The sequence below is a fragment of the Aquarana catesbeiana genome, linkage group LG04 (assembly GCF_042186555.1).
Source record: "Aquarana catesbeiana isolate 2022-GZ linkage group LG04, ASM4218655v1, whole genome shotgun sequence".
NCBI lineage: Eukaryota > Metazoa > Chordata > Amphibia > Anura > Ranidae > Aquarana > Aquarana catesbeiana.
The window spans coordinates 94215349-94287437 of record NC_133327.1 but is presented as its reverse complement, the minus strand read 5'-3'; the positions used below and the strand labels follow the sequence as shown (position 1 = coordinate 94287437).

The 72089-nt window shown below is 44.5% G+C and overlaps 1 protein-coding gene across 2 annotated transcripts; it reads right to left on the bottom strand.

Annotated features, from left to right (window-relative positions):
- Window positions 1–36621: 36621 nt before the first annotated feature.
- On the bottom strand, window positions 36622–62398 carry LOC141141397 (ornithine decarboxylase 1-like). 2 transcript variants are annotated; one of them, XM_073629052.1, is made up of 10 exons: window positions 62246–62398; window positions 51296–51430; window positions 51028–51201; window positions 50759–50931; window positions 49655–49789; window positions 48574–48739; window positions 45816–45978; window positions 45599–45711; window positions 38317–38531; window positions 36622–38230 (listed from the first exon to the last, which is right to left on the bottom strand). In XM_073629052.1, the coding sequence occupies exons 2-10, from the start codon at window positions 51386–51388 to the stop codon at window positions 38107–38109; spliced, it is 1356 nt and encodes a 451-aa protein (XP_073485153.1). In that variant the 5' UTR covers window positions 51389–51430; window positions 62246–62398; the 3' UTR covers window positions 36622–38106. The 2 variants fall into 2 exon arrangements, with proteins under 2 accessions (XP_073485153.1, XP_073485154.1); XM_073629053.1 differs by lacking the exon at window positions 62246–62398 and adding an exon at window positions 60960–61002.
- Window positions 62399–72089: the final 9691 nt, after the last annotated feature.

Below are 72089 nucleotides of genomic sequence, written 5' to 3'. Positions count from 1 at the left end.
ATAAACATGGAAAGCAGATTAGACACAAACATTCTTGGCCAACATCCAGATAACATTTATTAAGGGGAATTTTACAACACCAAAGTATAAGGTACACCTATCATATTCCCCCTCCCACCCCCTCTCATGGGCCATTTCTAACATTATAGGGGGGGGGGATCTTGGACAGGTAACCCTCTTCACTTCATTGAGAGATGAATGCCTAAATACAGGGTATTACTTGGAACAGCCCCTCCTTTGTTACACTATTGGCAGCCCACTGGACAGGTAAGAAGTGTCAGAATACAAAGATATAAATACACACTGTACACATTTGAGCACATTTGGACATTCTGCTATTACCTATCAAGATAATAATAGGATACAAAAAGTTTAAACAGTACCATTTGAAAGTATACAGGCAGGCCCTTGCACTACATGCTTTGGGGAATTCATCCATACATCTGACCACAAAAGAGATAGGTATAGTGTGTGTGGGTTTGGCAAAGTCAGCAGATAGATGATTGAGGATAGATAGAGAATTGGTATCAGCTGACTTAGCAGTTGGGGGGAGGGAGGGTTAATAAAAATTATTTGGGGACACCACAAAAAAAGCCTCTGGCACTCTGCCTGAATTTAAAGCACAAATCACATTTATAAACATTTTAGGGGTTGTTTGGGGTAAAGCACAACTATGGAGCTGATAAAATACATTGTTAAGTGACTACATGAGGTGAATATCGGGCCAGATGAGCATGCTGGGGAGGTAAGTGAAGGCAAATATGTATGAAGGAATAAAAAAATAATGACATAAAAATCCAGCATGCATGAGGACAAAGGGGACATTCACAGCATATTACAATCATGGTAATTAGGGAATGAGGAAAGAAATACAATATATTAGCAAACATTCAATACAATAAAATGTGATATTAAAGGATAAAAATCTTACCTTCATATACTCCTTCTGTAGGACCTGTATGATGGCAGAACAGGTCTCCAGGATAATGATTCCCAGAGCCTGGGGGGAGATGCCTGTCGAGAACTTCAAGTCCTGCAGGCTTCTCCCCGTCGCCAAGTCCCGCAGGGTAGCGACGAGCCTCTGCTCCGGAGTGATGGCTTGCCTCATGCAGGTATCCTACCTGCTGATATAGGGGGTCAGCAAAGCCAACAAACGGTGAAATACGGGGTCCATCATCCTGAGAAGGTTCCTGAAATCATCAGGATTATTCTCACGGATCTCACGGAGCAAAGGCATATGACAGAACTGGTCACGCTGAAGCAACCAATTCTTGGTCCATGAACTCCTCCCCACCCTGTTCATGGACTGGACTTTTGTCAAGGTCAGGACCCCAACACCAAGCCCCCACACAGCACGAACTCTATGAGGAGTACATATACGCAACATGGCTAGAAAACGGTCGGCTGCTCAGAACAAAGTAACAGAACGCACTAAAGAACAGCAAGGCCTGTGAAGAGCGACCTGAAAAACAGTAACGAACGAACAAGAACACAATGACAAAGTCACGCGGACCTTGCTTGCATGCACTGAAGAGCAGATACAAACCCACAAGCACAAACTGAACCGCAGAAAACTATCTGAAAACCACGAGTCTGAAAAAGCGCAAATTGTCTCTCACCAAACTTTTACTAACACGAGATTAGCAAAAGGAGCCCAAAGGGTGCCGCGCTTGGTTCTGAACTGGCCTTTTCTAGTCTCGTCGGACGTGGTTGACGTCACCGCGTTGTTGGCGATCGGAAATTCCGACAACTTTGTGCGAACGTGTGTACGCAAAACAAGTTTGAGCCAACATCCGTCGGAAAAAATCCTAGGATTTTGTTGTCGGAATGTCGATCAATGTCCGACCGTGTGTACGGGGCATAACATTTGAGATTTAGACGCAATCATCAAACAGCCTTAGTGGGGTGTGCAGGGTTAGGCATTATGCAAAACCCACATGTATTTGTAACCCAATATACACTTTTTTTTTCTTAATTAGTCTCAGTAAACAGACAACAGCACACATATACTGTCAGTACATAGTGAGTGGCTCCTCCACATCATATGACCACCAAACATATTAACAATAATACACAGCACATTTTAATAATCAAGCAAATATATCAAAAGACACTTCACTTCAGTAAATGGACAACAGCACACATATACTGTCAGTACTTGGTGACTGCCTCCTCCACATCATATGACCAACAAACAAATTAGCAATTTTAACCACTTACCGACCAGCCGCCGTCATTATACTGTGGCATGTTCGCACGTTCCTGCGAACTGTCGTAGCTGTACATTGGCCCTTTCAGCAGGGGTAGCAGGCGCGTGTGCCCGCTTCACTGTGGGGTGCCGATGCGAGTGGCTGGCGGTCGCGAAGACCGCCGGCCACGAGCGATCACGCGCACGAGAGCCAGGACAGGGACGTGTGTGTGTGTAAACACACAAATCCCTGTTCTGTGAGGAGAGGAGAGACAGATTGTGTGTTCCTACTAGCTAGGACCAACGATCTGTCATCTCCTCTAGTCAGTCCCATCCCCCTACAGTTAGAACACACACAAGGGCACACAGTTAACCCCTTGATCACCCCCTAGTGTTAACCCCTTCCCTGCCAGTGACATTTACACAGTAATCAGTGCATTTTTATAGCACTGATTGCTGTATACTTGTCAACGGTCCCAAAAATGTGTCAAAAGTGTCCGATCTATCCGCCATAATGTCGCAGTCACCGCCATTACTAGTAAAAAAAATAATAATAATAAAAATGCCATAAATCTTTCCCCTATTTCCCTAGGTCATCGATTTTAATAATCGTATAAAGAAAATATTGGAAAAGTAGATAAGGATACGCAAAAGAAAAAGAAAACAAAGTTTCATACAGATCTAGGAGATTTTCGATCTAACTTTGTATATTCCTGGCAGCAGGTGACGACACTAAAAATCAACGTAATTAATATAGAGAGTGATCAACCTGCTATAACCCCGGGGAGATCACAACAGCCCACCTCTTATGTATCACAAGTCTATGACCAGGGGAATGGTAATCGGGGGCCTGATGGGCTATTATACCCCTAATAGAAGAGGTAGAAGCCAGGGAAGGGGGATGAGAGGGATAGGTGGACAAATAAACAACTACCACCACTCATTGTATGATAACCCTTACCAAGTCTCAGTACATAATAGATATGGGCCACTGTGGGAATATGAACATAGAAATAGACTCTCATCACCGCTGCCTTTTTTAGGGAGAGGAAAATGTTGGCAGAGAAGGGGTCGAGGGTATACACCCCGCAGAGGAAGACCTCCTGTACACCCCCAACTGATACCTTTCCGCAGGGAACCACAGAGGAAAAATCAGCCATATTGGGAGAGGGACAAGATCCAGCAACCAGGCCCAAAAAGAGAAGAGCCAGGGATGCAGGGACAGATGAAGGGCCAAAAAAAAGGAGGGAGAACGAATAGGAGGAATTTACAATTTAAGAAACATATCATTACCACATAAAGAAATGAATATCCCACATCTTGGTCTAAAATGTGGTCTTAAAAGACCAATCAATAAATTTCATGTATACATAGATGTGCATAAGTATATGAGGAAGCCTAACATGAAGAAATATTTTCTAAATAAAAATTCTAATCCTGTGAGTAGTAACGGGAACTCCTCTGTAGCAGTAGACAGTGGATTACGGAACAAATCATTGTTTATCCACCTAATACAGCCAATCAGCATTTAGAGGTATTTAAAGGGCTGGTCCTGCGTGACTTGGATCAGTTAGCCCCCAAAAAGAATGTAAATTAGGGGTGAGCCGAACACCCCCCCCGGTTCGGTTCGCACCAGAACCTGCGAACGGACCGAAAGTTCGCCCGAACTTTAGAACCCCGTTAAAGTCTATGGGGCTCAAACGTTCAAAATCAAAAGTGCTAATTTTAAAGGCTAATATGCAAGTTATTGTCCTAAAAAGGGTTTGGGGACCCGGGTCCTGCCCCAGGGGACATGTATCAATGCAAAAAATCTTTTAAAAAAACGTCCGTTTTTTTCGGGAGCAGTGATTTTAATGATGCTTAAAGTGAAAAAAAAAGTGAAATATTCCTTTAAATATCGTACCTTGGGGGTGTCTATAGTATGCCTGTAAAGTGGCGCGTGTTTCCCGTGCTTAGAACAGTCACTGCACAAAATGACATTTTTAAAGGAATAAAAGTCATGTAAAACTGCTTGCGGCTTTAATGTAATGTCGGGTACCGGCAATATGGATGAAAATCAGTGAGACAAACGGCATGGGTACCTCCCCCCCCCAAGTCCATTACCAGGCCCTTTGGGTCTTGTATGGATATTAAGGGGAAACCCCGCACCCAAATAAAAAAAAGGAAAGGCGTGGGGCCCCCAGGCCCTATATACTCTGAACAGCAGTATACAGGCGGTGCAAACAAGACAGGGACTGTAGGTTTGTTGTTAAGTAGAATCTGTTTGTAATTTTGAACTGGTACATTTTTAAAGTGTAGCTCCAGCCAAAAAAACTGTTTTTAAGCTTTTTGGAAAACATAGGGAAGGCTTTTGAGGAGTCACACTCGCATCGGCTGATCGCTTCCCTTCATGCCTAATATTTGTTAGGTTATGTGAGTGTATCGCTTTGGCTACTTTTTCCCCTGAGTTTCTTTTAATCATTGCGCAATGATACTTTTGTTTTATTTACATGAATCATCTGTATACTGAGAGCTGAAAAAAGTGAAACAAAGCGCAAGTCAAAAATTTACTTTTAGCCTGGGAAAAAGAAGCTTTATATGCAATGGTGAAAGCAAGCTGAAAATCAGGTTGGAAAAACTACACAAATTAACCCCTATTGTTCAAATGCATATGATAAATGGACTTGCGGGTGAATATTGTTTCTGTTAGAGGAATTGTGTATCTTATTTGCCTTTTTTCAGTCAGTCTTTTTCAATCACATTATTATTTTTTTCCATTTTTTATTATGCACTTCCTTTCAAGATGTTAGCTCATGAATGCTGGCAACAGCACGTATTCATATATTATAATATTTGTTATTTATTTTTTTATTTTTGTGGCTTATCACAATTTTGATGTTTTGGATGTTATTCAGAGAATTTTAAATGTATCTAAGTGAGTTGTGCACTGATTGATAGTTTAAATTAGAGCGCATCAATAATCTTACATTATTTCACATTAAGGTGTCTGAACACTCATGATTGATCGCAGCTTAATTTTTACATTTTTAAATTTTTCTATCACTATTCCTCATTTATTTCATTTCAGCGCTTGAGTTATTCACAGTACACATATAGGAAAGGGTTATCACCCCTGTAACATTTGTTTTGCTGTCTGTGCTCCTCTTCAGAAGATTTCACCTCACTTTCTGTCCCAATGACAAATGTTTTTTGAAAAGTTGGGAGTTTTAGTGAAACAAGGATTGTTGATAAAGCATCAGTGGAAAGGAGACACGTTTTTCCCATATTAACTCTTACAGGAGAGAATTTCCCTTCCTAGGGGTAGATTTCATCTCACTTCCTGTTGTCTCCTTTCGCTTTCAAGTAGGAGTCGTTTGTAAGTTGGATGTTTGAAAGTAGGGGCCTGCCCTATATACTCTGCAGAAATTTGGGCCTTAGATGCCTTAGATGTTGGTGTTGCCACAACACTGTAAGCCCTCACAGTTACTCTTGGTGGGCGCAGGAACTGGCCCTGCTGTGAAATATTAGATCAAGAATTGTAATTACATGTCCTTGTTGAACAGGGGCAGAAAAATTGGGCCTTAGGCACTGGTGCCACAACACTGCAACCCCTCACAGATACTCTAGTTGGAGCACAGGAATGAGCCCTGCTGCAAAGTATTGCATCAAAAAATTGGGCCTTAGGCACTGGTGCTGGTGCCACAACACTGCAACCCCTCACAGATACTCTAGTTAAGAGCAGCAAGGAACCCTCCTGCAAAACATTGCATCAAAAATTGTAATTACATGCCCCTGTTAAACAGGGGCTGAAAAATTGGACCTTAGGCGCTGGTGCTGGTGCCACAACACTGCAACCCCTCACAGAAACTCTAGTTGAGCGCAGCAACGAACCCTCCTACAAAATATTGCATCAAAAATTGTAATTACACGCCCCTGTTAAACAGGGGCTGAAAAATTGAGCCTTAGCCACTGGTGGCAGCGCCCAGAACCAAAAATTTTCTTAAAAGCTATCAGCATGATCATTGAGGAGGAAAAGGATAGTCACTCAGCACAACAGGATAGTCACTCAGCATCAGCATAGGCAGTCTTGAAAGGATCTGACATTTAAAAAAAAAATTTTCGGTTACATCAGCATCAGGTGCATGCTGGTGGTGATCCAAGACTGATTCATTTTTATGAAGGTCAGTCGATCGACCGAGTCGGTGGACAGGCGCACCCTGTGATCGGTTATAAAGCCTCCAGCAGCACTGAATGTGTGTTCTGAAAGAACGCTGGATGCAGGACAGGCCAGTAGCTCAATTGCATAATGTGCAAGCTCTGGCTATTGATCCTTCCTCAAGACCCAGTAACCCAGAGGATTTTCGGTGGGAAAGGTGTCCAAGTCAAATCTTGTCCCTAGGTATTCCTGCACCATGTAAAACAGACGCTGGCGATGGTTGCTGGAACCGATCATACCTAGGGGCTGTGGACTAAAAAATTGTCTGAACGTAACGGTCAGACGGCCACCATCTCCACCCCTCCTTCTTTGACTGACCGAAGCCTCAGCAACACTTTGTCCAGGAACAGGAGTTTGTAACCTCCCAGTCTCTAGGAACGCGTTGCACAGACCTTTCTGCAAGGCCTCCAAAAGATGTTTCGTCCTCTGCTCCCTCTGCGACGGCAAGATAAGGTCTGCAACCTTACCCTTGTAACGTGGATCAAGGAGGGTTGCCAGCCAGTAATGATCCCTCTCATTGATACCACGAATACAAAGATCCTTCCGCAGGCTTTGCAGGATCAGGGAGGCCATGCAGCATAGGTTTGCTGAGGCATTCGGTCCGGAGTCCTCTGGGTCACTAAGGACGACATGATCCGCAGCCAGATCCTCCCAGCCACGTACAAGTCCATGGGTTTCTTGGGACTGTAAATGATCCCTTGAAGACTGCTGCTGATGCTGAGTGCCAGGCTCCACCTCCATGCTGACACAATCCTCCTTCTCCTCCTCTTCCTGTGTGATCGGCGGGCACGCAGGAACACTGTCCGGATAAAGGGGGCCTTGAGACCTAAGTAATTCCTCCTCTTCCTGCCTTTGTTCTGCCTCAAGTGCCCTGTCCATTATTCCACGCAGCGTGTGCTCCAACAGGTGGACAAGAGGGACAATGTCACTGATGCATGCACTGTCACTGCTCACCTTCCTTGTGGCCTCCTCAAATGGTGACAGGACAGTGCATGCATCCCTGATCATGGCCCACTGGTGTGGGGAAAAAACCCAAGCTCCCCTGACCCTGTCCTGGTGCCATAGTCACACAGGTACTCATTGATGGCCCTCTGCTGCGTGTGCAGCGGCTGCAGCATGGCCAACGTTGAGTTCCACCTGGTGGGCATGTCACAGATTAGGCGGTTCTTGGGCAGGTTAAATTCCTTTTAGAGGTCAGCCAGCCGAGCACTGGCATTATATGACCGGCAGAAATGCACACAGACTTTCCTGGCATGCTTCAGGACATCCTGTAAGCCCGGGTACCTGCCCAAGAACCGCTGCACCACCAAGTTAAGGACGTGAGCCAAACAGGGCACATGGGTCAGTTGTCCCTGTCGGAGGGTGGAGAGGAGGTTGGTGCCATTGTCGCAAAACAACATTCCTGCCTTAAGCTGGCGTGGCGTCAACCACCTCTGAGCCTGCCGCTGCAGAGCTGACAGAATCTCTGCCCCAGTGTGGCTCCTGTCCCCCAAGTACACCAGCTCAAGCACCGCATGTCATCTTTTGGCCTGTGTACTTGCATAGCCCCTTGAACACCTACGGAGCACCACTGATTCCGAAGACAAAGCACAGGAAGAGGCCATGGAGGAAGAAGAAGAGGAGAGGGTGGAGGAGAGAGGTGTGTCAGAATAACCAGTAGTAGCATTTTGGAGGTGTGGTGGCGGAACAGCCTCCAACACTACTGCACCTTGTCCTGCATCCTTCCCAGCTGCCAGCAGAGTCACCCAATGCGCTGTGAAAGATAGGTAACGTCCCTGTCCATGCCTGCTGGACCATGAGTCAGCAGTAATATGCAACTTACCGCTGACCGCCCTGTCCAGCAAGGCCAAGACATTGCCTTCCACATGCCGTTAGAGAGCCGGAATCGCCTTCCGTGAGAAAAAGGGGCGTTTGGGAACTTGCCACTGAGGAACCGCACATTCCACAAACTCACAGAAGGGGGCAGTGTCTACCAACTGAAAAGGCAGCAGTTGAAGTGCTAGCAATTTAGCCAAGCTAGCATTCAACCGCTGGGCATGTGGATGGCTGGAAGCGAACTTCTTTCGGTGGTGCAGCAGCTGGGGCAAGGAAATTTGCCTGGTACAATCTGACGCCGGTGTACTGATAGTAGATTGCCCGCAAGTACTTGGCTGTGACACACCTAATTCTACACCTTCATTCCTCTCAGTGCAAGTCTCAGAGAGGACTGAAGGTATAGTGGGGTTGGAGATCCCAGCTGATGAGGAGCATGGAGAGGTCCTCTTTGTTCTTTGGTGTGGGTCTTTTAGGTACGCTTGCCACGAACTGCATGGCAGGTCGACATATGTCTGGTCAAGCATGTGGTGCCCAAGCGGGTGATGTTTTGGCCACGCAAGATACGCTTGAGACATATGTTGCAAATAGCAATGGTGTGATCTGATGCACTTGTCTCAAAAAAGGCCCATACCAAAGAACTTTTGGAATAACGTGCAGAGACAGCAGCGCCCTGCACATGCGGAGCTCTGCGGTGTGATGCAGTTGGTGTGCTGCCCTTAAGCTGGCCCCTGGAGGGCATCCTGCCTCATTGGTGATGTGCCTCCTCCTCCTCTCTCCTATCAGGCACCCATGTGGAGTCAGTGACCTCATCATCCCCTTCCTCCTCATCACTGGAGCAAACCTGGCAGTATGCTGCAGCTTGGGGAACATGACTGCCAGATTGCTGTCCTTCTTGGGCACCCTGTCTCTCTGGGCTCACGTTACTGCCTTCCTCTAGCTGGGTACCATCATCGGAGCCTTCAAAATGCTGGACATCCTCCTGGAGCATGTACCCAACACTGTGGTCAAACAGTTCGGGTAGCTTCAGGTGCACACTGTGCAGGGTACACAGTACACTAACTGTAAATACCTAAAGCTGCCTGCCTGTGGTATTAATAGGATCAGAAGAAGAACACCAGCACTTGTCTTCAGGTAGCTATAGGTGCACACTGTGCAGTGAACACAGTACACTAACTGTAAATACTGTAAAAACACCTGCCTGCCTGTCAGTATATTAGGAAGAGAATAACAGGACTGGATCTAGCTAAACTGAATACAGTGTGTGTGTATATATATATATATATATATATATATATATATATATATATATATATATATATATATATATGCAGTGGGGACGAAAAGTATTGAGACTCCCTTAAATTTTTCACTCTTTGTATATTGCAGCCATTTGCTAAAATAATTTAAGTTAATTTTTTCCTCATTAATGTACACACAGCACCCCATATTGACAGAAAAACACAGAATTGTTGACATTTTTGCAGATTTGTTAAAAAAGAAAAACTGAAATATCACATGGTCCTAAGTATTCAGACCCTTTGCTCAGTATTAAGTATAAGCACCCCTTTGATCTAATAAAGCCATGAGTCTTTTTGGGAAAGATGCAACAAGTTTTTCACACCTGGATTTGGGGATCCTCTGCCATTCCTCCTCTCTAGATTCTCTCCAGTTCTGTCAGGTTGGATGGTAAACATTGGTGGACAGCCATTTTTAAGTCTCTCTAGAGATGCTCAATTGCATTTAAGTCAGGGCTCTGGCTGGGCCATTCAAGAACAGTCACGGAGTTGTTGTGAAGCCACTCCTTCGTTATTTTAGCTGTGTGCTTATGGTCATTGTCTTGTTGGAAGGTAAACCTTCGGCCCAGTCTGAGGTCCTGAGCACTCTGGAGAAGGTTTTCATCCAGGATATCCCTGTACTTGGCCGCATTCATCTTTCCCGCAACTGCAACCAGTCGTCCTGTCCCTGCAGCTGAAAAACACCCCCACAGCATGATGCTGCCACCACCATGCTTCACTGTTGGGACTGTATTGGACAGGTGATGAGCAGTGCCTGGTTTTCTCCACACATAATGCTTAGAATTAAGGCCAAAAAGTTCTATCTTGGTCTCATCAGACCAGAAAATCTTATTTCTCACCATCTTGGAGTCCTTCAGGTGCTTTTTGGTAAACTCACTGCGGGCTTTCATGTGTCTTGATATAACCAAATCAGATAAGTTAAATATTAGACCCAAATTTGAGATAGGCTTCAAAGTTCATATAAAAGTACATAATAAACAAAGGTAAAAAAGTCCTATCCAAAATCGATCATAAATAGTGGATAAAGTGGGAAGCGTAGATAGGTGGAAATACAAATAAATCAATATGTCCTTCACCGCACCACTGTGGTATTGATAAGAATGCACGCTTACCAAATGGCAAGCTTAAAGAAGCTTGCGACCTTAACCCGGTCGGGGCCTTTCAGGGTGGAACCATCAAAGGAAAAGCACACCACCTTCGCTTGGATTAAGCACGCTGTTCACCAATTATCACTGTATTGTGGAGATGTGACCCCTGGCTAGGGATAAACCTCAGAAGGATTAGGATTTCCTCTGAACATGTAGTGTAAGTTTAGCTGGCTCCATGCATTCCGTCCTCATGGAAAAGATGAAAGAGTTGTAATAGGAAGTGGGCTAGTCCACTTCCTATTACAACTCTTTCATCTTTTCCATGAGGACGGAATGCATGGAGCCAGCTAAACTTACACTACATGTTCAGAGGAAATCCTAATCCTTCTGAGGTTTATCCCTAGCCAGGGGTCACATCTCCACAATACAGTGATAATTGGTGAACAGCGTGCTTAATCCAAGCGAAGGTGGTGTGCTTTTCCTTTGATGGTTCCACCCTGAAAGGCCCCGACCGGGTTAAGGTCGCAAGCTTCTTTAAGCTTGCCGTTTGGTAAGCGTGCATTCTTATCAATACCACAGTGGTGCGGTGAAGGACATATTGATTTATTTGTATTTCCACCTATCTACGCTTCCCACTTTATCCACTATTTATGATCGATTTTGGATAGGACTTTTTTACCTTTGTTTATTATGTACTTTTATATGAACTTTGAAGCCTATCTCAAATTTGGGTCTAATATTTAACTTATCTGATTTGGTTATATCATATACACCTTTTTTTTTTGTCACAGCGCTGCTCTTTTTGTATTTATTATGTAATGTGTGTATCCCACTTTCAGCGGCTGCTCTTGTGTTTGGCTTTGATCAGTGAATTGTCACTTTTTGTTTTTTCAATTTTGTTTCTCTCAGTATGTTTTTTACGCACTAGTTTCCGTTTACAGCGCGGTGATTTGTCTTTTCTTATTTCATGTGTCTTGCACTGAGGAGAGGCTTCCGTCGGGCCACTCTGCCATATAGCCCTGACTGGTGGAGGGCTGCAGTGATGGTTGGTTGACTTTCTACAACTTTCTCCCATCTCCCTACTGCATCTCTAGAAATCAGCCACAGTGATCTTTGGGTTCTTCTTTACCTCTCTCACCAAGGCTCTTCTCCCCCGATAGCTCAGTTTGTCTGGATGGCCAGCTCTAGGAAGGGTTCTGGTCATCCCAAATGTCTTCCATTTAAGGATTATGGAGGCCACTGTGCTCTTAGGAACCTTAAGTGCAGCAGAATTTTTTTTGTAACCTTGGCCAGATCTGTGCCTTGCCACAATTATGTCTCTGAGCTCTTAAGGCATTTCCTTTGACCTCGTGATTCTCATTTGCTCTGACATGGACTGTGAGCTGTAAGGTCTTATATAGACAGGTGTGTGGCTTTCCTAATCAGGTCCAATCAGTATAATCAAACAAAGTTGGACTCAAATGAAGGTGTAGAACCATCTCAAGGATGATCAGAAGAAATGGACAGCACCTGAGTTAAATATATGAGTGTCACAGCAAAGGGTCTGAATACTTAGGACCATGTGATATTTCAGTTTTTCTTTTTTAATAAATCTGCAAAAATGTCAACAATTCTGTGTTTTTCTGTCAGTATGGGGTGCTGTGTGTACATTAATGAGGAAAAAAAATGAAGTTAAATGATTTTAGGAAATGGCTGCAATATAACAAAGAGTGAGAAATTTAAGGGGGTCCAAATACTTTCCGTCCCCACTGTATATATATATATATATATATATATATATATATATATATATATATATATATATATACACACACACACACACAACACCTGGGATGCATATATATATACACAATACACTGTGAGTGCAGCTAATTGACTCGCCTGCCTACTCTATCTAACTTAAATCAAATGACACTGTCTCTCTCTCTGTCTATCTCTCTCCGCCACCACAACACACTACACAAGGCCGCCACGCAGGCGGCCTTATATAGTGTGGGGCGTGTACTAAACCCCCTGAGCCATAATTGGCCAAAGCCACCCTGGCTTTGGCCAATTACGGCTCTCTGTACAGACAGTGCTGTGATTGGCCAAGCATGCGGGCCAATCATCAGCGACCAATGCACTGTGATTCCGCAGTGAATTATGGGCCTTGACGCGCCACTCGAATTTGGTGCGAACAGCCCATAACGTTCGCAATTCGACGAACGGTCAAACAGGCGATGTTCGAGTCGAACATGGGTTCGACTCGAACACGAAGCTCATCCCTAATGTAAATCCTTGTCATATACAGGAAGGTATTGAAATACTAGAGAAGAGAAAATATGTAATAATAAGGCCTGCAGATAAAGGAGAGGGAGTTGTGATTTTATCCAAGGATTTTATCCACAACCAACTGACATAAATGTTATTGGATGAGGAAACATACAAAAAATTGGATAGAGACCCCATTTTACAATATGGAGAGGAATTAAAGATGTTGATAAAGACAGGTTCAAACAAGAGTCTTGTCTAATAAAGAGAGAAAATATTTGGTACCAAGTAGCAGCCATATCCCTACAATATACACAGTTCCAAAAATATACAAGGATGCCCAATGCCCTCCTGCGAGACCAGCAGTCAACGGCATAGGATGGAAAAATACCTGGATCAATTTCTCCAAAAAAGCATTGTCCTAGCTAAGGCTTACCTTAAGGATATGAAAAATCTCTTAAAACTTTTACAGGAAGTGGATCTAATGGGAAAAGATGAGATTTGGCGACAGCAGATGTGTTGTCTCTTTACACAGTGATACAGCATGATGATGCTCTATTGGCCCTTAATTGGGCCTTGTGTCAAAGAGACAACATCCCACATAATCATAAAGTGTTTTTACGTAAGGCCTTAGATTTTTGTTTAGCCCACAACTATTTTTGGTGTGACGATAATTTTTTCTCCCAGAAGAAGGGAGTAGCTATGGGCGCAAAATTTGCGCCCAGCATTGCGAACCTCTTCACGGGAGAATGGGAGGACAAATCTATATTTTCTGTAAGAAGAGAGCAATTTGATTTTTTATAGAAGGTATATCGATGACCTCTTTTTCATTTGGGCAGGATCAATAATATCCCTTCAACGGCTTATAGAGGAATTAAACACTAATGGAAATATCATCAGACTAATGAGCCAATACAGTAAAGATGAGATAATTTTTTTGTATGTTAATGTGTACAGGCGAGAGGATAAATTAGAAACAAAAGTGTACATCAAGCCCACCGACTGTAACAGTTACCTTCCAGTTCAGAGTGGACATCACCCCCTGTGGCTTAGGAATATGCCTAAGGGACAAATTATGAGGGTAAAAAAAAAACTGTTCCACTGTTACTGATTATATTTCCCAGGCTCAAATTGTGAAGAGTACATTTGTAGATAAGGGGTACAATGCACGATATCTGGATAATATAGTAGAGGAGGTATTAACGCTGCCCAGAGAGAGGGAGCTCCACTCGGGGACACTACTAGTCAGGAGTGGGGCTTTATTACAGGGTTCCACTCACAATACAAGGAAGTGGAGTCAATATTTGCTGCCCATTGGCACAATAAGGTGCTTAACCAGTTGACGACCGCCTCATGCAGATATACGTCTGCAGAATGGCACGGGCAGGCAAAATCACGTACCTGGTACGTGATTGCCTTCCCGCGGGCAGGGGGTCTGATCGGACCCCCCGGTGCCTGAGGCGGTTGCCTTTGGTCTGGCAGCGATCAGAGATGAGGGGGAGGCCATCTGATCATGGCCACCCCCCTCGCGATCGCTCCCAGCCAATGAGGATCTTCCCCTGCCTCTGTGTAGTACACAGAGGCAGAGGATGTGATGTCATCTCTCCTCGGCTCGGCAGTTTCCGTTCCGGCGCCAAGGAGAGAAGACATCTGAGTGAGTGCACAAACACACACACACACACAGTAGAACATGCCAGGCACACTTTACACCCCCGATCGCCCCCTTTAGGTCTAGGGTACCCCCCTAACCCCCCCTAATAAAGTTTTAACCCCTTGATCACCCCCCGTCACCAGTGTCGCTAAGCGATAATTTTTCTGATCGCTGTATTAGTGTCACTGGTGACACTAGTTAGGGAAGTAAATATTTAGGTTCACCGTCAGCGTTTTATAGCGACAGGGACCCCCATATACTACCTAATAAATGTTTTAACCCCTTGATTGCCCCCTAGTTAACCCTTTCGCCACTGATCACCGTATAACCGTTACAGTTGATGCTGGTTAGTTTGTTTATTTTTTATAGTGTCAGGGCACCCGCCGTTTATTACCGAATAAAGATTTAGCCCCCTGATCGCCCACCGGTGATATGCGTCGCCCCAGGCAGCGTCAAATTAGCGCCAGTACCGCTAACACCCACGCACGCAGCATACGCCTCCCTTAGTGGTATAGTATCTGAACGGATCAATATCTGATTCGATCAGATCTATACTAGCGTCCCCAGCAGTTTAGGGTTCCCAAAAACGCAGTGTTAGTGGGATCAGCCCAGATACCTGCTAGCACCTGCGTGTTTCCCCTCCGCCCGGCCCAGCCCACCCAAGTGCAGTATCGATCGATCACTGACACTTACAAAACACTAAACGCACAACTGCAACGTTCGCAGAGACAGGCCTGATCCCTGCGATCGCTAACAGTTTTTTTGGTAGCGTTTTGGTGAACTGGCAAGCATCAGCAGCCTAGTACACCCCGGTCGTAGTCAAACCAGCACTGCAGTAATACTTGGTGACGTGGCGAGTCCTATAAGTGGTAGTGTCCCGCTGCCACCAAAAAGACAAACACAGGCCCGTCGTGCCCATAATGCCCTTCCTGCTGCATTCACCAATCCTAATTGGGAACCCACCGCTTCTGCAGCACCCGTACTTCCCCCATTCACATCCCCAACCAAATGCAGTCGGCTGCATGAGAGGCATTTTCTTTATGTCCTCCCGAGTACCTCTACCCAACGAACCCCCCCAAAAAAGATGTTGTGTCTGCAGCAAGCGCGGATATAGGCGTGACACCCGCTATTATTGTCCCTCCTGTCCTGACAATCCTGGTCTTTGCATTGGTGAATGTTTTGAACGCTACCATACACTAGTTGAGTATTAGCGTAGGGTACAGCATTGCACAGACTAGGCACACTTTCACAGGGTCTCCCAAGATGCCATCGCATTTTGAGAGACCCGAACCTGGAACCGGTTACAGTTATAAAAGTTACAGTTACAAAAAAAGTGAAAAAAAAAAAAAAAACACAAACAAAAATATAAAATAAAAAAAAAATAGTTGTCGTTTTATTGTTCTCTCTCTCTCTATTCTCTCTATTCTCCTGCTCTTTTTTACTGTATTCTATTCTGCAATGTTTTATTGTTATTATGTTTTTATCATGTTTGCTTTTCAGGTATGCAATTTTTTATACTTTACCGTTTACTGTGCTTTATTGTTAACCATTTTTTTGTCTTCAGGTACGCCATTCACGACTTTGAGTGGTTATACCAGAATGATGCCTGCAGGTTTAGCCGCTAGGATTGCTAGGATCATTCTTTTCAGCCAGCGGTCGGCTTTCATGTAAAAGCAATCCTAGCGGCTAATTAGCCTCTAGACTGCTTTTACAAGCAGTGGGAGGGAATGCCCCCCCCCCCCCACCGTCTTCCGTGTTTTTCTCTGGCTCTCCTGTCTCAACAGGGAACCTGAGAATGCAGCCGGTGATTCAGCCAGCTGACCATAGAGCTGATCAGAGACCAGAGTGGCTCCAAATATCTCTATGGCCTAAGAAACCGGAAGCTAGGAGCATTTTATGACTTAGATTTCGCCGGATGTAAACAGCGCCATTGGGAAATTGGGGAAGCATTTTATCACACCGATCTTGGTGTGGTCAGATGCTTTGAGGGCAGAGGAGAAATCTAGGGTCTAATAGACCCCAATTTTTTCAAAAAAGAGTACCTGTCACTACCTATTGCTATCATACGGGATATTTACATTCCCTAAGATAACAATAAAAATTATTAAAAAAAAAAAAAAAATGAAAGGAACAGTTTAAAAATAAGATAAAAAAGCAAAAAAATAATAAAGAAAAAAAAGCACCCCTGTCCCCCCTGCTCTCGCGCTAAGGGAACGCAAGCATCGGTCTGGAGTCAAATGTAAACAGCAATTGCACCATGCATGTGAGGTATCAATGCGAAGGTCAGACTGAGGGCAGTAATTTTAGCAGTAGACCTCCTCTGTAAATCTAAAGTGGTAACCTGTAAAGGCTTTTAAAGGCTTTTAAAAATGTATTAATTTTGTTGCCACTGCACGTTTGTGCGCAATTTTAAAGCATGTCATGTTTGGTATCCAAGTATTCAGCCTAAGATCATCTTTTTTATTTCATCAAACATTTGGGCAATATAGTGTGTTTTAGTGCATTAAAATTTAAAAAAGTGTGCTTTTTCCCCAAAAAATGCGTTTGAAAAATCGCTGCGCAAATACTGTGTGAAAAAAAAAAAAATGAAACACCCACAATTTTAATCTGTAGGGCATTTGCTTTAAAAAATATATAATGTTTGGGGGTTCAAAGTAATTTTCTTGCAAAAAAAAATAATTTTTTCATGTAATCAAAAAGTGTCAGAAAGGGCTTTGTCTTCAAGTGGTTAGAAGAGTGGGTGATGTGTGACATAAGCTTCTAAATGTTGTGCATAAAATGCCAGGACAGTTCAAAACCCCCCCAAATGACCCCATTTTGGAAAGTAGACACCCCAAGCTATTTGCTGAGAGGCATGTCAAGTCCATGGAATATTTTATATTGTGACAAGTTGCGGGAAAGAGACAAATTTTTTTTTTTTTTTGTACAAAGTTGTCACTAAATGATATATTGCTCAAACATGCCATGGGAATATGTGAAATTACACCCCAAAATACATTCTGTTGCTTCTCCTGAGTACGGGGATACCACATGTGTGGGACTTTTTGGGAGCCTAGCCACGCACAGGACCCCGAAAACCAAGCACCGCCTTCAGGCTTTCTAAGGGCGTAAATTTTTGATTTCACTCTTCACTGCCTATCACAGTTTCGGAGGCCATGGAATGCCCAGGTGGCAAAAACCCCCCATTTTGGAAAGCAGACACCCCAAGCTATTTGCTGAGAGGTATAGTGAGTATTTTGCAGACCTCACTTTTTGTCACAAAGTTTTGAAAATTGAAAAAAGAAAAAAAAAATTTTTCTTGTCTTTCTTCATTTTCAAAAACAAATGAGAGCTGCGAAATACTCACCATGCCTCTCAGTAAACAGCTTGGGGTGTCTACTTTCCAAAATGGGGTCATTTGGGGGGGGTTTATGCCATCTGGGCATTTTATGGCCTTCAAAACTGTGATAGGTAGTGAGGAGTAAAATCAAAAATTTACGCCCTTAGAAATCCTGAAGGCAGTGATTGGTTTTTGGGGCCCCGTACGCGGCTAGGCTCCCAAAAAGTCCCACACATGTGGTATCCCCATACTCAGGAGAAGCAGCTAAATGTATTTTGGGGTGCAATTCCACATATGCCCATGGCCTGTGTGAGCAATATATCATTTAGTGACAACTTTTTGTAATTTTTTTTTTTTTTGTCATTATTCAATCACTTGGGAAAAAAAAATGAATATTCAATGGGCTCAACATGCCTCTCAGCAATTTCCTTGGGGTGTCTACTTTCCAAAATGGGGTCATTTGTGGGAGTTTTGTACTGCCCTGCCATTTTAGCACCTCAAGAAACGACATAGGCAGTCATAAATTAAAGGCTGTGTAAATTCCAGAAAATGTACCCTAGTTTGTAGGCGCTATAACTTTTGTGCAAACCAATAAATATACACTTATTGACATTTTTTTTACCAAAGACATGTGTCCGAATACATTTTGGCCTAAATGTATGAATAAAATTGAGTTTATTGGATTTTTTTTAGAACAAAAAGTAGAAAATATCATTTTTTTTCAAAATTTTCAGTCTTTTTCCGTGTATAGCGCAAAAAATAAAAACGGCAGAGGTGATCAAATACCATCAAAAGAAAGCTCTATTTGTGGGAAGAAAAGGACGCAAATTTCGTTTGGGTACAGCATTGCATGACCGCGCAATTAGCAGTTAAAGCGAGGCAGTGCCAAATTGGAAAAAGTCCTCTGGTCCTTAAGCAGCATAATGGTCCGGTCCTTAAGTGGTTAAACCAGTGCTCCCGCCCAATCCCAAATTAATTTATAGGAAGGCACCCAATTTTGGAGATAAAGTGGTGAAAAAGTACTAGACCCACCACTCTAGGACTACCTTCCTTTTGGGATAGGGATGGGTTCTTTGCATGCAGGAAGTGCAGGGCATGCAGAGAAGTAACCAGACTGATGAAGTGCTTGGGAATTTTCACATCTACCTCAAATAATAAAGAATTCTCTATTAGGGAATTCATTACATGTAATACCACACATGTGGTGCATGTTCTGGAAGGCCCTTGTGGGCTCATGTATTTAGGCTGCACAAAGATGTTTAAAAATTAGGACAGCAGAACATATCCAGAATATCAAAATAGGGTTTAAAGACCACAATGTGTCTCTACATTTCAAAATATTCCATAACCAGGATCCATCAGGTCTAAAATTTTGGGGTGTGGATCATTTAAAACCGGCATGGAGAGGTTCAAATATTGTTAGAGAATTGTCAAAACGTGAGACTCAATGGATATTCCTTATCGATACACTTGCACCAAAAGGGTTAAATGTAGATTTAGACATCAACTGTTTTATTAGCAATTATTGAATTTATATATTTTCATAAATTTTTACTTAATGTAATGGATTAAAAAAGAGACCATAACCAATCAATATAATATTAATCTGAGGTATATTCTGACAGACATATATATATGCACACTTATTTTAGGATCAACTATCTAAGATTTTATAAATTATATTGACTTTACTTATTTATTTTTATTTACTGATATTAGCCACTTAAGAATTACAATATGCAATGGTTTGCGATATTTAAGCCAGTATTTTAATAGTATGGGGACACATATGATTTTAATAACAATCATGTTTAATGTTATATGATTAAGATGCTTACTGTATTTATTGGCGTATAACACTCACAGTTTCACCATTAAAATCGGGTGCAAATAGCGTGTGCGTGTTATACGCCAATACTTTAATTTTAGCTGCCTCGGAGGGGACAGGGAGGGGGGGCAGGACGAGCGCCGTCAGATTACATACAGTGAGAATCTCCTGTTTACTTGGCGGCATCTGTAATAAGAAGTCCCGTCTCCTGGGCCGCCTTTGGACCAATGTTCTGTCTATCATAGGAGATTCTCACTCTATGTAATCTGACGGCGCTCGTCCTGTCCCCCTTCCTGTCCCCTCTGGGCTGCAGATGGGCATCGATCAAGCTGCACTAATGGCAATGGTGAGGCTGCTGCATTGATGGCAATGGTGAGGCTGCATTGATGTGGACTGATGAGGCTGCATTGATGGCAATGGTGAGGTTGCAGATGGGCACTGACCCTTATTTTGCTTCAAAGTTCCTTATTTAAAATTTAAGTTTTTTTCCTGAAACTTCCCTCTTAAAATGAATGTGCGTGTTATACGCCTGTGCGTGTTATATGCCGATAAATACGGTAATTTATTAACACAATGTATAATTGAGATAATGTTATGTCTGGTGTGTAATGATTCAGCTGAAGGGGCGACGTTGCACCCGGACTTGTTCTCTATATTGAGTAGTGTGTGGGTAGATGATCCGATCGCTTGGCCTCAATAGTTTGTCTCTATGTGCTGATATACCGCTTGTGTGCACCTATGAGTTGAAGCGTGTGGCACATGAGGGATAAACAGGCTGGGGAACGGACCATAAAAAGCCTGGATTGCACACCGTGAGATCACGTCCTCAGCTGGAGTCGATATGACGAAATGCATCAGCTCTTGACCTCCACGGTGACCAGAACTGATGTTTGCCTTTTACAGTCAGCTGGAGACTGTCAGGAAGAATACAGCGTGGTGGTGCAATCCACACTGATGCTCTTCTGTGCGGCGAACTGGTGACTATGCTTTTTAACTTACATGCTTCATTGATTTTAACAGCTTGTACGTATTCTGTATAAGGGACGGGTTTGAGTTACAATAAATGTGTGAAACAGGATTACATTATGTTGGAATCTTTTGTTTTTCCATGATTGTATTTGACTGGAGCGTTTCACACTTTCTAACCAGGCCTGCAATGCTGATGACTTTCCTTTAAAGTGACACAAGAATTAACTTTAAGGCTTGAGATATACTGAGCTCTGGTGAGTATAACCCCTTAGGGGAGTGTGCCTCACATGGTGAAGATCCGGGTGTTTGGTGCACGCTTTGACAACTATTAGGATCACCTGCTATCTTCAGAGCTGAACTCATTATACGTCATCTCATCATGTCTTATGTTTAGAGACTAACACAAGCGCTGTTATAACATGGGACTGACACAGTGATTTAACTGAACTTTCTTATGTTATTGTATTGTCCTTCGTTTTTTGTTGAGCCGCCGGTCATGCTGCAAACCTTTTCCTCTGTTCCTATCCTGGGGAATAAGGCCATTTATCCTAAAATCCCTCATCCCAGAAAAACCAAGGTCCATATACAAAAGAGCAAAGGAAAAAAACCCTATGGTGAACTTTAACCGCTTTCCGACCAGCCGCCAGTTCTTAATAGCTAGGAACCCACGATCTGTCACCCCCTCTAGTCAGTCCCCTCCCCCTACAGTTAGAAGACACAGTCAGGGAACACAGTTAACCCCTTGATCGCCCCCTAGTGTTAACCCCTTCCCTGCCAGCGACATTTATACAGTAATCAGTGCGTTTTTATTTTCACATATATGGAGTCCTCTTGCACCCAACGCGTTTGAAAACTGCAATCTTATACTATCAGACATTGATTGTTTTTCAACTATGTTATAGATATATTTTCCTCTTCACACACCCCTGAAGGAGAAAACTACTCCGAAACGCGTTCGGTGCAAGAGGACTCCATATATGTTTTGCCAGAATATGGTGACAATGTTATGAACTGTTTATGCATTCTACATTTTAGCCACTATGTTTAAGTATGAATAAATAATTTTTTGTACTATAACACTCTTAATATTTTTCAGTCTTAAAATCTTGTGTGCCTTTAAAGTCCACCATAGGGTTTTTTCCTTTTCTTTTGATACTAGATGCGGCACCATAATGGCATAGTATTACCATTCTATTCTCCTTTTCATATACAAAAGAGCCACCAATTTAAGGGACCGATTGGTTAAAAACGTAGTGGAACCCCCCTATTAATAATACCATCACTATATTCGATGGAAAAGGTTTTTATGCCTGTGGCAGATGCTATTGTTGTAAGGCAGCTATGAGTAATATCAAAAAACGTGATAAATTCGCCAATAGTCAAAATGGGAAACAATATACACTTAAGGACTTTATATCGTGCAACACAGAGGGTGTAGTGTACGCTTTAGAATGCCCAAGTGGTATGATTTATGTAGGGAGAACCAAGAGGGCCATGCATATAAGAATAAAGGAACATATATACCAAATAACTAAAGGAAAAAAGGAACATTATCTGTATCAACATTTTAGAACACAACATAATAGAAAAGCATCAGGGATGAAGTTTTGGGGATTTGAAAAATACAAAAGACATTGGAGGGGCAGCCATTTTATTAAGACCCTCAGTCAAAGGGAATCTTGGTGGGTATATGAACTGTTTATTGGCCAATTTGTAAATTAACCACTTCCCGACCGCCGCGCGACTATGTACGTCCTAAGTTTGAACGGGGATATCGTTGTTATGGCAGCAGCTAGCTGCCATAACCCCAGTATCCCCGTTTTCGTGCGGCGGCTGGCTTTCAGATAAAAGTGGTCCCTGCGGCGGATTCCTTGCGAGATCATTTTTATCGGTGGCGGGAGAGGGCCCCCCCCCTCCCGCCGCGATTCGGTGCCCTCCGCCGCTTACCGGAGCCGTCGGTAGCGGCAGAGGCGATCGCGTCCTCTGCCGTGGTGTGTATAGAGACGAGTGAGGCCAAGATGGCGCTCACTCGTCTCCATGACACTGCTGGGCGGAAGCGACGTCAAAACGTCACTTCCGTCCACGCCTCTTAAAGGCATATTTTTTCAAATGTCATTTTTCTAAATGACTTTTTTTTTTTTTTTTTTATTGCATTTTAGTGTAAATGAGATCTGAGGTCTTTTTGACCCCAGATCTCATATTTAAGAGGTCCTGCCATGCTTTTTTCTATTACAAGGGATGTTTACATTCCTTGTAATAGAAATAAAAGTGACACCATTTTTTTTTTTTTTTTAAAGTGTAAAAATAAACAAAATATTGTAAAATAAATAATAAAAATAAAAAAAAATTTTAAAACCCCCCTGTCCCGACGAGCTCGCGCGCAGAAGCGAACACATACGCGAGTAGCGCCCGCATATGAAAACGGTGGTCAAACCACACATGTGAGGTATTGCCGCGACCGGTAGAGCGAGAGCAATAATTCTAGCCCTAGACCTCCTCTGTAGTGCAAAATATGCAACCTGTAGAATTTTTTAAACGTCGCCTATGGAGATTTTTGAGGGTAAAAGTTTGACGCCATTCCACGAGCGGGCGCAATTTTCAAGCATGACATGCTGGGTATCAATTTACTCGGCGTAACATTATATTTCACAATATAAAAAAAAATTGGGATAACTTTACTGTTGTTTTATTTTTTTATTCAAAAAAGTGAATTTTTTCCAAAAAAAGTGCGCTTATAAGACCGCTGCGCAAATACGGTGCAAAAAAAAGTATTGCAATGTCCGCCATTGTATTCTCTAGGGTGTTAGAAGAAAAACCATATATAATGTTTGGGGGTTCTAAGTAATTTTCTAGCAGAATAACCTGTTTTAAACATGTAAACACCTAAAATCCAAAACGAGGCTGGTCTTAAAGTGGTTAAAAAAAAAAGCCTTAATGTCACGGAGGCCTCGCGCAGAAGCTAGCAGGGACTGCAACCCGGAAGTGCTGCGGCGTCCTGGAACGCAGAAGCGTTCCAGACGCCATGAGAGGCTTATATGAAGCTTACAGGGAAAGGTGTAGGGAGACAAGGCAGATAACAAAAACGGCTGCCATGGAGAATAAAAACAAGAAGAGCAGACCTTGCCAGCCAAGTCACTTGCCAGACGTCCATCTCGGGCATACAGAGGCAACCTCCCATCCACCATTGGGGTATCTGGTGCCTAAACAGCCACTTGCCCGCACATGGCTAGGGGCCCTGAACCTGCACTGTATAGATGGTATGCCGGATTCCGGAGTCATCCTGACTGGATGCCAAGCAGGAACAAAACGTAATGTAGGTCCATGAGGAGGACAAAAAAAGAACGCAGTCCCTAGCGGTGAGTTCAAATTTATAGGTATGGGGTCCTATAGCATTGGAGAGGAGGCAGGATTAACCCACACCTAAACTGCTATGCAGTCTGTCAGGAAAGAATACCATTTGCAAGCTTTATATAACATAGGTTTGTGTGCTAATGAGGCAATTCAAAACATATGCACAATCCATAAAACACACAAAATGCAAGTTCACCCAATGATGAGACATTACTTCAAAGTTGGTACACCTGTTAAGGATGTCCTTAAATTACTAACCCAAAAAACACTCTGAGCATGCCCAGAACAACCCAAATGAAGTTCATGCACACACACACACCAAAAAAAACAAAGTCAAGCAGGATGCCGAAAAACAATACAAGTGCAGCTAGCACAAAATAAGCCACCCCCTGTCAAAAATTAAGCACATCATCCAGCGTGCTACAAAATTACAGATGGGACAAACACCCTCCGGTGTCCCAGGCCTAAGAGGGCCTGGGACACGGGGTAGTATATCAGAGTTGTACATTTTGCTAACGGATCAGGGCTCTAAACTCCCCTATCAATTAGCTTGGGAGGCAGACCTGGGGGAGACTATCGACGAGGACATTTGGTCCAAGTGGTCGACCATGGTGCACAAGGGAATTTCTCTGGTGGAGGCGAATTACAAAGTATTGTCACGATGGTGCCTCGTTCTGACGCGGATAACTAAAATCTACCCAGATGCATCGCCTCTCTGTTTCAAGGGGTGTGGTCAGGAGGGCACAATGCTCCACATCTGGTGGACATGCCCAAAAGTCAAGATTTTGGATAAGAATATTTAACTTGGTTTATTCGGTGACTGGAGTGAATATACCTAAAAATGTTGAGACCGCCTTATTTTCTGATCTTCCGAGTGAACTGTCCAGACCTCAGGTCCCTCATCTTTTTTATCTTTTTGGCAGCTAAGATCACCATAGAAAGAGCATGGAAAAACCCTCTGATGAATTTAGCATTAGTAAAAAATTACATTTCCTGGAGCATGAGAAATGAAAAATTAACTAGTATTCTTCGTGACCAACAAAGTTGGTTTGAAAGGGTTTGGAACCCTTGGATTAGATATCTCCTGTCACCGTAAGGGGCCAGTAGTCTGGAATATGGAGATAGATAGCTCGCACACCTCCTTTTTTTCTGACTTCTCTCCCCTCCTTTTTTTTCTTCCTTTTCTTCCTCTCTCTTCTTTCATTCCTTCATACAAACTCTTACTGTGCCCTTTTTTTGGTTCCCACATGTTTGATAGTGGGCTCTGAAGTACAATTAAGCTCAGCTTATACTTGATAACTAAGTTTTCTACTATGACTTTAAGCTGGAAAATCTAGTTCTACAGGGAATTTCTCTGTTCTGTCTTCTTTTTTGCAAGGCTTTTCGGAATCATGCCAGAAATGCCTTGACTTGTTATATACCACCCTAAATGAAAAAAGATTGTCCCCCTCCAAAATACCAACAAACCCCTAGCCAAACACACAGCAAGCCAGCCCATGAAAGGGGGGGGGTGGATGCTTGGGGGCAGGAGGGGCTCAGGCACCCCAAAGGTCAACCACCTTATTCCGATATTCAGGGGGACAAGGGCCTCTTCCACACAACCCTAGGCTGTGGCTGTGGGGGGGCTGCAGACAGGGGGATTTGTGAAATGTGGAAAGCCCCTTTAAGCTAGTGGGTACAAGGTGCTTTATGGTTAGTATTGGGCTGAGCCCAACATGCCCGAAAGCCAGACAGCTATGTTGAGTGCATGTGGCCTTATGTGGTTCAGGAGAGGGTTGGGCGCTCGCTCTTCTTGTCCCTTTCCTAGCTGGCCCTGTTGCATGCTCTGGAAAAGGATGTGGTTTGGATTGGTGAAGGCTGCCCACGGCCTTTTGAGATTGGAGTGGAGTTCCCCTTTAAAAGCAACAGCTAGCCAAAACAAATCATATGGATTAGAGAGGGGCGAGACAAAAGCATTGGAGAATGTAGGGGAGTGTGGAGTTCCCCCTTTAACCACTTGCTGACTGCCGCGGGCCGATTTAAGTTGGCAGAATGGCACGGGCAGGCAAAATGGTGTACTTGTACGTCCCTTTGAATTTTCCACCTAGCAGGCATGCACCCGCCGCGGGAGCAAACCCTATATTCGCCGGTGGCCCGCTATTGCGGTGAGGAGATGCCTATGTAAACATGGCATTTCACTGTTCTGCCTAGCAACATGACAGGGATCTACTGCTCCCTGTCAACAGTGATCTCTGTCTTGTTGTAGTGAGCCCATCCCCCCTACAGTTAGAACACATCCAGGGAACACACTTAACCCCTTGATCACCCCCTAGTGTTTAACCCCTTCCCTGCCAGTGTCATTTATACAGTAATCAATGGCTATCTGAAGCTCTGATCGCTGTATAAATGTCAATGGTCCCAAAATAGTGTCAAAAGTGTCTGATCTGTCCGCCATAATGTCGCAGTCCCGATTAAAAATCGCAGATCGCCATCATTACTAGTAAAACAAAAATAAATTCCATAAATCTATCCTTTATTTTGTAGACTCTATAACTTTTGTGCAAACCAATCAATATACACTTATTGCATTTTTTTTTTTTAACCAAAAATATGTACAAGAATACATATCGGCCTAAACTATAGAAGAAATTTGTTTTTTTATATATTTTTGGGGGATATTTATTATAGCAAAAAGTAAAAAAAAATGCTTTTTCTTTCCAAAATTGTCGCTTTTTTTGTTTATAGCGCAAAAAATAAAAACCGCAGAGGTGATCAAATACCACCAAAAGAAAGCTCTACTTGTGGGGAAAAAAAAAGACGTCAATTTTGTTTGGGTACAACGTCGGACGACCGCGCAATTGTCAGCTAGAGTGATGCAGAGCCGAATTGCAAAAAAATGCTCTGATCAGGAAGGGGGTAAATCCTTCCCGGTTCTGAAGTGGTTAAAAGCAACAGCTAGCCAAAGGAAATCATATGGATTAGAAGGGGAAGCTCATACCCTTTTTGGCCCTAAAAAAGGAGCTACAGGAGCAGGGTTTTTTTTTTACATAATTTGAACAAATGTACGTCACATGTTGGCGGCATAACATGCTCATATGACCTGGGTGCAAATCTCAAAAAAAAAAAAAAAAAAGATAAAGGTGAACCTGCTTAAAAAAAAAAAAATGTCCGAGTTACGCATTTCTATTAAGATTAAGAGGTGCGTCTTTACTATGCATGCAACTGCATGTACATTGCCTAACATTTCGAAGATTTCTGGAGCTCAATGTAAAATATTGTCGATGTTTTTCAGGGCCCCGTTTGGTTTTCGGGGCCCCGTACGCGGCTAGGCTCCTAAAAAGTCCCACACATGTGGTATCCCCATACTCAGGAGAAGCAGCTAAATGTATTTTGGGGTGCAATTCCACATATGCCCATGGCCTGAGTGAGCAATATATCATTTAGTGACAACTTTGTGCAAAAAAAAAAAATTGTCACTTTCCCGCAACTTGTGTCAAAATATAAAATATTCCATGGACTCAACATGCCTCAAAGCTAATAGCTTGGGGTGTCTACTTTCCAAAATGGGGTCATTTGGGGGGGTTTTATGCCATCTGGGCATTTTATGGCCTTCAAAACTGTGATAGGTAGTGAGGAGTAAAATCAAAAATTTACGCCCTTAGAAATCCTGAAGGCAGTGATTGGTTTTTGGGGCCCCGTACGCGGCTAGGCTCCCAAAAAGTCCCACACATGTGGTATCCCCATACTCAGGAGAAGCAGCTAAATGTATTTTGGGGTGCAATTCCACATATGCCCATGGCCTGTGTGAGCAATATATCATTTAGTGACAACTTTTTGTAATTTTTTTTTTTTTTGTCATTATTCAATCACTTGGGACAAAAAAAATGAATATTCAATGGGCTCAACATGCCTCTCAGCAATTTCCTTGGGGTGTCTACTTTCCAAAATGGGGTCATTTGTGGGAGTTTTGTACTGCCCTGCCATTTTAGCACCTCAAGAAACGACATAGGCAGTCATAAATTAAAGGCTGTGTAAATTCCAGAAAATGTACCCTAGTTTGTAGGCGCTATAACTTTTGTGCAAACCAATAAATATACACTTATTGACATTTTTTTTTACCAAAGACATGTGTCTGAATACATTTTGGCCTAAATGTATGACTAAAATTGAGTTTATTGGATTTTTTTTAGAACAAAAAGTAGAAAATATCATTTTTTTTCAAAATTTTCGGTCTTTTTCCGTGTATAGCGCAAAAAATAAAAACGGCAGAGGTGATCAAATACCATCAAAAGAAAGCTCTATTTGTGGGAAGAAAAGGACGCAAATTTCGTTTGGGTACAGCATTGCATGACCGCGCAATTAGCAGTTAAAGCGAAGCAGTGCCAAATTGGAAAAAGTCCTCTGGTCCTTAAGCAGCATAATGGTCCGGTCCTTAAGTGGTTAAACCAGTGCTCCCGCCCAATCCCAAATTAATTTATAGGAAGGCACCCAATTTTGGAGATAAAGTGGTGAAAAAGTACTAGACCCACCACTCTAGGACTACCTTCCTTTTGGGATAGGGATGGGTTCTTTGCATGCAGGAAGTGCAGGGCATGCAGAGAAGTAACCAGACTGATGAAGTGCTTGGGAATTTTCACATCTACCTCAAATAATAAAAAATTCTCTATTAGGGAATTCATTACATGTAATACCACACATGTGGTGCATGTTCTGGAAGGCCCTTGTGGGCTCATGTATTTAGGCTGCACAAAGATGTTTAAAAATTAGGACAGCAGAACATATCCAGAATATCAAAATAGGGTTTAAAGACCACAATGTGTCTCTACATTTCAAAATATTCCATAACCAGGATCCATCAGGTCTAAAATTTTGGGGTGTGGATCATTTAAAACCGGCATGGAGAGGTTCAAATATTGTTAGAGAATTGTCAAAACGTGAGATTCAATGGATATTCCTTATCGATACACTTGCACCAAAAGGGTTAAATGTAGATTTAGACATCAACTGTTTTATTAGCGATTATTGAATTTATATATTTTCATAAATTTTTACTTAATGTAATGGATTAAAAAAGAGACCATAACCAATCAATATAATATTAATCTGAGGTATATTCTGACAGACATATACATATGCACACTTATTTTAGGATCAACTATCTAAGATTTTATAAATTATATTGACTTTACTTATTTATTTTTATTTACTGATATTAGCCACTTAAGAATTACAATATGCAATGGTTTGCGATATTTAAGCCAGTATTTTAATAGTATGGGGACACATATGATTTTAATAACAATCATGTTTAATGTTATATGATTAAGATGCTTACTGTATTTATTGGCGTATAACACTCACAGTTTCACCATTAAAATCGGGTGCAAATAGCGTGTGCGTGTTATACGCCAATACTTTAATTTTAGCTGCCTCGGAGGGGACAGGGAGGGGGGGCAGGACGAGCGCCGTCAGATTACATACAGTGAGAATCTCCTGTTTACTTGGCGGCATCTGTAACAAGAAGTCCCGTCTCCTGGGCCGCCTTTGGACCAATGTTCTGTCTATCATAGGAGATTCTCACTCTATGTAATCTGACGGCGCTCGTCCTGTCCCCCTTCCTGTCCCCTCTGGGCTGCAGATGGGCATCGATCAAGCTGCACTAATGGCAATGGTGAGGCTGCTGCATTGATGGCAATGGTGAGGCTGCATTGATGTGGACTGATGAGGCTGCATTGATGGCAATGGTGAGGCTGCAGATGGGCACTGACCCTTATTTTGCTTCAAAGTTCCTTATTTAAAATTTAAGTTTTTTTCCTGAAACTTCCCTCTTAAAATGAATGTGCATGTTATACGCCTGTGCGTGTTATATGCCGATAAATACGGTAATTTATTAACACAATGTATAATTGAGATAATGTTATGTCTGGTGTGTAATGATTCAGCTGAAGGGGCGACGTTGCACCCGGACTTGTTCTCTATATTGAGTAGTGTGTGGGTAGATGATCCGATCGCTTGGCCTCAATAGTTTGCCTCTATGTGCTGATATACCGCTTGTGTGCACCTATGAGTTGAAGCGTGTGGCACATGAGGGATAAACAGGCTGGGGAACGGACCATAAAAAGCCTGGATGTCACACCGTGAGATCACGTCCTCAGCTGGAGTCGATATGACGAAATGCATCAGCTCTTGACCTCCACGGTGACCAGAACTGATGTTTGCCTTTTACAGTCAGCTGGAGACTGTCAGGAAGAATACAGCGTGGTGGTGCAATCCACACTGATGCTCTTCTGTGCGGCGAACTGGTGACTATGCTTTTTAACTTACATGCTTCATTGATTTTAACAGCTTGTACGTATTCTGTATAAGGGACGGGTTTGAGTTACAATAAATGTGTGAAACAGGATTACATTATGTTGGAATCTTTTGTTTTTCCATGATTGTATTTGACTGGAGCGTTTCACACTTTCTAACCAGGCCTGCAATGCTGATGACTTTCCTTTAAAGTGACACAAGAATTAACTTTAAGGCTTGAGATATACTGAGCTCTGGTGAGTATAACCCCTTAGGGGAGTGTGCCTCACATGGTGAAGATCCGGGTGTTTGGTGCACGCTTTGACAACTATTAGGATCACCTGCTATCTTCAGAGCTGAACTCATTATACGTAATCTCATCATGTCTTATGTTTAGAGACTAACACAAGCGCTGTTATAACATGGGACTGACACAGTGATTTAACTGAACTTTCTTATGTTATTGTATTGTCCTTCGTTTTTTGTTGAGCCGCCGGTCATGCTGCAAACCTTTTCCTCTGTTCCTATCCTGGGGAATAAGGCCATTTATCCTAAAATCCCTCATCCCAGAAAAACCAAGGTCCATATACAAAAGAGCAAAGGAAAAAAACCCTATGGTGAACTTTAACCGCTTTCCGACCAGCCGCCAGTTCTTAATAGCTAGGAACCCACGATCTGTCACCCCCTCTAGTCAGTCCCCTCCCCCTACAGTTAGAAGACACAGTCAGGGAACACAGTTAACCCCTTGATCGCCCCCTAGTGTTAACCCCTTCCCTGCCAGCGACATTTATACAGTAATCAGTGCGTTTTTATTTTCACATATATGGAGTCCTCTTGCACCCAACGCGTTTGAAAACTGCAATCTTATACTATCAGACATTGATTGTTTTTCAACTATGTTATAGATATATTTTCCTCTTCACACACCCCTGAAGGAGAAAACTGTACTCCGAAACGCGTTCGGTGCAAGAGGACTCCATATATGTTTTGCCAGAATATGGTGACAATGTTATGAACTGTTTATGCATTCTACATTTTAGCCACTATGTTTAAGTATGAATAAATAATTTTTTGTACTATAACACTCTTAATATTTTTCAGTCTTAAAATCTTGTGTGCCTTTAAAGTCCACCATAGGGTTTTTTCCTTTTCTTTTGATACTAGATGCAGCACCATAATGGCATAGTATTACCATTCTATTCTCCTTTTCATATACAAAAGAGCCACCAATTTAAGGGACCGATTGGTTAAAAACGTAGTGGAACCCCCCTATTATTAATACCATCACTATATTCGATGGAAAAGGTTTTTATGCCTGTGGCAGATGCTATTGTTGTAAGGCAGCTATGAGTAATATCAAAAAACGTGATAAATTCGCCAATAGTCAAAATGGGAAACAATATACACTTAAGGACTTTATATCGTGCAACACAGAGGGTGTAGTGTACGCTTTAGAACATTATCTGTATCAACATTTTAGAACACAACATAATAGAAAAGCATCAGGGATGAAGTTTTGGGGATTTGAAAAATACAAAAGACATTGGAGGGGCAGCCATTTTATTAAGACCCTCAGTCAAAGGGAATCTTGGTGGGTATATGAACTGTTTTTTGGCCAATTTGTAAATAAAAAAAAAAAAGCCTTAATGTCACGGAGGCCTCGCGCAGAAGCTAGCAGGGACTGCAACCAGGAAGTGCTGCGGCGTCCTGGAACGCAGAAGCGTTCCAGACGCCATGAGAGGCTTATATGAAGCTTACAGGGGAAGGTGTAGGGAGACAAGGCAGATAACAAAAACGGCTGCCATGGAGAATAAAAACAAGAACAGCAGACCTTGCCAGCCAAGTCACTTGCCAGACGTCCATCTCGGGCATACAGAGGCAACCTCCCATCCACCATTGGGGTATCTGGTGCCTAAACAGCCACTCGCCCGCACATGGCTAGGGGCCCTGAACCTGCACCGTATAGATGGTATGCCGGATTCCGGAGTCATCCTGACTGGATGCCAAGCAGGAACAAAACGTAATGTAGGTCTATGAGGAGGACAAAAAAAGAACGCAGTCCCTAGCGGTGAGTTCAAATTTATAGGTATGGGGTCCTATAGCATTGGAGAGGAGGCAGGATTAACCCACACCTAAACTGCTATGCAGTCTGTCAGGAAAGAATACCATTTGCAAGCTTTATATAACATAGGTTTGTGTGCTAATGAGGCAATTCAAAACATATGCACAATCCATAAAACACACAAAATGCAAGTTCACCCAATGATGAGACATTACTTCAAAGTGGGTACACCTGTTAAGGATGTCCTTAAATTACCAACCCAAAAAACACTCTGAGCATGCCCAGAACAACCCAAATGAAGTTCATGCACACACACACACCAAAAAAAACAAAGTCAAGCAGGATGCCGAAAAACAATACAAGTGCAGCTAGCACAAAATAAGCCACCCCCTGTCAAAAATTAAGCACATCATCCAGCGTGCTACAAAATTACAGATGGGACAAACACCCTCCGGTGCCCCAGGCCTAAGAGGACCTGGGACACGGGGTAGTATTTCAGAGTTGTACATTTTGCTAACGGATCAGGGCTCTAAACTCCCCTATCAATTAGCTTGGGAGGCAGACCTGGGGGAGACTATCGACGAGGACGTTTGGTCCAAGTGGTCGACCATGGTGCACAAGGGAATTTCTCTGGTGGAGGCGAATTACAAAGTATTGTCACGATGGTGCCTCGTTCTGACGCGGATAACTAAAATCTACCCAGATGCATCGCCTCTCTGTTTCAAGGGGTGTGGTCAGGAGGGCACAATGCTCCACATCTGGTGGACATGCCCAAAAGTCAAGATTTTGGATAAGAATATTTAACTGGGTTTATTCGGTGACTGGAGTGAATATACCTAAAAATGTTGAGACCGCCTTATTTTCTGATCTTCCGAGTGAACTGTCCAAACCTCAGGTCCCTCATCTTTTTTATCTTTTTGGCAGCTAAGATCACCATAGCAAGAGCATGGAAAACCCCTCTGATAAATTTAGCATTAGTGAAAAATTACATTTCCTGGAGCATGAGAAATGAAAAATTAACTAGTATTCTTCGTGACCAACAAAGTCGGTATGAAAGGGTTTGGAACCCTTGAATTAGATATCTCCTGTCACCGTAAGGGGCCAGTAGTCTGGAATATGGAGATAGATAGCTCGCACACCTCCTTTTTTTCTGACTTCTCTCCCCCCCTTTTTTCTTCCTTTTCTTCCTCTCTCTTCTTTCATTCCTTCATACAAACTCTTACTTTGTCCTTTTTTGGGTTCCCACATGTTTGATAGTGGGCTCTGAAGTACAATTAAGCTCAGCTTATACTTGATAACTAAGTTTTCTACTATGACTTTAAGCTGGAAAATCTAGTTCTACAGGGAATTTCTCTGTTCTGTCTTCTTTTTTGCAAGGCTTTTCGGAATCATGCCAGAAAAGCCTTGACTTGTTATATACCACCCTAAATGAAAAAAGATTGTCCCCCTCCAAAATACCAACAAACCCCTAGCCAAACACACAGCAAGCCAGCCCATGAAAGGGGGGGGGTGGATGCTTGGGGGCAGGAGGGGCTCAGGCACCCCAAAAGTCAACCACCTTATTCCGATATTCAGGGGGACAAGGGCCTCTTCCACACAACCCTAGGCTGTGGCTGTGGGGGGGCTGCAGACAGGGGGATTTGTGAAATGTGGAAAGCCCCTTTAAGCTAGTGGGTACAAGGTGCTTTATGGTTGGTATTGGGCTGAGCCCAACATGCCCGAAAGCCAGACAGCTATGTTGAGTGCATGTGGCCTTATGTGGTTCAGGAGAGGGTTGGGTGCTCGCTCTTCTTGTCCCTTTCCTAGCTGGCCCTGTTGCATGCTCTGGAAAAGGATGTGGTTTGGATTGGTGAAGGCTGCCCACGGCCTTTTGAGATTGGAGTGGAGTTCCCCTTTAAAAGCAACAGCTAGCCAAAACAAATCATATGGATTAGAGAGGGGCGAGACAAAAGCATTGGAGAATGTAGGGGAGTGTGGAGTTCCCCCTTTAACCACTTGCTGACTGCCGCGGGCCGATTTAAGTTGGCAGAATGGCACGGGCAGGCAAAATGGTGTACTTGTACGTCCCTTTGAATTTTCCACCTAGCAGGCATGCACCCGCCGCGGGAGCCAACCCTATATTCGTCGGTGGCCCGCTATTGCGGTGAGGAGATGCCTATGTAAACATGGCATTTCACTGTTCTGCCTAGCAACATGACAGGGATCTACTGCTCCCTGTCAACAGTGATCTCTGTCTTGTTGTAGTGAGCCCATCCCCCCTACAGTTAGAACACATCCAGGGAACACACCTAACCCCTTGATCACCCCCTAGTGTTTAACCCCTTCCCTGCCAGTGTCATTTATACAGTAATCAATGGCTATCTGAAGCTCTGATCGCTGTATAAATGTCAATGGTCCCAAAATAGTGTCAAAAGTGTCTGATCTGTCCGCCATAATGTCGCAGTCCCGATTAAAAAATCGCAGATCGCCATCATTACTAGTAAAACAAAAATAAATTCCATAAATCTATCCTCTATTTTGTAGACTCTATAACTTTTGTGCAAACCAATCAATATACACTTATTGTGTTTTTTTTTTTAACCAAAAATATGTACAAGAATACATATCGGCCTAAACTATAGAAGAAATTTGTTTTTTTAGATATTTTTGGGGGATATTTATTATAGCAAAAAGTTAAAAAAATGCTTTTTCTTTCCAAAATTGTCGCTTTTTTGTTTATAGCGCAAAAAATAAAAACCGCAGAGGTGATCAAATACCACCAAAAGAAAGCTCTACTTGTGGGGAAAAAAAAAAGACGTCAATTTTGTTTGGGTACAACGTCGGACGACCGCGCAATTGTCAGCTAGAGTGATGCAGAGCCGAATTGCAAAAAAATGCTCTGATCAGGAAGGGGGTAAATCCTTCCTGGGTCTGAAGTGGTTAAAAGCAACAGCTAGCCAAAGGAAATCATATGGATTAGAAGGGGGAGCTCATACCCTTTTTGGCCCTAAAAAATGAGCTACAGGAGCAGGGTTTTTTTTTTACATAATTTGAACAAATGTACGTCACATGTTGGCGGCGTAACATGCTCATATGACCTGGGTGCAAATCTCAAAAAAAAAAAAAAGATAAAGGTGAACCTGCTTAAAAAAAAAAAATGTCCGAGTTACGCATTTCTATTAAGATTAAGAGGTGCGTCTTTACTATGCATGCAACTGCATGTACATTGCCTAACATTTCGAAGATTTCGGGAGCTCAATGTAAAATCTCAAGTGAATGCGTGCAAGAGCTGATTGCGCATGCGCAATGCTTACATGAACTTCACGTACTTCTAAACGTACTTCCAGGCACAGCAGGTTATCTCTGCAAAAGTTACTTTCTCTTCCTATTTTGGGCATGTCTGTTACTTGGGCAGTTGTTACTTAACTTCCTCACATCACCCCATAATATTTGCATCTCCATCTTCTGTCAATATTAAAGTGGTTGAAAACCCATTACAACCACTTTAACCTACAGGTAAGCCTAGATTAAGGCTTACCTGTAGGTGCAAGAAATATCTCCCAAACCTAAATGGTTTAGGAGATATTTGTAGAAATAGCAGAACCAATGTTTACGGCGCATGCGCCGTAGACATTGGTCGCAGGAGCACTGAGTGTGCAGTTTCTAACGGCGATCATGCCGTTAGTGGCGGCACCAAAGCGCTCAAAGCCAGGATGTTTTATGAGCTGGGCTGGCACCTGCATTGAAAGAGAGTGTGCGAGGTATATAGTGGTCAACCGACCTGGAGCTGCGTTGGTCGTTGGTGCTAACTATAACTACTAACATTAAATACACTGGACCGCTCCAGATGACGTCTGAATCACGAAACACGTAGGGCGGTGTTATGAACGTCTTTGCGTCACTTCCGGTCAGGGCCGAGAATAGGATTCTGATGGCATCCATCTGTTTTTTATTTCATGCTTAAAACATTTGTACTAAATGTGAGTATATCTCCTACTTTTTAACAAAATAAATATTTTAAATATAGAATCACACTATGGGCATCCCTTCTCTTCTCTACATGGTGAACGAGTGAAACATCGACAATATAACGCCACTAAAGCAGAGATCAAGGATTTTAAAGATTGCTACTCAGTGGCACATACTGTGACTGCGCAGTACCCCTGGGGGGTGAGGCCATTTGGTGTGTGCATTTGCAATAGGAGCACGGTTAAGAAACGCCAACACCGCTGTCACTTAAATGAGAAGATTTTGAGAAAAATTTTTTTTTTTTTCAGCAAGCACCAGACACTTTTTTGAGCACAAAGTCACTTTGTTTTTTTTTTGCACATGAAGAGATCATAATTGGTTCCTGTTGCCATATTTATTTTATGTTAAGTTATCATCAATTGTTACATAATACTACAGGGCGTCTAACCCTTCTGGGTTAACAGCTTTGTAGGTTATTGGGCATAAGTAGTTGTAAACATCACCCTCTGTGAATGTATCTGCCAGAGGGTACAACACACTAGATAACATTTCTTATTGGTTCATGTATTAAAATCACAGAAACTGCACTAGGACATATTCAAGATACATTTAATTCCAGCACCATATTTGTATAGGGTGTAACACACACCTATGGAAATTATTTGGCAGCAGCTACATTGAATATTACACCCAGTAGAAAGTTTTTTTACTATTCTCTGTGGCCAAACATTATAGCACATATTTATACCCCACACTGGCTGAGGGTACAACACTGGACACTTTGATAATAAGGTCTTAGCAATACACTGCTTTTTTGTTTCCTTACCATTAATTTGTTTGTGCTTTTTTTCTACACCAAAGGTAATTACACAGGTTCAGAGATGTATTGCGCAGAGGGTGTACCACAGTAGTACACTCCTACTATAGGTGCTACATTTCTTACATTTCTTACCTTTTATCACCCTGGTTTAATATAAATTCATTGAGTTAGATAATTTTCACTCTTAAAGGTCTTTTTCTATTTGGTGTTGCACCTTGCTGAGGATGTAACACATTGAAAGCCAGTATACAAACCACAAGGTGTTGCACCTAGTAGAGTGTGTATACACTGAACATCAGCATACAAACCCAGCAAATATTTGTTATTCCTTTCCTTTGAGGTTCTATTTATCTAGTATTGCACTCTGCAGAGGGTGCAACACAAAAGCATTACCTTATGAGGTTTAAAAGCTAAACACCTAAGGCCCCTTTCACACTGAGGCTGTTTGCAGGCGGTATTGCGCTAAAAATACCGCCTGCAAACCGCCCCTAAACAGCCTCTGCTGTTTGTTCAGTGTGAAAGCCCGAGGGCTTTCACACTGAAGCGGTGCGCTGGCAGGACGGTAAAAAAAGTCCTGCCAACCGCTTCTTTGGAGCGGTGAAGGAGCGGTGTATTCACCGCTCCTAAACCGCTCCTGCCCATTGAAATCAATGGGACAGCGCGGCTATAGCCGCGCTGTACCAGCGAATTTAACCCTTTTTCGGCCGCCAGCGGGGGTTAAAACCGCACCGCTAGCGGGCGAATACAGCTGCAAAAACGACGGTAAAACAGCGCTAAAAATAGCGCTGTTTTACCGCCGACACCCCCACCGCCCCAGTGTGAAAGGGGCCTAAGTGTTTTTCTAATTGGAACAACTCCACACCTACACTCTCTTCAAATTAATCCATGTGTACTTCAAGTAATAGTATATCTGTAGTGGCAGCAGATCATTCCAAAGTTTATCTGGCTGTACTTTTCCTTTGCGCGGATTCACCCATAAATCTTTTACACCTGGAGCTGCGTTGGTCGTTTTGTGCTAACTATAACTACTAACATTAAAAACACTGGACAATGAAAACTACATAACACAAGCAATGGAATTCAGCTCAATTCTATTCTTTGTGACACAGGAAACATGGACATCATTCAGCTCCGGCACCTCAGGAACAATACCATGTTCTTGGATAGTATGCATTAATTTCCTATGAGGAAAGAAAAGACGTTTTCAAATTTATACTCCCATACCAGCTTTCCTCGAATAGTCTGTTTAGAGCGTGACTTTTCTTACCAGTGTGCTCTTGACATAACGTAAGAGAGGGTTGGTTGCTGAAATCCATTGAAAGCAGAAGAGCAAACCACGGTGTAGGCACCCATGTTCTTAAACAGTATCCAGTCCCCCTCCTGCAGCTCTGGTAGATCACATTGTTCAATAATACAATCCTGCCCATCACAAGTTGGTCCCCAAATGCTGCTAGAATAGAATTTCTCATCTGATTTGGATTTCTGCAATTAAAAAAAAGGGAGAGGTCTCTGGGTTTATGAAGGAATCTGAATATACAAAAAAGTGAATATTCCAAGGGGAATCACAAGACAGGAGAACTCCCTGGAACATAGACAGCTACTAATGGCTAATGAGGGCAATAAAGGAGAGTGAGCAAAAATCAATACAAAAATGTATTGGAGTATCAAAACTACATAGAATAAAACATTTTGCTTCAACAAGGAAGCTAGATATAACTGGTCCTAATGAACAACCATAGAATAGTATATCAGGTGTAGGGGTACACGTGGCATACCAATGGAATAGATAGACAGACAGTAGACAAACAATAACACACAAAGGACACAAGCGGTGCAGGCGCCTATATTACCACATATGCATAGAAACCCCACAGGCTAACCGCCAATGGGGAGGTAATAATTGAAAATAAAGATAAGTACAAGGGAAACTATGCATGTGTGGCCCCCTTCCTTTTTGAAGCAAAATGTTTTATTCTATGTAGTTTTGATACTTTTGTATTGATTTTTGCTCACTCTCCTTTATTGCCCTCTTAAGCCATTAGTAGCTGTCTATGTTCCATGGAGGCCCCCCTCTCTTTCCCCTTGGAATATTCACTTTTTTATATGCTGTTTTCTGGCTATGGCTAGAGCCTCTAAACTAGAGGAGTGGCAGTGAGTGAGAAACCACCACTACACAAGTGGCATGAGGTATAAGTGTGGTCACCTGTCTGGTGTTTGTGGTTCATATTAAGGGATCCTAGTTGATCCATCTAGACCACCTTCTACCTCTAGCCAACTGATCCTTTTGTTATCAACTGGCTTGGTCTATGCTTTTGTGTATATATAGACTGGTAGCGTTCTAGCACCTCACATGATGGCTTTCACATTGGGAGAGGACATTCGAATGGGATGCATCCCAGTCCCAGAATAGGGATGAGGAGATCAGGGATGGATTTAGAGAACATAAGAAATTACTGATTAATCATCTTAACAGGAAGTGGGACGTCTCCTTTTTGAAAACTTACATCCAACATAAAATAGTCCCTCTCGGTTTATGCGACAGAACTATACCAGCTGAACACCTCCATAACGACAGGTCTCTTCCAAAATGGAAGGAACTGTGTGTTAATCATGGTATTGCTATCATGGCTTTGATAGTTGAGGAGGAAAAGATTCAGCTGGCAGAACTTAAGAATATGATACGCCCAAAAAGGGAGCGCCATTCACCCCATTCTTTATTTATTTATACACATTAGCCCCCCTTGGGTCTGTTAGGGGAGGCTGCATACCTTCATCTCTCTTTTCCAGTCCTAAGCGCAGAGTTTCTGTGTGTTTTTTGTTAGGCGACAGAAGGAGAAAACCCCAAGGCAACGAACAGGGGGCTCGCGTACGAGGAGCCAAAACCGTTAAATTCAATATATAATGGCTTCATGTCTAAATCTGACATGACAGTCATTAAGTTATCATCATTCCCCCTAGCCCAAAGACACATCCAATTACTACGACACGGGATGTCATTTTCACCTGTAAGTTGTATGGATGAATTCACTGTGTATAAAGATGTAGTATTATATCTAAGAAAGGTATTCTTTAGATCACTGTATGATCAATAGAACTAGCAAAATCTCGCCTAGATACGGATGATCAAAATGCAATTGACATCCTTAACTCCTTGTTGGAAGAAAATGAGGAGTCGGGGGCAACTAGTTTCCCAACTAGGAGATTAGCAAATTTAAATATCAAATCTAAAAATATGCCCTCGCTGAATAAAAACAAGTGGCTCAGCATGTTACTCGAGATGGTTCAGACAGATCTGGGTAGGATCTCATGGAGACATTTAGACCATGATAATCTTACCCAGACAGAACGCCAAGCATTAAAAGAACTCAAAGAAGCCAGACACATTATAATAAAAAAAGCGATAAGGGTAGCAATGTCATCCTAATGGATGACATATATTACGAAGCTGAGGCGAAACGCCTCCTGGGGGACACCAACACGTATCACAAACTTGACTATGATCCTTTCCCCAGGGTGGTACAGGAACTGAATAGCAAAACTGGATGATGCAGTGGAGGCGGGATTGTTGACAAAACGAGAATATGAATGTCTGTCCGTAGATGACTTTATTATCCCTACCTTCTACTGCATCCCCAAGGTGCATAAGTCCCTTGAAAAGCCACCCGGGAGGCCAATTGTCTCTGCAATTCGCGGGCCCTTAGATAGGATTGGGAAATATCTTGATTCCCTCCTAAAAGAGATGGAGCGTGAGCTCAGGTCATACGTACAAGACACACGTCATGTGCTGGCTAAGATTGCCGACCTGGAAATTGAAGGGGAGGCATGGTTGGTCAGCATTGACGTTGAATCACTACATATGTCAATTCTGCCTGAATGTGGAATTGCAGCAGTCAAGGGCTCCCTTGATAGAAGCTTTCCACAGTTTGGTCCTCAAAATGAATTTTTAATTGAACTTTTGCAATTTGCCCTCAACAACAACTTCTTTCAATTTGCCTCATGGTTCTAACAACAGATTAAAGGCACCTCGATGGGGGCAGCACGGGCACCTGCGTTTGCGTGCCTCCATCTGGGCAGCTGGGAAGAGGAGGAAGTTTTCTGCCGTCCAATGTACCTCGGCCACATGCATACGTGGCTGAGGTACATTGATGACGTGTTGGTCGTATGGACAGGCGACATTGACTCTCTCCATGAGTTTATTAACGAACTTAACGCTAATGAGCGTAATATATGCCTGACTTACGCATACGACCAATGTCGGCTGTCATTTTTGGGCCTGGTCATCAGACTGGAAGATGGTAAGGTCAGTACATGTACTTATCGGAAAGAGACAGTGGCAAATACTTTGCTGCAAGCTGACAGTCATCACCCTCCCTGGTTAAAGAATGGAATTCCCACAGGGCAATTCATGAGGATAAAGCGCAATTGTTCTAACATTACCGACTTGCGGAGGGAGTCAAAAGATCTGTATGTGAGATTCCGGGAGAGCAGATATTCTCACAGGCAGATCCGGAATGCCAAATGTAAGGCTGCGGTATGAACCAGAGAAAGCCTGCTCCTCATAGATCATAATTTAAAAGCACAAAAGGCAATGGAACCAGGCCCGGTGAGACTGATTACTGCATACGGCGCCCAATGGGGCTCTGTGTGCAAAATCTTAGAGAAACATTGGAGTATTCTAATAAATAACAAAGGTCTGGCAAACATTGTGGGTGACGGGCCCAAAATGGTGGCGCATAGATCTAAGAACTTGGGGGACATCCTCATCCACTCAGAGTTTACCAGACAGCAGGATCCCACCTGGCTGTCTGAGTACCCGCGGTATAAGGGGATGGTCCCATGTACAAAATGCCAAGTGTGTCCCTTCGTCGAGAGGTCTAATGTATTTATGGACGCTATGGGACAAAAGGAGTACGAAATTAGGGACTTGATTAACTGTTCCAAAACCAAGGTGGTCTATATGGTGGTCCCTGTCCTAAAATTTATATCGGTAAGACCAAGAGAGCCCTTAAGGTCAGGATAGGGGAACACTTGAGGGATATTAGAAGGGAGAGGGAGAAAGTTTTGGAGAAGAAGAAAAAAAAGAGAGAGAGACCGGTGGCTAAACACTTTGTGCAGTACCATCAGGGTAAAACTGACGGACTGAAGGTAAAGGGTATTTATACCCTAAAGTTACCAGCTAGGAGGGGGGACTTCAACCGCATCCTACTGCAGAAGGAAAAGTGGTGGATATATACCTTGAAGTCCCTCGCACCTCTGGGCATGAACACTGAGCTTAACATGCAACCATTTTTGGACCAATGAAACCTGCCCATATCAGGGTCTGACTTTGTCCTGCTCTCCTCTCCTCTCTTCTCCATTTCACCTCTTCTCCAGTATCTTCAGGTCACCATTGGTTAGTGGCCCTCCCTCTCCCCTTTGCTCCCGGAGTTTTATTTCTTCCTCTACCTGTACTGATTTGGCCTTGCCAGCCCTCCTTTCTCTCCTTCTCTATCCCCTCCTTATTCCAGTTTCTTTTCCCTTGGATCTGGTGATGATAGTATTTATCTTCATCGGTATATTTTTGTTTATTTTTTATGTTTGTCTTTTATGTTTGATGTTTATGTTGGTTCTAAGGGGTAAGAAGATGAAGGTGTGAGTTGCTAGTTACAAAACACTCCTCATATATCTAAGCAAGGGTCTGCTAGGCTGCAACTATGAAAACTACCTGGAAAGCATAGACCTGCAACAGATATACGGAAGAAATCTACCCGAGCTTCCTTTCTAGCTTGTCCCGGTTAAACTTATCAATGAAAAAAATAGTAGGATGAGGGGCGACTACACCTCGAGGCATTATAAGGGAGAGGTGTATGCCTGCCCCTTCCACGTCCAGTTGAAGCTACGTGACATGACGTTGCGAAACGCATCAACGTAATTGCGGTGTGCAGGCGCCGCTACAGCGATCCCCCGAGTACAATGGGAGGCAGAGAAACTTTGAACGAAGTACCTAGCCCACACAGTTGAAGCTGTCATCAGTGAAGTTGCAATCTGCTCAATGCTACCGCCACAGTGCGGCCGAAAAACAAGCTGAGAATCAGCAAACACGCAGCACGGCACATTCAACAGTGCCCGCTGACCTATCCTCCCTTGATGGATGGGAACACGACAAGACTGCTTTGCCACTTTGGAAGCATTTGAGCTCATGGCCAGCACCCCTGCACTGGGAAAGAAGGCGGTAACGTTACAACTATAACTTTCACTTATGTGTGATTGCATTCAAGTTTAGACATTCTGCTATTAACGAACTGTGTGGCCTGGGGATAGATGTTGATCCCGGGATAGTCTGCTGTGATAGACATTTTGTCAGTGATAGCTGTGCCCTGGTGATGGTCAAGAGGATACCTGTAGTAGCATTATTTAACCTACTTCGATCAAGGCCATTTTCCCTTGACAACTGTCACCCAAGTACCGCCTGACTAATAATCGGTCTATTCTTCAATGTACTTTGTCAAAGATATCTGAACTTTGTCTCAGTCACAATCTTTCCTCTGGAATTGACACTTTTTTAAGAAATGCCTTCTGCATGGGCATGCAATTGTACAATTTGAATCATTTCCAGCATATTTAATAAGAACTATTTGTCAGTATATATTGGAGATTCAATAGACAGTTAACCTTCTGTTTGGCAGCATATCCTTGGCGGCATCACCTTCATTAGTCTTTTCCGTCACCCAGGGGACCACACATGCATAGTTTCCCTTGTACTTATCTTTATTTTTATTTATTACCTCCTCATTGGCGGTTAGCCTGTGGGGTTTCTATGCATATGTGGTAATATAGGCGTCTGCACCGCTTGTGTCCTTTGTGTGTTATTGTTTGTCTACTGTCTGTCTATCTGTTCCATTGGTATACCACGTGTACCCCTACACCTGGTATACTATTCTATGGTTGTTCATTAGGACCAGTTATATCTAGCTTCCTTGTTGAAGCAAAATGTTTTATTCTATGTAGTTTTGATACTGCAATAAATTTTGTATTGATTTTTGCTCACTCTCCTTTATTGCCCTCTTTAGCCATTAGTAGCTGTCTATGTTCCAGGGAGGTCTCCCCGCTTGTGATTCCCCTTGGAATATTCACTTTTTTGTATGCTGTTTTCTGGCTATGGCTAGAGCCTCTAAATTAGAGGAGTGGCAGTGAGTGAGCAACCACCACTACACAAGTGGCGTGAGGTATAAGTGTGGTCACCTGTCCGGTGTTTAAGGAATCTGAATTTCCAATCTTATCTCCTCTACCATGTTTAGTTTTACATTTAACTGGACTAAAGGGTTGTAGGCAGATGCAGTCTACTGTCTCTACTGCAGGTGACCTCAACAGAGACTGCTTCATCAGCTGTTGGAAAAACACTTATTGGTGTTAGCCACCAGCCCTGAAGAGTATGGATGCACTGAAGCCATTGACCACCCTATTTATACAGGGGACAAACCCCTCCATCCGGGAGTGGTACCGCCACATCCCTCAGTTTTGTGCTCCACAATTTTCTACATTTACTCCACAATTTGTCTTAAACAGGGGCTACTGGTAAATTTAGCTGTACTGGGTGGTAACTAACCTGGCTGATTTGTAGTCTTTGTGATCATTTGGGTTTTCTCCTAAGCCTGGTTTAAGTGTGGTTCCACTCTTCTGTCAGTAGGTGGCACTGGTGCCCTTGGCAATAGTATGATGAGCTGCAGTGAGACTGAGTTATGAATATGCATATCTCTTTCAGCAAATCGGTAGTTGTTCCAGGCCACTGAGCATGCTGGAAGAGAGTATATATTTGGAGGAAATCAGGTGATCAAAGTCCTCCCACCTCATACCTTGGTCTGGAGTGTATGTGTGAGGAACAGCTGCGTTGGGTGAGGCCTGGAGTCTAAGGCCAGGCCATGTGCTCGAGGCTCTGCCAGAGAGAGCCTGTTTGCTGCCTGGGGGCATGGGAGAGGTTCTGCCAGAGAGAGCCTGTTTGCTGCCTGGGGGCATGGGAGAGGTTCTGCCAGAGAGAGCCTGTTTGCTGCCTGGGGGCATGGGAGAGGTTCTGCCAGAGAGCAAGAGCCTCTTGTTGCCTGGAGGCATGAGGAAAAGGATGGAGTTCGGAGATAAAGTAACAGAGGTTACTCTTCATGAGCTGGGGACTGTGGAGAGACTGGGAAAGTGTCAAGAGGGACTCATCCACGGAAACCCTGCATGGTGTTGTGAGTTTTTGTTGCTATAGGAGACCGCTGTTGCTATGTAGGTACAGAACATTAAGTATAGACCTAAGGCCCTTGTTCTGCATTGCTGGCTACCTGGCTGTTTTGTTTTCGGAGTCTGTTGATCTGTCTACCTACTGTCCTAGTGTGATCTGTGCCCTAACCCTCTTTCTATATTTTATTGTTGTGAGCAATAAACTCACTTTTTTTTCATTAAAAAAGTGACTAGCGTCCATCTTTTCTGCAACTGTCCACACCCATCATGCCGAAGACCCAGCACCCTGAGTTAAAATATCAGTCGTCATTGATGCTGGAGGTCAGGGGGGCACTACACATCTAATAGCGTACCTTTTTTCTGACTATGCGCATTTCCCACTTGAACCTTGAGATTAAGTTGAAGGAGCCATGGATGCCATCATTTACATAGTACATGAGTGTTTTTTTGGAAGCATCATCTTCATCTAAGAAGAAAAAAATGAACCTGTTAACAAGAGCGTGGGAGACAGCAAGACTTTAAGCATGCTCAGGATGATACCAGCAAGTTGTATCCATGTGCACTACATACCATCAGAGCCCGTCTGTTCATCCAGCATGACTTTCTTAGCGATAATATTGACAGCCAGTGTAAACGCGGATGCCACATAGTATCTCCCAGGCTCTGCAATAATTTGCACACCCGAGCTAGCAGGGAAATATTTATCCAACGCTGGATTTATCACTGATGTCACCTAAAGAGAATTAAATTAAATGAGCACTGCATTTATACGTCCCCTACAGTAAGGTAAGAAAATGTACCAGTGGTTGTATGTCCTCCCCATACACCCCCCACCACCACCACCACTACCACCACCACCACCATCCTATATACTTTCCTATCCCGATCCAGCAGACAAATCCTGTGAGGAGGGAGTGGGGAGGGGGGGCAGGGCCAAGCCCTGCTGTGTGTCTATGGATGCACACAGCCAGGCTTGGAAATGAGCCTGCAGGTGTGCCCCCATAGCAAGCAGCACAGAGCAGGTAAGCATAACTTGTTTATTATTTTGATTGAACAAATGTATCCTTTATAGCCACTTTAAGTTGCTTAAAGCGGAGTTCTGCTTAAAAGAAAATTAAAAGTCAGCAGCTACAAATACTGCAGCTGCTGACTATTAATAATCGGACACTAATCGGACTTCTGTGGCATCGGCATTGCAACTGTGGGCGCCCGGCACAGCTTACTCGTCATATTCCATATTATAAAAGGTTGCAACTTTAAGGTCCATCAAGACAAAATATTCTGTGTTCATTACAAACGTAAGCTAAGCATGGAGGTAGGAAGCAGTCTACTTGATGGCACAAAAAAGACTGCTCACTCCAGCTCACTTCCCTAATATTTCCAATTACAGTGAATTTATGACCTTAATTCCAAGTCACAAAATAAAAGATGAAATCCTGTGGTTTAGCAGTTTGCACGCCTAACTTTTGCACTTTAGGTGTTCCCAATGTGCTTATGTTTTGAGTTTAATACAGACACACCGTAATGTTACTAAACTCATACTCCCCAAGGATTCAGGTGAATGACTACACAGTTCTCCCTTTTGCATATATGAGGTTAGGTAATAGCGCAGACCACAGAATTACAACATATATGGAACAAAATAAGATGGTTCATATCTATGCAGACTTTAATTACTTTAGCAAATGTGGAATTTGGCTGCAGTGGTTGAGTGCCATCATCCTCAATAAATGAAATTGGAGAAATCCCTCAAGGGGTGGGACAATAGCGGCACTGGTAGATTAAAATCAAAGAGGTAGCAAGAATTATAAAAATATAAAATTTTATTACAAACTGTACATTTACAAAACATCAAGTGAAAATGGTGTATGACAACCATACATGAATATTGGAAAGATTAGATACAGACAACTAACGCATTTCAGGAGTCCTTCTTCATAGGTGTCTTCAATATACAGTACATACAGCTTTCCAAAATTTTGAGTGATAAATCATATTGTGAAGCTTAAGAACGTGCATCAGCGAGCCATGCATTGTTATTCCCTGACACCCAGCCCGATGTAACCCCAAATGGAAACTTGGATCAGTGGGAGCACTGTATAGTGCAGAAAATCACTGCACCGACATAGTCCAGACTAAAGATAGTCCTGAGTCAGTTTGGTAATTAAGCCAGGTGGTCAGTATTTCCAAGCTCAAAAAGTGAGTCCACACCTGTATGAGCTTCAGGAGAGATAGACACACGTCCAACCAATCAAAGAACCCTGTGATTTTGAGCTTGGAAATACTGACCACCTGGCTTCATTACCAAACAACTGACTCAGGACTATCTCCAGTTTGGACCATGTTGGTGCAGTGTTTTTCTGCACTATACAGTGGTCCCACTGATCCAAGTTTCCATTTGGGGTTACATCGGGCTGGGTGCCAAGTTTCCATTTGGGAGTATACCCATCTTCAAACATCACACAGTTCCCGTTTCTTCAGATCGTATTCTGGGGGAATCGCTGCAGGCCTGTTCCGAGTGGACCTATAGTCACATTGGGTTGGGTGTCAGCTCTCCCTCCCCCTTAAGCATCCAGGTAGCAACTGTCTGCTCACAGGGTTCTTTGATTGACTGGATGTGTGTCTACCTCTCTGAAGCTCCTACAGGTGTGGACTCACTTTTTGAGATTGGAAATACTGACCACTTGGCTTCATCACCAAACAACTGACTCAGGGCTATCTTCTGTCTGGACTATGTCGGTGATTTTCTGCACTAGTGGTCCCACTGATCCAAGTTCCCATTTGGGGTTTCATCCATCTTCTATGATCACACAGTCACTTCGGACCGCATCCTGGGGGAATCTCTGCGGGCCTGTTCCGAGTGTTCACATCAGGCTGGGTGTCAGGCAATAACAACGCATGGCCCTCTGATACATGTTCTTAAGCTTCACAATATGATTTATCACTCAAAAATTTGGAAAGTTGTATGTACTGTATATTGTACACACCTCTGAAGAAGGAATCCCAAAACGCGTTAGGTGTCTGTATCTAATCTTTCCAATATTCATGTATGGTTGGAATACACCATTTTCACTTGATGTTTTGTATGTGTACAATTTGTAATAAAATTTGAATATTTTTATAATTTTTACTACTTCTTTGACTTCCAGTGCCGCTATAGTCCCACCCCTTGAGGGATTTCTCCATTTCTGTTAATTACTTTAGCAAACCCTGTAATCTGTTAGACGTTTCTAAGTTCCAAACACATACTTAGCCATTTAGCTGTCATTAATAATAATATCAGTCCATTTTGCCCCTAGGTAAGAATCACAATAAAGAGCATTTTTACCTCTTCAAACTTAAGCATGAAATTCTTGGATCCAGGGAAGCCACCACCAATGTCAAGTAAGTGAATGTTGAAGCCAAGTTCAGCTCCCATATCAAAGACATAGCGAGCATCAGATATAGCTTGTACAAAGGTTTGTGGATCTCTGCTGCCACTGCCAACATGGAAGCTAAATAAAGAAAAGGGATATCATAAAACAGGTGTTGCTAAATGGTGGATTGTGGTCCAGACACGGATCGAGTGACAGTCCTGTCAGGACCGCTGCTGTACCACTTAGCAGCCTCAGTGGACTCCTCTCCTGTGTATCCTTGCCTGCCTGCCGCTGCTGCTGTTAAACCCGCAGCAGGGAAGAGGGGGGGAGATACAGAAGGTCTACACGTAGAGCGGAGCTGCCCAACCTTTCAAACTTACAAGTGGGTGAAGGGTTGCTATGAAGCTAGACGCTCATAGCAACCAATCACTCGCTTGTTTGCAAGAAGAGTTGGGCAGCTTCCACCCTCAGTGCAGACCTTCCATATTTCCCACCATCTGCCCTGCTGCAAGTTTAATAGCAGCAGCGGTGACGGCAGGTAGGCAAGTACATACAGAAGAGGAGTCCACCCTGCTGTGCCTCCCACCCTGTGCCCTGTTTTGTTTAGGGTAGGACTGTGAAGGGGAAAGAGCTGTAACTGCACTGGGGACTGTGATTTAATGGGGGGGCTGTGATAGTAAGGGAGATGTGTTTGGGGAATCTGATGTGAAGGGGGGGAATCTGTGATACGAGGGAGAGTTGTGATTGCAAGAGGGATTGTGATGTGTGAAGGAGGGTTCTGATTGCAAAAGGTGGCTGTGATGTGAGGCAGTAATGTAAAGGTGGGCTGTGATGTAAGGAGGGGGGTCTGATGTGAAAGAGGGGGCTGAGGGCACCAACGTAAAAGGAGATGTGATGTAAAGGAGGGCGTGACAGGGCTCTGCTATGATGTGAGGGGGTCTGTGGTTGCTAGTGGGGGCTGTGATATGAACGGGGGGATATTTTATATTAACAGCTTAAGTTTTTTATCTGTGTGTGGTTAAATTAAAGAGGGACTTCCGGACAAATCCATACCTTACGCCAATGACATCAATGTTCAATTCTTTAGCACGCTCCAGAAGCAACCTGCTTGTTTTAAGAGTGGCACCAAACTTCATACTTAGCCGACACACAGCCTTGGAGTCATCTGTGGCTATACGTAAAACAAGCCTGAAAAACAAAGGCAGAGAACTTTGCTTCTTCCATTATAGCCACAGAAAAACTGTTCAACATCCCACTTTTAGGCTTTTGATCCAAATAAAATTGAGTTATGGTACAACATAAATTCTTCAGGAATTTAGTAATATTTCTCCAGCCATTTGCAACATAACAGTCTAGCATACCAGAGGAGATCAGGCCCGTGCCAAATAAGTGTATACATTGACATTTCCAAAGCAATTACTGCAAAATTTAATAAAATCATTATAAAGCAAACACGTTTGTCGTTTTGGACAGGGCAGGGAAGTGTGTTCTGGTGACAGCTGTATTTACATCAGATATCCTTTCGCTTCCTGATGGTTTACACAGGACAGGAGTTAAAGTGTAAGTTCACCTTTTTACAAAAAAAAAGAGAAGGTGAACAACCTCCACACCGCCCGATTCCTGCTGCACTTACCTTTGTGGGTGATTAGTTGTCACTGCCCACACAGCTGGTGTAGCGATCCAAAGATTTGAAATCCCCCCTCTTCTTCCTCTCCTTTCTTTAGAGCTTCTAGGATGGACCAGACCGACTCCGATTGGTCAAAGCATTAACGTTCCAGCACTGACCAATCACAATCATTCTGATCCATCCTGGAATCCCTAGGGGGAGGGAGAGCGGGGAATTTCATATCCCCAAACAACTACACCAGCTGTGTGGGCACTGACAGATAATCACCCACAAAGGTAAGTGCAGCGGGGACTGAGGGGTGTGCAGAATGTAAGCTGTTAGTTCTCATTTTCATTCATTTTTCTGTTAAAAGGTGAAATTAATACTTTAAGGTAAATCTTTTTAAACAGACAATAAGTAGTGGCATAGGTTCTAAACATTTCATATGCTAAAGACAGTTTTCCATAGATTAAGCTGCCATTTATTTGTCTTATATTATACAGATATATACAGAATGTTTTTTAAAGCATTTATATCATTTAGTTCCTTACTTGGCATTGGGGTGATTCTTGGCCACTTTCATTAGTTCCCCCTCGCTATCAAATGTCATCTTCTCAACACCACAGCTTGCTGCGTATTTTATCTCTGAAATTTGTTTACATGGGTTGGCATAAATGATTCTCTCTGGTTGGACACCAATGTTCTGGACAAGCTGAATTTCAGCCTGAGGAGAAATGGAAATATTATTATTAACACATATGGCATTTATAAAAGAAAACTGTAGCTAGATTTTTCTCTTGGCTCCTGTTCTATTACACACCTTGCTGGCACAATCAAATCCTGCCCCCAAAATGGCTATTGTGGTCACAATGGCTTTGCTGTCATTACATTTAACAGCATAAAATGGAGTTACACGTGGAAGTGCTTTAAGCCACTGGATATGTTTCTTTACAATGTCACCAAGATCAGCTACATAAAAGGCATCCTTGTCATCCTGGAAAAATCCAAGGCATTTACTAAGGTTAGACATTTCAATAGTCATTACATCTGCAACCAAGCCTCTATACAACATTACTTGAGATACTTACAGAGAAGGAAACAGCATTAATTTTCTGTTCCAGGATGTCCCGGGCAGTAAATCCTTCCGCAAGAAAGCTAAAGTCAAAGCTAAAGCTATTCATTCTCTCTTAGTTACAAGCCCAATTAATGAAGAATGCAACAAACTGTAAAAGAGAAGACAGGCATTTAAGAGACGGTGTTTCATGCAAAGAATGTGTTAGCTTTGCTCCCAAGGTGGTTGTATGATGAAAAAGAAGCCCCTCAGATAGCACAAGATGTACTTCCAACAGAGGATCTGTTCTTTGTTGCTGGGCTGTTGGTGTTCTACATGAAAAAGCCATCAAAATGCATAAATTCAATCAACATAGTAAGACCCAGCATGTCATAATATGCAGCAGAAACCAAATATATTTCAACCAGCCAACAATATATCTCATATATCTTATATTACCAATCCTAGGAGGTGAACACTTCCTAATATATCCCCCTTTCTGTGAGTGCTCTCTACTGGTGTCTGGCGTCCAGTTCTTTAAACCAGTTACTCTCATTCACCATCATGAGGAATGTTGTAACATGGGTGTACACAACAATGCTGTCTGTCAGGATATCAGGTGTTGGTTGGTGTCCTGTAAAACAAGCATGACCAGATATGTATGTGTAGCCAAGGGTTTGCTACTATAGTTATTATAGTTGAACAGTTTGTTGTTGTTTCAAATGAGTTTGACTCCCTCTAGGGTCCGTTGAACTCTTTTAGGATTTTCTTTACTCCTTGAGAAGGATTGCAAAGTATTGTGGGAGATGTAGTTTGGAGGAGGAAGTGACTCTGTTAGCTGAATCAGCTCTGAACTACAGGACAGACAAGGCAAAGCGCGCAGAACTGCCTGCTGGGAGGAAGGATAAAAGGACAGGCGCGGCCTGCTTTCAGCCTTTCTGGACGCTATTCAACACCTGCCAGCAGGAGGTCTATGTGTGACCAGGAGTGAGAGACTGTTGCCTATACAGCAGAGAGCTGGATCGCCCACGTCTGAGGGATCTCAGAGTACAGCCTTGCTATCCTAGCAAGTGAACTGGCCTGCGCTTCAGAGCAGCTGGAAGCCCCTGCTCTTCAGTCCATCGGGAGTTGCAGCGCGGCGCAGCGGCTTCACCAGAGGAGACACTAGAAGGGGATTCCTGACGGAGCCTCACAGCCATTGGAGTCCATTGTGGTGAGAGGGCACCTGCCCATTCCAGTAAAGAGTACAGTATTGCTGAGTGAGTTTTTTACAGACTGCTGGTGAGACTTGTAGTTCCACGGAAGTGAATCTACTTCTTCACAGGCATCATACAGCTGAACTTTGGGGCCTTGTCTTTTCCCCCTGCGCTGTAAGGTCAGTACTGTATTGCACTCACATGTAAGGAGGAATCTACACGTGGTGATATTTCTTCAGTTAAGCAGTCATCAGCATATTGTTTGTTCTTTTCTTTCCCTTTGTCTTTTTGGATTACAAATACTGCAGTTTAAACATCAGGCTAGCTGAAGATATCTGGTGTTGAAAAAACTTTCATCATCTTCCTCTTTTACCAAGCATTGCTGCTCTACTTATAAGTTGAACTCTGAAATATAGCCTAGGGGGAGCCATTGAGTATATGCTAGACTATACACTGTGTTTTTGAATGTAAAGAATACATACTGCATTTTGGTCTGTGTGTTGAGGCCTCAGCGGGAAGGTATTTAATATATGTCTTGAAGATATTGAGTACCTATCTTTCAGCGCTCCTGTTCACATATACCCCTTTCAGGTGAATATAAGGTTATATGTTCTGTATATGTGCGTTAAGTGCCAACTGTTGCCAATCATAACTTGTTCATTCATGCTTTTCATTGTGTTCCATTACTTATTTCAGTAAATCTTTCTGAGTGGTTCAGTTATATCGTGCAAGTTTCTTATTGCTAACACCACATTGCAGAATGGAACCCAACGTGTCAGAGGTAAGAGAGGGTCTGCAGAGTCAGGGTAGTCAGTGGGGTATAGAGTCAATAAGCAGCCCCCATGGGGGTACTGCTACATTTGGAGGTCCCACCGAGATATCCCATCTGGGGTACCCGAGCAGATCAGTTGATGTGTCCAGGGTGGAAGAAGTCATGGACTCAGCCACTGCCACCGAGTGGAGCCAGGAGTATGGGAGCTGGTTGGAACAAACTACGGTTCTGAGGCTTCCAGGACTCCGGTGTTTTGATAGAGAGGTACGGCAGTTGATGAGAAAGGCTGTCCCAGAACAGGGGTCCTACCTCTTGGACCTGAAACATGACTTGGAGGAAGATTGTACCTATGTCCTTCTAGAATAGAAAGAGAGTATTCCGGCGGAGTTCCAGAAGAAGGTTGTGAGCCTAGCTGAAAGCTTGGATGGCCATGTGATCCCAGTACAGCTGCCGGAGGAGACTGGTGAGAAGTCCACTGGGTCACCACCAGGGAGCCCTTTTGCATGCAGTCCAACTGTCGGCAGTCTAAATGCAACCAGTCCAGCAGCAGGAAGCCCAATGGCGGGGATGCCTCCTGCTTCATTCTATCTAGACATGAGTCGCCTAGTTGACAGCCCGATACAGAGTCACAACAAGTCCGCCAATCAGGGATATCAGAAGTTACCGACCTTCTCAGGCTGCGTCCCCAGACCTGATGGGGAAGAAGAATTTGATATGCAAGCCCTAGAGGAGTGGAATGTGTCCGGAACAGTGGAAAGACAGCGTATCAGCGAGAGTCTCCACAGTCCAGCAGCGGATGTCATCAGAAGCTCAAAGAGGGGAAAACCGGATTGTGAGGCCATGGACTATATCGAGGCTCTCTATGCAGTTTATGGAAGGGTAGAGAAGCTACCTGATCTGATGTACAAGTTTGAGCATACCCACCAGTGGAGGGGAGAGAAGTTGTCTGAATATATTGCCTGGGTGGATCAAATTATGCACCAGATCATCTTAAAAAAGGGTATCGACCCCCGGGAGTCGGACAGAGTTCTATTGGATCGGATCCTACAAGACGCCAGGCCAAACCATTCTATCGTGCTCCGATTGCTCTTGAAGGGTACCCGAGAGGCCCCTTCTTACCCAGAGTTGATGGGGTTAGTGAGAGAAGAGGAGGCTCTCCTGGATGAAAAGAATCAGGAGGCTTGACTCGCAGTAAAGACACCCCAGAAGAGTGAGAAGATAGTCGCACAATCAGTTCAGGTGGATGCCAGGCGTGGTGGAGAGCGATGAAGAGTCTGAGTGTGGGGAGCGCACTAAGACCTCTGTAGTGCAATCCACCCCAAAAGTTACTTCCGTCATGTCATTAGAAAGTGGAGCTCAAGTTCAAGAACAGGTACAACCAGCTTGGTTACATGTGATAGAAACCCGGGCCCAAGCTCAGGCTGAGTGGACGGCATTCAGAAATGCTACAAGTGTGGTGATCCAAGACAATTCAAAGCCCAGTGTCCACAAAAGGAAGTGAATACTGAACTGTTGGAGGAGTTGGTGAAGATATTACAGAAATTGCTGAAAGACCAGCCGGCGGGAAACTCCAGGGGGTCTTAGTGAGAAAGCCAACTGAGAACCCTGATGAGAAACAGAGCTCCAGGAAACAGGAAGGAAGAGAAGGGCCAGAACGAGGCTGCAGAAGGGAAGAGTGGCCTAATCACTCTGGTCATCCCCACAGTCATTAACCCGGCACCGGGGTCAGGGAGCCAGGTGCAGAAAGTCAGTGCTTTACCATCACCTAGGGCCACAGTCAGGTCCTACCAGAACACCCCTAAGAAAGTTTGTCAGTCTGGCCTATACAAAATTGGTCTGGCGACACCACCTAGAGTCACTGTTAGGTCCCCACAGAGTGCATTAAAGGAGAGGAACTGTAATCTTAGCCGCACTCAGGATACTGCTAACAGTTTCCCAGAAAAGTTAGTGGGGCCATCCCCGATTGTGCCTGTACAAATAGAAGGCGTCTATGCCAAAGCTTTACTAGACACAGGGGCCCAGGTCACGTTATTATACCGGGATTTCTATGACAAACACCTGAGCCACATTCCTTTACACAAGCTGGAAGAGCTTGAAATCTGGGCTATTGGAACTGCTAGATGTCCATATGATGGCTACATTCCTATCCAGATATCATTTGGGCCAGCAGCTGTTGGAAAAGAAGAGGCTTTTGACACCTTGGCTGTCGTGTGTCCTAGACCACCTGGGGCCGTGCGAAATTCCATATTGGTGGGAACCAATACCAACTTAGTGAGAAGACTGTTATCATCAGTGCTGAGTGAAGATGGATCCACCAAGAACAAGATTCACCCACAGTTACTGAAAGCTTGTCAGCGAGTGGCAAGAGAGAAGGCCCCTAAAGGAGGAGTGGGACGGTGAAGGAAGTTGGTGACCAAAGAGAGGGTACTACAGCCGGGTAAGTTGCTCATGTGAAGGCCACCATCAAGTTGATTTGGGACCAACCGGGCCCCTTTGTGGTGCTGAAGACGGATGACCAAGCCAGGGCGTCTGGACTAGAAATGGTCCCTGAGCTGGTTCCTACCCGAGACCTGTCCAGAACCGGAAGGAAAGTGCCCATCCGCTTGAGGAATGTGACTGATAAGCCTATTACGTTGGGAGCCTGTATGCTGGTGGGGCAGGTGAGTGCCTCCACCCCTGTACTCCCCGAAGAAGCCAAGGATTTGAGGAATAGCCAACAGTTACAGATGGAGTTTCAGCGATGTGTGGAGGTCTTGTCCCCTGCCTGGCAGGCAAGGATGAAGTCTCAACTGATAAGATGGAAGAAGCTGTTTTCCAAAGACAATTTTGATGTGGGATGTGCAAGAAGTGCCCAACAGTGGGCCAGGAGACTACCTCTTAGTGACCTGGAAGACTTAAGAGAGCAGTTGGCAGAGTTGAAAAGGTCAGGAGTCATTCAGGAGTCCCTATGCATCCCCCATTGTGGTAGTAAGGAAGAAGAATGTGTCGTTACATATGTGTATTGACTACTGGACCCTAAATCGGCGCACCATCCTGGACCAGTACACCACACCCCATATCGAAGATGCTTTGCAGTGCCTTACTGGAGCTAAGTGGTTTAGCGTGCTTGACTTGAAAAGCGGGTATTATCAGATTTCTATGCACCGGAAGATCAGGAGAAGACGGCATTCATATGCCCTTTAGGATTTTACAAGTTCAGTCTGATGTCTCAGGGCTTGTCGGGGGTTCCTGCAACCTTTCAACGTTTGATGGAAAGGACAGTAGGAGACACGAATCTCGTAGAAGTACTGGTGTATTTGGATGACAGCATTGTGTTTGGGAAGACACTGGAAGTACTGACGTTGTCACTGGAAAAATGTCAGTTCTACAGAACCTCTGTCACCTATTTGGGCCATGTTGTCTCTGCAGGAGGAGTCACCACAGATCCACAAAAGCTGGAGGCTGCCACCACCTGGCCCAGACTAAGAACTGTAACAGAGTTGAGATCTTTCCTGGGACTCTGCTCCTATTACCAACGATTTGTGGCCAATTTTGCTAAGATTGCTTGGCCCCTTAATGAGCGGTTGCAAGCAGTCACGGGATAAAGAGAAGATGGAGTCAGACCCAAGAAGAGTGGTGCTCGCAAGAAAGGAGAGTCCGTCCAAAGTCAATGGACCTCTCCATGTGAAAAAGCTTTTTGGCAGTTGAAGAAGGGTCTCACAGAGGCCCCAGTTTTTACCTACGCTGACCCTGGCCTGCCCTATGAGTTGTATGTGGACACTAATAGAGGAGGATTGGAAGAGTACTATATCAGGAACAAAATGGAGGATTGAGACCAGTGGCCTATGTGAGTAGGAGCCTTACCCCATCGGAGACGAATTACCCGGTCCACAAATTGGAATTTTTGGCACTCAAGTAGACAACAATCCTTTAACTTACACCTTAACCTCGGCAAAACTGGATGCCACAGGACACAGGTGGTTAGCAACTTTGGCAGGGTTTCATTTTAGTCTGAAGTACCAGCCCGGAGTTGGGAACCAAGATGCGGATGCCTTGTCCCGCAGGCCTCATAGGAAGGAGGAAGATCCAGAGGGATGGACTTATGTAATTGAAGGAGTGCAAGCCTTTTGTCAGGGCCTGGACCAGAAGATGAAAGGAGGAGTGGCTGCCGAATACATTGGGGTTCACCCATCTGGGATACCAAGACACTACTGTGGATTGACACAGGTGAGAGGAGAAGGCTTACCCCAACTGACAAAGAGAGATTTGAAGAGAGACCAGGAGCAGGACCCATTGGGTCATTTGGTGCTGCAGGCTTTGAACAAGCAGGATGCTGAAAAGCCCCATAAAGGGAGCGAAGACTCTGCACTGAGAGTGGGACCTGTTGCAAATCAGAGATGAGTGTTATACAGGCGTTGCCCATCTGGAGACAAGGAGCAGGATATATACTTGTACTTAGTGTGGGGGAGGATGTGGTAGTTATATTTGGTGTGCGTGGGGTATAGGGTTGCCACCTCATCCCTTTAAACCCAATCACATTAATTACACAGGTTCTGTGGCTGATTAAGGTGGTAATTAACCACTTAAGGACCAGCCACCGCAGTTATACTGCGGCAGGTTGGCTCCCCTGGGCGAATCACCATCATGGTACGTCGGCCACTTTAAGAGCTCTAGGGGGTGCAGCGCCGGTGCCAATGCACGTGCTTGGCGGTCGCAATGCCGGCCGGCCACCCGCAATCACTCCTGACAGAGACAGAACGGAGATCTGTTAATGCAAACAGACAGATCTCCATTCTGTCAGGGGAGGAGAGAGAGATCTGCTGCTCCTATAGATTAGGAACAGCGATTGGTCTCCTCTTCCAGGCAGTCCAATCCCCCCACAGTTAGAACACACATGAGGGGACATATTTAACCCCTTGATCGCCTTCTAATGTTAACCTCTTCCCTGCCAGTGACATATATACAGTAATCAGTGGCTATTTTTAGCTCTGATCGCTGTATTAATGTCAATGGTCCCAAAAAAGTGTCAAAAGTGTCCGATCTGTCCGCTGCAATGTCGTAGTCCACAAAAAAAAAAAAAAATTGCAGATCGCAGCCATTACTAGTAAAAAAAAATATAATAATAAATAAAATAATAATGCCATAAATCTATCCCCTATTTTGTAGACACTATAAATTTTGCACAACCAATCAATATATGCTTATTGCGTTTTTTTACCAAAAATATGTAGAAGATAATACATAGGCCTAAACCAGGCATGTTCAAAGTCTGACCCGTGGGCCAATCGCAGCCCGCGTTCCGGTTTAATACGGCCCCCCTGGTGATTTGGATATATACAGTATATCTTTTGTGGCCCCAATATATATCGTATTTAACAGCGCTTCCTCAAAGGAGGCGGGACGAGCGCCGTCAGAGTACATACAGGAGAATCTCCTGTTTACTCTGCGGCGTCTGTAATAGGAAATCCCATCTCCTGGGCTGCCAGGAGATGGGCTGCTACTCTATCATAGAAGGCGGGACTTTGTATTAAAGAGGAGGCCGAGTAAACAGGAGATTCTCCTGTATGTAATCTTATGGTGCTCGTCCCGCCCCCCCTCCCTGCCCCCTCCGAGGCTGCAGATGGGCATCGGCACATGCGCACTGAAGCAATGGCACATACGTGCTGTTTGCTTCAGTAAGTGTGCCATTACTGGCGGCTCGGGGGTGACGTCATCACGGCTCCGGCCAATCACAGAGCCGTAGCCACGATACCCGGACGTAACTCCGGGGAGAAATGTCGCTGGATGGTGCTGTGTAAGGGCACCACAGCGGGGGCTTCGATCTCAGATGAGTATTACAAAATGAGCTAGCATGCTATGCATACTAGCTAATTATGCCTTTGTCTTGCAGGTGTTAGTTCCCTCCCCCCCATGTGGGTTTACAACCACTTTAAAGTGAAGGTGCGTGTTATACGCCGATAAATACGGTATATCCAAATAACAAGCCCAAGCTCATCCTTAGTCCTGAGCGGCGCTCTGGGATTTGTTGGGGGCCACAAAAGGTATTATGGAAAATTGTTATCAAATACTTACCTTAATTTTCCTTTCCTGGCCTATCCTCACATCAGCACACAATGGGTTAACGCCTCATCTGGCACCCACATGACCACCTTTTCCTAGCTGAATAAAAGACAGCCCCTCCCCCACTGACGTGTTCGATAATCTAGCCTGCGACAGACCACCTGGGAGGGAGTCCTGTGCTGACGTGAGGATAGGCCAGGAAAGGAAAATTACGGTAAATATTTGATAACAATTTTCTATATTCCTGGCCATACCTCATGTCAGCACACAATGGGATTTAACTAGCTGAATAAATGGATGGGAGAGAACACATGAAAAGAAACATTGACAATCTCAGAAAAGCTGTCAAAGACAAAAATAATTTATATGTCTCGTCTAAAACTTTGCAGAACTTGCCGACTGCACGCCTAGCTTGTAAAGTTGAATGAAGGGCTAGCCATCTCTCATATACTCTTCACTGACATCCTAAAATAACTGCCCCAAAGGCTGCCACCCCTCAGTTCGAAGGAGCTTGTCCCTGTTCCTGAGCAGAAAGGCCAACTTCCTGCATGCCAATCTAATCACCCTGGTGAACCAATAGAAGATGACTCAAGAACCTTACAGGGGAATGAAAAGGATTGTCCACTTCCCTCATGTCTTTGATCTTTGCATGCACACTGTTAGCAACTTATGTAAGGACCTGAAGTCTTCCTGCTGTATACTCAGTAACTCCATGTGAATGCTTGGAGGGACTGCACCCAGGTTTTCCTGGAAACTGGATACCACTTGGCAGGGCTTTTTTTCTCAGAGAATAGGTGCAGGAACCCACCTTCCCCACTCAACTCCCTTGACCCCACCCCGCCCCTGACCCCACCCCCGCCCACAAACCACACCCCCTCCCCTGCATAACACACAGGAGTACATATTGTGCAGTGCTGAGGAGTGTGTATCACCCTCTCCTCCTCCTTCACAGCTCACCCTCTGTCAACATGTCACCTCTGCACCCCCATCCACCGACTATCTCACCTCTGCACCCCTATCCACCGACTATCTCCCCTCTGCACCCTATCCACAGACTATCTCCCCTCTGCACCCTATCCACCGACTATCTCCCCTCTGCATCCTATCCACCGACTATCTCCCCTCTGCACCCTATCCACAGACTATCTCACCTCTGCACCCCATCCACAGACTATCTCACCTCTGCACCCCATCCACAGACTATCTCACCTCTGCACAAGCCATCCACAGACTATCTCACCTCTGCACAAGCCTTCCACAGACTATCTCACCTCTGCACCCTATCCACAGACTATCTCACCTCTGCACCCCATCCACCGACTATCTCCCCTCTGCACCCTATCCACAGACTATCTCACCTCTGCACCCTATCCACAGACTATCTCACCTCTGCACCCTATCCACAGACTATCTCACCTCTGCACCCTATCCACAGACTATCTCTCTGCCCCTCCACATCTCACCTCTGCACAAGCCATCCACAGACTATCTCACCTCTGCACAAGCTGTCCACAGACTATCTCACCTCTGCACAAGCCATCCACAGACTATCTCACCTCTGCACAAGCCATCCACAGACTATCTCACCTCTGCACCCCATCCACAGATTATCGCACCTCGGCACCCTATCCACAGACTATCTCTCTGCCCCTCCACATGTCTTCTCTGCACAAGCCATCCACAGACTATCTCACCTCTGCACAAGCTGTCCACAAAATATCTCATCTCTGCACAAGCCGTCCACAGACTATCTCACCTCTGCACCCCATCCACAGACTATCTCTTTGCCCCTCCACATGTCACCTTTGCACAAACCATCCACAGACTATCTCACCTCTGCACAAGCCGTCCACAGACTATCTCACCTCTGCACCCCATCCACAGACTATCTCACCTCTGCACAAGCCATCCACAGACTATCTCACCTCTGCACCCCATCCACAGATTATCGCACCTCGGCACCCTATCCACAGACTGTCTCTCTGCCCCTCCACATGTCTTCTCTGCACAAGCCATCCACAGACTATCTCACCTCTGCACAAGCTGTCCACAAAATATCTCATCTCTGCACAAGCCGTCCACAGACTATCTCACCTCTGCACCCCATCCACAGACTATCTCTTTGCCCCTCCACATGTCACCTTTGCACAAACCATCCACAGACTATCTCACCTCTGCACAAGCCGTCCACAGACTATCTCACCTCTGCACCCCATCCACAGACTATCTCACCTCTGCACCCTATCCACAGACTATCTCTCTGCCCCTCCACATGTCTCCTCTGCACAAGCCATCCACAGACTATCTCACCTCTGCACAAGCTGTCCACAAAATATCTCATCTCTGCACAAGCCGTCCTCAGACTATCTCACCCCGCCCCTGACCCCACCCCCGCCCACAAATCACACCCCCTCCCCTGCATAACACACAGGAGTACATATTGTGCAGTGCTGAGGAGTGTGTATCACCCTCTCCTCCCCCTTCACAGCTCACCCTCTGTCAACATGTCACCTCTGCACCCCCTCCACAGACTATCTCACCTCTGCACCCTATCCACCGACTATCTAACCTCTGCACCCCATCCACCGACTATCTCACCTCTGTACCCTGTCCTCAGACTATCTCACCTCTACACCCTATCCACAGACTATCTCTCTGCCCCTCCACATGTCACCTCTGCACCCTATCCACAGACTATCTCAACTCTACACCGTATCCACCGACTATCTCAACTCTACACCGTATCCACAGACTATCTCACCTCTACACCCTATCCACAGACTATCTCACCTCTACACCCTATCCACAGACTATCTCTCTGCCCCTCCACATGTCACCTCTGCACCCCTATCTACAGCCCCCTTTAATTCATAGCTCCCCCCACAGCTCTCACTGTGCCCAATCTAAATCCCCCCATCTTTGTCTCCACAGCTGTCTCTCTGCACAGCCACCTTTCCCCCCTTCCTCCCCCCTCTCTCACCTCTTAATAGTTTATAGCACACTGCACACAGGTTATCTTCAGGGCAATAGAACAGTGCAGCCGGCTCCCTAGTTAGAACATTCAGTCTCTTCTGTGCAGTGTCTCCTGTCAGATCATCAGTGTACACAGAGCCGAGGAGGACTTTCACCGCGCTTCACTGAGCTCGTGCTACACAGATCTGACAGGCAGCAGCAGTGTTGCCAACCTGCCAGATTGAAAATTACTGACACAACACCCAAAAGTTTTTACTGGCATTTCCAAAAGTTACAAAATTACAGTTTTAAGTGCAAATTTCAGTACTTAGGCTACAAATAAATACAATATGCAATTGGCAATGTGATTTAAGGTAGATATTAAGGCAAAAAGCATATTTTTTATTTTATTCTCAATATAGTAAGTAAGTGGCTCAGGGACAGGACTCAAGGGCAGGAAATTCTAATGGGCGCCCAAGAAATGGACTCTCACAGTGTCACTCACAGCAGTGTGCAACAGCATAGATCACTGACACATCCCATCCTGAGTCACAGTGACAGTCTCTCTCTCCATGCCAGGTGGTCCTCTCAGTCCCCTCCAGTCCAAACAGCACTGACAGCCTCGCTCCTGGCTTGCCTTCCTCCCGTTCCACAGACCCACGAGGCTGTGGTTGCTCAGCTCGGCTCCCTTGCAACATGACGTCACACGACACGCTCAGGCACCATCTCTGCCAGACCCGCCCCCCTGCCGATACCACCAGCACACACTGTAGCCGTCACTTGGATGGTCCTGGCCGGATCCAGACCCGAGCTGCGCATGCCCAGTTTCAAGCCAAGCGTCACAGCCATATTTTTTACTGGCAACCTTTTCCTCTTATTGGCATTTACTGGCAGGAGAAAAGTGCCCGTTTTTTACTGGCTGCCAGTAAAAATACTGACATTTGGCAACACTGGGCAGCAGGGGGGACAGAAGATACCTCTGGAAGCTCCAGAAGACAAAACTTGCAGTGTCTGGACCCATGGGCACCTATTAACAGGTGTCAGGAAGGTGCCCTGGGCGCCGTAAGCACACAGCTGGTGGAGGAAGTAATATAGAAAACTTACTCTACTGGCTTCAGTGTTGAGTGACAGCCTAGAAAGAAGATGGCTGCCATAGGTGGCGGAACTCCGTTCCGCCCCGTTCCGGCTGAAAAAAAGCCCTGCCACTTGGAGATGGATGTAGTAGCACTAAAAAGACACAAAAGGGATCTTTGCAGGAAAGTGCTGCAACCTCCAACATCCTTCTGTCTGAAGCAACTGCTGTCAGAGGAACTAGTTTTACCACTAGGGACCGCAATAGAAATAAAGCTATTGGAGCAAAGGATGCCTGTATGAGCGCTTTCAGAACCAAGCCTAGGTCCCATGAAGGTAACAAGAATTTCCTTGGTGGTTGTATATGGATTACGGCCTGCATTAGGCATTTATTCAATGGCGTTGTATGCCAGACCAACCTCAAGCGCCGATTGTAAAAAAAATGTGAGTAAACAGAACAAACTTCCTTCATATCCTCCTATGTAGCGTTCATGGTCTTGTAGTCTTTGCCAAGGTCTGAACCACCTCAGATGAGCCTCCCTGCACCTCTAGTCACGTCAATTCAATAGCCAGGCTAATAAGAGTGTCAATGGATTAGGGTGCTGCCATTAATGTTGGCATAAAAGATCTTGTTTGGGGGGGCGTGTCTGGCAGCGAGACGAGGAGGACATGTGTATACAGAGCTCCACAGACTCGACTGCTATCCTTCAACATCCTAGCTGCAAACACGCCGGGCGAGTCACCAACTTTGTCCTAGGGACCCCCGGACAGCTCCTGATCCCATCTCAGCCAGTATTGAGAGGCCCAGCTGGCTGATCACGGCCTCCCGCGGCCCGCTCCACACAGCCCGGGCCTGCCGCCATCTTGAGGCCTACAGAGCCTCCCCCACTCACTCACCGATTCATGGACATTCCTTGCCCCTGCCACAGCCTGAGGGGAAGCGCTCGGCCAGCGATCTGCCCTTCCATCCGACCCGCGACCGGCTCAAAAGCGCAGGTAGTCTCTGCCATCTTGCGGCCTGCGAGGCCTACATCATCCCCGGCCTGGGGTACCGCAGGACTAAAGGGGGATCATCCGGACCAGGCCTGCGTCCACGGAGGTAAACACTGGACTGTGTACCCGCGAGGGCCCGCCTGTGTGTTTTCTCTTTCAAAATATTTTATTGAATTTTCATAAGGAAATACAAGGTACAATTTATGTATTGTACGTCGTGCAACGACGTTATGATTACATTTAGAACATAAGTTTTTCAAACAGAAACTATGCGTAACATGCGTAACATCCAGCAGTTTGTCATTGGAACAGATTCAGATAAAGTAGCTTAGGTATAGGAATAGATAGAACTTTGGTTATTTAAACATACACACCGGGCCCCTTCTCCCATCGCGGCACTCCTAGTGGGAGCTCTTTGTGCCGCAAAGGCAGAAAGGACCCAATGGGCAACCTGAAAGTACAGTTACTTATTCTTAATTTGAGGAGTTATTCCTCTACTATAGTCATAGTGTAACAAACGGATATATCATATGATGAACAAATTGCTCGGTCAAGAAGGTGTGTGGGTGATTTTGAGAGTCTGAGTAGGGAATGCAGCATTGGACCAATTTGTCCAGGGAAGCCATTGTTGAGCGTTTTTTGTGGCCCGACCAATGCTGGCGGCCATCATTGTTTCGTAGCTGAAGTGTAGTGAAACCAGGTCTATTGTTTGTGTTATGGTTGGGGAAGTATCCGACTTCCTATGCCTAGTTAAATTGAGTCTGGAAGCCAAGAGGACATGGGTTGTTGTGTATCTTAGGGGGCCAGGTATGTTTTCTATGTTTAGGTTTAGAAGCGCCAGTGCAGGTGTGGGTGGGATAGGGATTTTTGTTATGTTGGTAAGAAGGTTAAATGTGTCTATCCAGTATTTCTGAATGGCGGAGCATGACCAGAAAATATGAAAGATGTCTCCTTTGTGGGATTTACATCTCCAACATGTGTTGGGGGTATCGGGACTGAAGAAAGCCATTTTAGCTGTGGTCAAGTACCACCGGAGCGAGATTTTCTGGGTGAGTTCGCATAATGTCGAACATTGGGTTACTTTGTACGCAGACATGAGAGCAAGTTGCCATTGTGCTTCAGAGAAAGTAGTGGAAAGGTCTGCTTCCCATTGATGATGTGGGGACATTTTAGTGAAAGATCTTTTCCTTGTAGGAGGGTATAAAAGTAAGATATGCCTTTGGTTCTTGGAATAGGATTCGTGAGGAAATCCCAGGTCTTTGGGGGGATGTTGTAGCGGGAGACGTGTGTTACTTAGACAGTGGTGGATGCGGAGGAATGTGAAGTGTTCAGTGGTGGGTAGATCATATTCCTTTTGTAGTTGGGAGAAAGATTTAAGTTTGTTTCCTTGTATGAGGAGATGTAGTGAATGTATAACTTTGAGGGTCCATTGGGAGAGTCTAAGATCAGGCGATAGATGGTGAAGAGTTTCTAAGGGTACGTTAATGAGTGCCGTTGAGGGGATGTAGTCAGAAAGAATGACCATTTTTCTCCAGGCGTAAACTGAAGCCTTCATGGGCGGGGAGATGGAGGATGAGAAACGGGAGCCCAGAGGAGTGCTCAGTAACCAGTGTTTAAGATTGGAACAAATAAGTGAAGATTTTTCTATCTGGGTCCATAGAGATTGAGTACTAGGTTAAAACCATTCAGGAAGTTGAGCAAGTATGGCCGCTAAATAGTAGTCCCTAAAGTCTATGGATCCTGCTCCTCCCGCCAGTCTATGTTTAATAAGTTTTGCATGGGGGTTTTTTCCCCTTCGATAGAAATTTGTTGAATATTGAATGAAGGGACCTGAAAAATGAGGAGGGTATTGGAATGGGCAATGTGCGGAAGAAGTACAATATTTGGAGGAGACATGTCATTTTGAAGGCCACCAGTCTTCCTGACCAGGAGAGCTCGTGCTTTATTATTTGCTGTGTGTCAATGTTAATTTTGTGAAGGAGTGGGAGGAAGTTAGAAGAGTAAAGATGTCTGATTGATTTTGTGAGTTGGATTCCCAGGTATGTGATTTCTTTGTCTGCCCATGTGAAAGGGTACTGTTGTTGAAGCAAATTTTTTGTTGTGGCGTCTAGATTTATGTCAAGAACAGATGATTTGTTTAGCTTATAATATGAGACATTACTGAACCAATTTAATGTAGTTTGTACCTCTGCCAGGGAGGATGTGGGATTTGTGAGAACCAGTATAACGTCATCCGCGAAGAGGCTTATTTTGTGGCAGGCGTTGCCTATCTGTAATCCAGATATTGTCTTATTGGAACGAATGTGTTGTGCCAGAGGTTCTATCAGTAAATTAAAGATAAGTGGGGACAACGGACAGCCTTGATGCGTACCGTTTGTAATAGGGAATGGTTTTGAGAGCATACCTTTTGTGAATACTTGGGCCGAAGGAGTGGTGTACATTGCCAAGATGGCTCTCAAGGATGTGGTCTTTTAATCCAAATTTCTGGAGGACCTTTTTAAGGTAGAGCCAGTGGACCCTGTCGAACGTCTTCTCTGCATCCAAAGATAGGAGCAGAGAAGGCGTTCCGGTGGTCTCCGCATGGTGTATCAAATTTATCATTCTTCTGGTGGCATCTGGTGCTTGTCTAATCTTGGTGAAACCAGTCTGGTCCCTATGTATAAGGGTGGGTATAATGTCTAGTAAACGTGTAGCAATGGTCTTGGCATAAATTTTTAAGTCAAGATTTAGAAGGGATATTGGTCTGAAATTTTTGGGGTGTTGGGTTCCTTCCCTGGCTTCGGTATTGTAACTATTAATGCATTCAAATAATCAATTGGAAATTTAGAAGAGGAGGCAGCGTTGTTATATAGTTCCGTGATATGGGGGACAAGTTGTGAAGAGAATTGTTTATAATATTCGGGTGTGAGGCCATCAGGTCCTGGGGCTTTCCCGTTAGGTAGGGAGTCAATTGATGCTCTGACTTCCTGTTCTGTAAATGGTTTGTTAAGGGATTCTAGTTGATTCCCAGTCAGGGTTGGTAGTTGAATGGAATGGAGAAAACGGTCAATCTCGTCTGGAGATGGTTGTGGGGTGGTAGGGTCGTGTTTTAGATTATAAAGGTCACTATAGTAGTCGCTGAATGCGTTGGCTATGTCTTGAGGGTTGGACTGGGGGGTATTCGTGTGGGGATGGAGTATCTGAGAAATTTTGGTTTTAGTTCTTCTACCTCTAAGTTTCATTGCTAAAGTCTTCCCTGCTCTGTTGGAGGTGGCATATGAAGTAGCTTTTAGTTTAAGCTGGAGAAATTCGAATGAATATAGGAGTAAGGTTTTCAGTTCTTGCCTAAGGGACAGTAACTGGTGGGTTTGTGGAGTTCGGGGATTGGCTTTATGTTGTTGTTCTAGGGAGGTAATTTGGGAGGTTAGTTCATCTATACGCTGCGTCCTCTTCTTTTTGTGAAGGGAGCTTAGTTTTATTAACATACCTCTTATATAGGCCTTATGGGCACTCCACACCACTCCATGGTCAGACACTGATCCTTTGTTGATAGAGAAAAATTCTGTGAGGTGATTGGAGATCTCTTTTGTGTAGTTTTCGTTTTGCAGAAACGTGTTGCGTTGTGGACTAGGGTCTGTAATCGAAATTGATATTGGAGCGTGGTCTGACCATGTTGTGGTGTGGATCACAGATTGACATACGTTCTGTAGGAGCCATTTATCTGTTGCAAATAAATCAATCCTTGAGTATGAATTGTGCATGGGAGAATAGTAGGTAAAGTCCTTTTCTGAGCCATGATGGCAGCGCCATACGTCAAACAAGTCCTGTGAGGATAGAAAATTCTTCAATGGTGATATACGCCTCTTCGCGGGTGATGTGGTATCTAGGGGCGTTGCTAGGGGGTGGCTATTGGGGCTATAGCCCCGGATCTGATGCCCATAGCCCCGAATCTCTTGCTGCAGGGTCCCTGCCTAACCAGCGGGTTGCGGCTGCTGCGGCGGGCAGGCTGGCTGCATGAGAGAGGCTGGAGGAGAAGAGAGAAGCGAGCGGGTGGACGAGCAGAGATGACATCTCTCTGCCTGCTCCACATCAGCACTCTTCACAGCCGGGCCTCTTCAATTTGGGAGTGAGGTGCGGCAAGCAGCAGAGAGATGACATCATCTCTCACTGCCCATCACACATCAGTGCTTTTCCACCCTCACAGCATGGTGGAGTGGAGGTCACATGCTTCCTGTCATCGTGGATCATCTCTCACTGCCCGCCCTGCATCACCACTCTCCTGCTCTCACTAAATGGACCAGTGCTGTCAGCCTGCCACCAATGCAGCGTCAATGCACATTTGGTAGCACTGGCTGGCATGGCAAGTTACAATCCACATCAGGTGGCAAGTGACAATCTGCAAATGGTGGCAGGAGATGCAATCTGCAAATTGAGCCAGGAGACATGGCAAGTGACAAACTGTAAATGGTGGCAGGTGACGTGGCAAATGACAATCTGCAAATGGTGGCAAGAGTTGTGGCAAGTGACAATCTGCAAATGGTGGTAGGAGACGTGGCAAGTGACAATCTGCAAATGGTGGCAGGAGATGTGGCAATCTGCAAATTGTAGCAGGAGATGTGGTAAGTGACACGCCCAGGGCTCCCACTGATTCTGCAGTATGGTGAGTTGAACCACTTCATTATATATTAGAATGAAACAATAGAAATAATGCACTTTAATCACCCTGACACCATATCAACCATGGTGCCATGATGATTGAAGCGCCAATACCACCCATTGCCCGTGAAAAATTGCTTAGGTCTCCCCCCAATCTCCCCCCCCCGGCCCCCCGCGGGCATGCAAAAAAGTTGGTGATCGCTGCTATGGGCTCTAGCCCCAGATCTTTTGCAGATCTAGCAATGCCCCTGGTGGTATCCATGTTGTTCTCAGGGGCAATATTAAAGTCCCCACAAAGAATTAAGTGACCTTTCCTGATTGGTTTGGCTAAACGTAGGACTCTATGCAGGAATTTCATTTGGTGGGTATTCGGGGCGTATATATTAATAAGCGTGTAGGATACTTTGTCGATGGTACCCACTACTATCAAGTATCGACCCTCAGGGTCTATTAGTACCTTGGATAGATGGAAGTCCACTGTGTCTTTGATTGCTATCATGACGCCTTTAGTTTTGGTAGGGTGGCAGGCTTGGAAGATAGTTGGAAACTGGCGGTTGTTGCATAGAGAGGAATCTAACAGTATCAGGTGAGTCTCTTGAACGCAGAGAATGTCACTCTGGAGAGCCTTGGTGGTTCTCCATAGTGAATGGCGTTTGGCTGGATGATTCAGGCCATTGACATTAAGCGATAGTATGTTGAGCGGCATTGTGTAGATATAGATTAAAGGGAGTAGTTGAGATATCACTTATGGTCAGTCGGATCGGTCTAAGGTGTGGAGGATCCTGGGCTGCGGGTCAGACGGTGAGTGGTCTTTAGGCCTTGGACTTGATGATAGTTTGGATAAAAGAGCTGCAGATAGAGCAAAATGTTAATCACACTTGAAATGAAAAAGGTCAATGGGCAAACTGCTGGTAAGGTAACTCTGCTGAGTTGTAGAAGGGTACGTAGAGGTGGTGTAACACACCGCTTCAACCTCTAAAAGGGGGTATAAACAGTTAATAACGAAGGGAGCTGAGAGCTTAAGGAAACAGTTCGTCATGCCCCAGGGGATATTACAAGAAGTAGTTAGGCCTACTACGATAGGATCTTTCATGGCCCCTCATCTGCGTTGGTGATCTGTACGGCTGCGGGCTGGAAGTGGATCGTTGCGCAGTGAGTTGGTCTTGGGAGGTTCAAGAGTTATACCCCAGTTGTGGGTAAGTTGCAGGCCTTTGTCTAGGTCGTTTATGACATGGGTTTGGCCATTTCTTGTGACTAGGATAGTCGCTGGATAGCGCCATTTGTATGGTATTTTATGGTTTTGAAAACCTTTGGTTATCGGGTTTAGATTTCTTCTTAGTTGGAGTGTATACTTGGAGAGATCTGGGAAAAATTGGATCCCCGTGTAAGGAGCAGGCAGTGGTGATTTATTTTTGACCCCCAGCAAGAGTTTCTCTTTGATATGAAAGAAGTGGACTCTCATTAACACATCTCTGGGAATGGAGGCAGCAAGGTGAGATGGCTTAACAATTCTGTGAATTCTGTCCACTATTAAGTCCCTGGGTGATGCTTCTGGGATAATGACGTGCATCATTTCTTTCGCGAATCGTGGCAGATCTGCAGGTATTATGGATTCAGGGACTCCGCGTAGCTTAATATTGTTCCTGCGAGATCTGTCCTCTAAATCGGCCAGCTTGGCGCGAATCCATGTTTGCTCTTCTCTCACATCTTCACACACATCAATGACCTCATTAACTGTGGAGGTGCATTCACTCATATTTCTTTCAATGCATGACACTCTATCATCAAGTGAGTGGATGTCTGAGGAAATTTTAGTAAATAGTGAAGAGAGATCTGTCATGAGGGAGGTCTGTAGTGACAACAGCATGTCTTTTAATGTGGTGTCCATCACAGGCTGTCCTGAGGTAGGAAAGGATGCCATGGGTGAATGTAGGGCCTGGTTGCTGAGAAGGGGGTTGAAAGCCTGGGCCTCAATTTGTGCTGTGGGCGGCCGCTGCGGCGGCGCATCAAGCCTCATTTTAGCCTTTGCAAGGCTGTTAAGAAGATAATCACCCTCCGGAGGGTGAGGGGGTAATGCTGGGGGGTCAGATGGATTAGTATCTACCAGGATTTAATCTGGTAGATCAGTATAGGAGTCCCGCGGCGAGGCCGAGCTGGCGCCATCTTGAGATTTACTGACCTGCTCCACCGGCTTGTAGGAGAATTCAATGAGTTTCTTAGGTTTGTATTCCGGATTTCTCTTTCTAGACCCACTGGCCATGTTCTCTGATGCTGCAGGAGTGAGGATGGCTCCGGATTAGAGTAGTTGTGCGGCCTGAGTAGCACAATGGTATCAACCTGTGTGACGAGCTGACAGACCAGGCGTCCATCATCAGCTCCGGTCGGCCACGCCCCCCCGCCTGTGTGTTTTCTATCGGTCGATTATACAAGACTGCGGCCCCCCGCCATCTTGCAGCCTGTAGGCCTGTGGATCCTCCAGCATCTCCCGGCCTGGAGTTACACGGTCCGTGGATTGAATAGACGCCCGTCCTCCTCCTGCATTGCCAGTATACCTGAAAGGGGCAAAGGATCTGGGTACTGGGTATCTGCCTGAGATCCCCTGACAGTCGGCCTCCTACATCACCGATCCACAGCCATCCTGAGGTCCTTGGAGTCTGTCTCACCCTCCTCACCCAGGTACAGCACTCTATAGAAGCCATCCCCATAGCCTGTGTGGAAATCCCTGGCCCCAAGAAGGTAGAAGTTAACTAATATACCAACCGCAGTCGCTTTCTTGCTATTCTACTGTATCATCAGCAGGCTCTTAAAGGGGCACCCCCCCTTCAAGACTCTAGTTAACCCAATTGCGCCCCCAAAGCGCAACATAGGGGGATGTAGATATGCTTCAAAAGCTCTCTATACCACAGGATCATTACCAGCTGCCCCTGGACACCCCCAGGCACTACATGGGCAAAGTAGGATTTCAGAAGAACATCTATCAAGGTTTTGTATCACCAGCAACATCACGGTCTGCACAAAACATGGAGCAATTCCCGTATCGGTCGCAATCTACAGCCTCAAATACACCCACAGAACCAACTGATGCCGTGGACCTCTTAGCCTCCGCAGCGGGTATCTTTCACGCGGGAAATACTCACCAGCAGATGAATCCCGCCGAAGCAGTCATGGTAGCA

Coding starts and splice junctions, on each gene's coding strand:
- LOC141141397 (XM_073629052.1), bottom strand. CDS start 51,388: ATGAATAGCTTTAGCTTTGACTTTAGCTTTCTTGCGGAAGGATTTACT. Junction 50,932..51,027: donor GATTTGATTGTGCCAGCAAG/GTGTGTAATAGA, acceptor ATTTCTCCTCAG/GCTGAAATTCAGCTTGTCCA. Junction 48,740..49,654: donor ATTGATGTCATTGGCGTAAG/GTATGGATTTGT, acceptor TTCTTTATTTAG/CTTCCATGTTGGCAGTGGCA.